Source organism: Ipomoea nil, unplaced genomic scaffold (genome assembly GCF_001879475.1).
Source record: "Ipomoea nil cultivar Tokyo-kokei standard unplaced genomic scaffold, Asagao_1.1 scaffold1875, whole genome shotgun sequence".
In the NCBI taxonomy this organism is placed as follows: Eukaryota; Viridiplantae; Streptophyta; class Magnoliopsida; order Solanales; family Convolvulaceae; genus Ipomoea; species Ipomoea nil.
Genome location: NW_017618303.1, coordinates 61937 through 134025, shown reverse-complemented (window position 1 = coordinate 134025; position 72089 = coordinate 61937). Strand labels below are relative to the sequence as shown.

The following is a 72089-nucleotide window of genomic DNA, read 5'->3' as shown; positions in this document are numbered from 1 at the left end:
GTAGGTTATTAAATAAGAACGAAATTTATTTAATGCATACAGCTAAGATGGTAGTAAGTTAGTAGCTAGTCATCATGGCTCCAACAACTATGTAGTACTACTAAACAATTTTTGTAATGTTGTTTCTTGTTAGATTTCTCTCTTTAATTATTTTATTTTATTTTGTTGCGGTTCCCTTCAATTAAACTCTGACCCTTATTCCAATCATGTTTTAACGTGATAAATTGAGAAAACATAAAATAAATTAAAGGCTCTTGATAATTTTCCAACGTACAAATTAAAACAGCATGAAGAGTGGAAATGGAGATTAATTAAAGAAAATTAGAACAATTAAAATACCAATAACTACGTACTGCAGGCTACAACACATCACCCTGCAATTCAAACCACACTTGGAAAAGCCCAGAAAACGACGGCGACGGCAGCGGCCAACAAGGGCACTCCGGCGAGCTGCGGGGCGTGCTTGAACGACCCACCAGAGTCACCGCCAGCGGTGGCCGGCTGTGACGTTGAGCCGCCGGGAGATGCGCCGGGGGTTTTCGAAGTGGCGTGACTAGTTGTAGCGTTAGTGAAGATGGCGGCGTCCGGAGAGCCCGCCGGAAGGTTCAACAGTTCTGCAATTAAGGAAACATAAAAATCAGGTGAGTCCATATTATGCTTAGGTCTTGCATGCGCCGGTAGCCCTCTGAAGCTCCCTGCCTGTCGGCGCCGGACAAACAATGCTCCGGGAAGCACGTCGGCGGCGATACAGTTAGGGTTTTTTGATAGCCACAAAAAAAGACGAAATTCCCTTACCATAACGTCTCCACATACACACCGAAAAATTATACTATGAACTATAGACAAAATATAAATATTCATTTTTAGTACATCGGATGTTCATTTTTAATGTCATGAATGTTCATTTTTTGATAACATACTTAAAAATAAATTTCAATACACAAAATGAATTTTCATAAAATAAACCTTCAATATACTAATAATGAATTTTATGCCAATGATCCGAAGTGGACAATGGTCCTTGTATAATAGTCGCTTCCGACTCTAACTCGACAGGATTGCGAAAGTGTAGATCATGGTAGCTTAGTAATCGAGCATTAGTGTCAGGTATTCAGAATTAGTCAACCACATCATGACGGACCGGATAAAATTTCATCTTGTATCCTTGCTCGCAATCTATTTCTCAAAAACTAACTGAACTGCTAGTGTGAGCATACAGAGACAGACGGGAAAACTTAATTACTAGGGCATCCACCACATTGGGCGTAATCCCACACTGCCACAGGCAAGATTCCATATTGTGTCTTTGTACACAATCTGTTTTTCAAAAACTAACTGACCTACCAGTATGGGCAGAGATGGAAAAACTTATTAGAGCATTTATCACATTAGGTGTAACCCCACACTGCGACCAACAGGCAAGATTCCATCTTCTATCCTTGCTCATAATCTAGCTATTTCGCAAAAACTAACTAACTGAGCTGTCGGTGTGGGCAGAGAGGAGGAAAAACTTACTAGGGCAGTTGGTGGTGCTGGCATTGGCGAGCTTGCACTCGGACGGGAGCTTAAGCAACCGATCCTCTTTAATGCCAAGACTCGTGACGGAGCTATCCCCTTTATGAACCTGCTGTATAACGTAGCAGAGGCACACCGGATCCGTCTCCTTAATGCTCGACACCGAGTCGCAGCACTTCTTGCTCGGCGCGTCCGCCGTCCCGATCGCGTACGACAAGCAATCCATCACTTTCGGCGACTCTTTCCCGCACTTGTCCTTCAAGTCATCCTTCGCCGCCGCCCCGCCGCCGCCGCAAACAACCAACAACACCAAACCCAACACTTTAACGTCCCTTAACATCATTTTTCTCCAACTTCTTCTCAATAATTCTACTAGCTAACCTTAGAACAACACAGCTTAAACAATTCGAGAAGAACTAAAGTAAGGAGGGCGAGTGGGCGACACACCATTTAAGGAGGAACTGAGGAAGACAATTATTGTTACGGTTGGAAGCGCAACAAATGAATGAATATTTAACCTTCGGTCCTTCATTTTTGTGATATTAAAGCATATAACCTTATTATTTTATAAAATTAAAATTACATGCGCCCGCTTAATATTTATTTTTAGTGTTCATATAAAAAAATAAAAAATTGCCAATGACCTTGTGATCTAGTGGCACGGAGTGACTCTCCTTAATAGGGGATCATGGGTTCGATCCACAGTACGTGGAGGTGTTAACATTGTAATAAAGTCAGTACTACTCAAAAAAAAAAAGTGGAAAACTTGTATAGTATTTTTTTTTTTTTTTGGATATGATTAAGGAAAGTCTCAACCACTATCTGAGAATGTGCATGTACAAGGTAAACCATACTCTTGTGTACTAGAAAGTAATTCATTTTGTGTTTTATGCAAAGATAATGAATTATTATTATTATACAAAAGGTTACAAAATGTTTTTTTTTAATATATTATTTAAATAAATAATGTATATGTAATTTGAAATTGAGTATTGGTTATTCACCATTCATAATTATAAATCATATAATTTTATTATAATAATGTTGAAAATTTAACTATAGTAGTGAACAATGAACATAGTTAAAATGCATGATAAAAAAAAATATATGGGTGAAAATATAATATTTGAAATGACCAAGGTCTAATGTGATATTGACGAAACCTAGATGGTCCAAGTGAAATTATGACGATGAATTAAAAGAGAACAAATAGGTGGTTGGGGAATATGAAATCATTTATTAATGGCTGGCAAAATTTTTAGTTGCATTTATTTCAAATTTCTTTCTTATTTTTTTATTTTGTATAGGTGAAACAAGCGAAACCTCTCATTTTTGGACTCTCATAAGGACGTAAATGAGTTAAATCTCAGTGAGTTAGCAATTCTTTATATTTTTTTCAAACTTCACTCTTATTAGCGATCCTTTATATGAAATGACAGATTAGTGTCTAGTGTCAAACTATAAAGAGACACCCCATAAGACGATGAAATTCTCTCTTTATAATTATCAAGATTCAATCCTGCGTTTTTGGGTGTAATTTTTCACTAAGAAATCAACTTAACTATCTGTGAGCGTTATTTTTTGTTTTCTAAATATATGTGTATTATCTGTTTTCTTTTATCTTTTTTTTTTTCTTCACAAAAATATTAAAAATTCCATCTACACCCATAATTTTGTAGGATGTGGAGGGCATATATTGAATGAGACTGGAGATTAGCTGGAAAGTTGTAATTATGGCACATGTAGTGCAATTAAGGCGGAACCCTAGGCCATTCTCAAAACAGGGTTGGCTTGCTTGGAACTGTGCAATTGAAATAGTTTTACATAAGACTTAGGGAGTATTAAAAAAGAAAAGAGTTGGGGATGAGGGATTGATAGGTACCAGGTAAATTATTGTGTGGATCATAACAAAAGGTATATTATATAAAATAAGAGTTAATTTCAGTAATGGTCTTTTGACTATATTGATTTTTCAAAATTAGTCTTCGATTTTTAATTTGGACATTTTAAGTCCCTTGACTTTCAATTTCTTTCCAATTGAGATCCTTTCGTCAGAATACGATTAATTAGACTTTAAATGAAGAGGTAAACTCTCCCTTTCACCTGCCTATGTATTATTCTTCGTATTTCGCTGTTATACCTTGTAAACATCTCAATAATGGAGAAACGCACACATGGGCAGTCAATAAATGGGGAACGACGAGGAACATTCTAGGACTTTGACTGAGATTATCTTCATATATATCGCTTATACAAGGGAGAAATATGAAGAATAATACATAGGCAGGTGAAAGGACGAGTTTACCCCTTCATTTAAAGTTCAATTAATTGTATTCTGACGGAAGGACCTCAATTGGAAAGAAATTGAAAGTCAAGGGACCTAAAGTGTCCAAATTAAAAGTCGGGGTCTAATTTTGAAAAATCAATATAGTCGGAGGACCATTGCTGGAATTAACTCAATGTACTTTCATTACTTAAATAATTTTTTTTGAATATAATGTATATTTTTAAAATATTAAAAGTACATTTTTAATATATTAATAATTGCTTGTGATACTGGGGACATAGTTGTCTGTCAATCTGTCATGTTAAAAGATCAGCCAATCATGTTGATTATGTGCTTGCACGGGCGGCTGTTTCATCATCTGTCTTTGGTGTGTGGGATGGTTTTCCACCCATTTGTATTGCTGGTTTACTATGATTTATGAAGCAGTTTGGTTTTCAAAAAAAGATGAGTAGTGTAGTGAGGAAGAGAAGGTGTGAGGTGTATGTAGTACTACGTTTGACCGCGCGGCTTATATGCTTTGATACGGACTTGGAATTCAATGGTTGAAGGATTCTTAAAATCCATATTCAGAGCACGAGAAATGTGGTTGTTTCAATTCTGCGTCGACCACCTCGTCAAAACATATATATATGCTGGATTATTCATAGCGTACGAATGCTTATGATGTTTGCCACTGTGCCATGAACCCCACAATTTATACACTATACTCCTGTTTTTTTTTTTTTTTTTTTTTTTTTTTTTTTTTTTTTTTGAAATCCATCAAAGGGAGCACCTCAAAGAAAAACAACCAAACTAGTTAAAGGAAGAAACCTTCATCCCGAGTGTGTGGGACTTACGGAATTCTCAATAGTTACTATCAATGGTTATGCAAAATCGAAATTTGACAATCAAATTAGATGTTCTATATATGTTGTTTTTTTAAAACGTATTGTAAATTAATATTGTAATAGCTTCTTGGTATTCGGTTTAAATAGTGTATGTTTACCTTAACATAATTAATTAGAGAACGAAATAGGACAACACAACTGATGACAAGATGGTTAATTGATAAAGGAAGCAAACATGTGTGCTTGAGGATTTTAAGGTGTTTCAACGAACGATCTAAGTTAAAGTCAATTCTTAGAGCCTTTTAAGAAGAAAAGCTGAGTATTAATTCAGGTATTACTTCTCTTAATGTGAGAAGATAAAGGGCTTGATCGAGTTTTCCTCCATCATGTTTCTAAAAAAAGAAGCAAAATTAATTACAATATAAAAAAGCTAGAAAATTATTCGGAATAATTTATTTATTTATATATCTCTATTAAGTTATCAATCAATTTATCAATTCACAAGTCACATACTCCCATGTGAAGATAAGGGGCTCGATTGGATGGTGGGAACATGTATAGTCTAGAACAGGGACGGACCTACAGAGGGGGCAGTGGGGTCAGCTGCCCCCACTCACCCCACCCCCACCCGTTATATAACCATTGTATGTATATGTGTATATATAGTACAAGTTTTAGTATATGTATTATAAAATAGAGAAATGCTAACAGAATGTGGTTTAGCCTAGTTGGCTGAGCGTGTAGTTGTCCTGAATGCAGTCTAGGGTTTAATTCTCCTCTATCTTTTTTCAACATTTCTTATTATTTCACTATTAACACTACCTTTTCTCATTATTTCACATTTTCACTATTAATTAGTACATATTGCTTCAACACAATAATATAATCTTCATTTATATATTAATAATGAGATGAGATGAGATGTGTAATTTATAATGGATCTTTTATTCAAATTATTTTATCAAATTGATTATGTTCATATTTTGTTATGAATATTTTTATAATGTTTTGATGTGTTTTATAATTTTCTTATATCCAACATTATTTATGGCTATACTTTTTAAGTGTTTCATTTTTTTTTTTCTAATTATCAATTTTGTTAATATTTTGCTCCCGCTGAACAAAATTCCTGAGTCTGCCACTCGCCTGGAAGTATATTTGCCTTCAAAAATACTATATATAGGGAATTTTGGTCATTTTAGACCATAATCAGTGATTCACAGAGCATCTTTGGAAGTATCCTCGCGTGAAAATAAGAATATACAATAAAGTAGAGTGATAAAAAAATAGAGAGAACCATTAATCTTTTATTAATCATCTTTCAATATTATATATACAAGATATACAAAGTTCTAGCAAGTTAAAATTTAACATGAAAAAAAAAAAAAAACACAAGAAATAATAAGATTTCACTTTATCCTTCTTCCTTTACAACTGTGTAAGAATCTAATTAAGCCTGAGGGGATGAGTGGGTGGAGACATAGAGTCATCTCTTTTAGTCGAACTTTGCTACTGACTCTATTATAATGTAGTATCTGTTCTCGAACTCACAACCTCTCATATGGGAGTTTAACTCGAGTGTTATCAGTGCACAAAGTGTTTGACTATTATATAATGACATAGTTTACTCAATATATATATTATCAGGTAGTGACTGCATCCTATAGCTAGTTTCCTCGTCATCCATGCAAGTAACAATCTGAGAATTGGAAGGATAACTCTTGACATGAAATAATGAAATGTATTCATATGTATGCATGGATACATGCATGCGTAGCTGTCGGACTGGTTCACGTAATGTCGTAGAGGATACGCACTAATTAAGTGCACTGCCTGAGTAGATAGATAACACTGCACTGACAACAGGAAATGCACCCACTATGTAATAATGTCTGTTTTATTTAATAATCCTTAAAAAAAATGGCTAATTTCGTCCGTGTATATGAATATGATGGAGTTGTCAAACTTTGAAATAATGAAATGGTCGCTCATTAGATTAATGACAACAAGAGATCGGCTAATAATTAAAGCTCTTGGTAAAACATTCACCACAAAACCTAACTTTAGAGTAAAGGTTTAATCCGAGTTTATATCACTTATTACAACCCGGCCTGGACGTACGACATTAACCCATCCTTTTTAGTTTACAAGCTCCTGAGGTCTTATTTGGTAAATAGTTGTTAACTGGTTGGGTTAATTAGAGGGTATAACTAGTTAATAACATTAGTTAATTGAAGAAAAAAAAAAAGAAGATGTTTTGTAAATTAAATGTTAGCTGATAGCTGTTTGGTATAATTTTTTTTTTTTTTTCAAAAAGTTAATTGAAAAAGTTATTTTGGGAAGCTTTTTGAAATTTAGCATTTTGGAGTACAAAAAGCTAATTAATCAAATACTTATATTGATTTTAAACCAAGTCAAACAACTAATAATGGTCAAATAAGCTAAAATTGACCTATAAACTAACTATTTTACCAAATAGGGTCTAACCATTTTAACAAGAGTACCAATGACAAACACTCAAATTGAGACCCTAATTCTTTCACAAAAGTTTGCAAAAAGATTGAAGTTTGACACCACTTTAAATACCATTTTTCGTTTGACACCATTTAAATACGGAGTACCATTTTTCATTTGACACCATTTAAATATCAATGACCTTGTCGTTTAATTAATAGCATGAAGTGACTCTCTCAAATGAAAGATCATGAATTTGAGCCCTAGTGAAATATAGCTGGTAAGATTATATTTGTGCTCATGGATAGGAGATTACTTACCTCTTTCTTCAAGCAATCAATTTGTAATTAATCTATAGGGATTTATTTTCCTATTTAGGCCAACAAGCTAAGGGACTTATTTTTTTGAAAGGATAGAGCGAACTGCATTAATAATCAACCAAAGACGAAATACAGGCTGGAGGTATAGAAACTCACAACCCAATTAAGACATACAAAGAATCAGATGCCCATGCTAATATATGAGCCACATGATTCGCTAACCTATTGATATAGTGAACATATATGTTCCCAATATCTCGAGCAATATCACAACATTGCTTAATAATCAAACCCACATACAACAGGTCCAAAGTAAAAGAATTAAAATTAGAACAAAAATTAAGACAATCAGACTCAACGACAAGATTATTAAAACCACGAAATGGGCTTGGAGTAGGTTCAAAATTCTTTACTCATGACAATATACAAAGTTTACATTATTAACTAGCATTTTTTACTTGTTTTCGAATAGTTGTGTTAGGCAGCAGACAATTGCACAAATTGTAAAATCAACATTACCAATCTACTTAAATTAAATGAATTTTTCAACGGTGCTAATAACTAACATTTCACAATTCAAAATTTGAACATTCAGTATGTAAATTGTGTATTTTGAATCCGAATCTACCTACAAAGTGAAATCGGGTCCAGGGTATAACTGTTGATTAATATATATATATATATATATATATATATATATATATAGAGAGAGAGAGAGAGAGAGAGAGAGGATATATTGTCATTCTACATGGCCCAATAAAATTGGGAATATTTTTAATGAGACTTGAATTGGACCCAAAGTCTTTTGATGCCAACTGTGGGCTAACTTCACCTGTTTAATTACATTGCAATTTGCAAATAACATTAATGAAATATTGGGTTGGTAGCTTCTTAAATTATTTAGATATGTTTTAAATACATTGGCCCAGTTATGGTAATAGCGCAAATTATATCGTGCACCGTGATGAATGATCGATCATGCACCGTGCATCAAAATGACGTTGTTTTGTTTAATAAAAAGAAACAGAATCTTAGCAAAAAATATCTCTGTTCTTCAATTTCATTTTGTATACACTGCAGTTTCAGTTCAACACAACTACAGTTTCATTTCTATATAACTACAGTTTCATTCAATATTTATACACTCAAATATGTGAAAATGTTATTTAATTTTATTTTATATACACTATAGTTTCATTAAAACACAACTACATGATCATTTCAATATAATTACAGTTTCATTGTACAATATACACTCAAATATGTGAAATGTTATTTAGTTTCATTTTATATATACTGTAGTTTCATTTCACCACAACTACAGTATCATTTTGATATAACTGCAGTTTCATTTGATAATATAAAAATAATACGTGAGACAGTGTCGGTTTAGACACACTGTAGGTTCACTCCGTTATAACTGCAGAAACGGTGCCGTTTTGACGCGCGGTGCATAATCGATTATGCACCGCGGTGCACGATATAATGACTGTGGTAATAGCTTACACTAAATTATTATGTAGACCATGGTCCACACAGTATTATGTAAATTATAAAAAAAGTATATTATTTGTGTCTAATACCTTGACCTTTTTGTCTTGTATTTTCATTTGGGAGGAGTTTTGGCTTTGACATGTTTGCCCCCAAAATGTAAATGGAGGATTTTGTCTAATAAAATAGCAAAATGAATTATGTGCAAACTCTCAAACTCATACTCGATCTCCAAGTATATTTTTAATTTTTAATATACTAAACGTATATTATTTGTGTATTGAATTTACATAATTAATAATGTATTTTTCCTAAATATAAGATACATTTTTAATGTACTAAAAGTACATTATTTGTGTATTGAATGAGTGAATGTATATTATTTGATAGTATATAAGTACTCAAATAATGTACTTTATGCACACAAATAATATATGATTTATTTATAGTCCACATAAATTGTGTGGACCATGGTCTACATAATAATAATTGATGAGATATGCTTAAGAACTTTTTGTATTGTGTTTTTGTTTTTCATTTTTCAAATTTTGTTTTTTAAATTAAAAAAATACTAATCAGCAATACACGAAAGAGGGATTTCAAACAAACCCACAACGACTTTTAAACCACACACTGACCTCTAATGTGTGTGTGTGTGTTTGATCCTTCAAGGGAGAGAGAAAAGATAATTCTCTATCCCATTTCTAATACCTTCATTGACCTTTTTGACTTGTCATTTTCATTTCGGAGGAGTTTTGGCTTTGACATGTTTGCCCCCCAAAAAATACAATTTTATTTTCATGCATATTAAATATAAATATAATATCACTATGACTTCTTTATTTATTTATTTTTTTTTTCAAGTACTACTCCTGACTTTGTTACAATACTCCACTTGCACGGAGGGTCAAACTCATAACCTCTCATATAAGAGAGTAACTTGGTACCAATAGACCACAAGATCCTTCGTATTTCACTATGACTTATACAATTTAATTTCCAAACATACATATTAACAATTTTTTTTAATAATGTAAATGGAGGATTTAATCTATATACATTTATATCTATATCTATATATCTATATCTATATCTACTATACTAATAAGAGCCCAAGAGAGTTAGGCCTATATAATGGGTAGAAAAAATGGCGGTCACAGATTTTAATCAAATGAATGGCTCAGATTGATTAAAAGATTGATCAGATTTAAAATTTACACTAAAATTTCCTAAAATACCCACACACCGTTACTAATTCCGTTAAAATTTTAAGAATTGCCGTTAGTTCACCGTTAACTTACTCATTGATTTTAATAAAAAAAAAAAGTCTTAGGTTCGAACCTCATCCCAATCAAAGTTGGCATAATTAGTACTCTATTTTACTCTTATTAAATTATATAAATAATAATTTAGTAGTTACAACAAAAAATAATACATATGCATTTCTTTAATTTAAAATTATGTGTCCACAATGCCTTTATTCAAAAAAAAAATTATTCATTATCAATAAATTAAATAAGAGAAATAATTTTATTAGTTATATTGTCTTTATTTTTCTTCAATATAAAAATTCTTTATATTCAAATTTATTAATTGATTATATTCGCTACATTGTCCTTACGATGTCTTTATTCAGTGCAAAAAAAAAAATATTAATTATCAATAAATTAATTAAAAGAAATATTTTCATTAGTTATATTGTCTTAATTTTTCTCAAATGTAAAAATTTTTACATTCAAATTCATCAATTGATACCAGGACTATGTGGTTTAATGGTACTCGGGTTGGACTTCCATTTGGAAGATTATGAGTTCGAGCCTCAGTGGAGGTGTTATTGGTTCTTTGTGTTTTAGTAGAATAGAACCAGCTTTCAAAAAAAAAAAAAATCATCAATTGATTATATTCACTACATTATCTATTATCTTTTTTGTGCACTATTTTTCTAATTAAATATCAAAGTTATAATACAAAATAATGCTATATATTTATTTACCAAGTATTTTCTAATTAAATATCAAAGTTATAATACAAAATAATGCTATATATTTATTTACCAAGTATTTTATTAATATCATGAAAAAATTTAAAAAAAATATAATTAATAAAGCCAACCATATTAACTACTTGAGAGATTTTGTAACAAAGAGAGTATTCAAATCACACAACAAATTGAAGTGAGAACTACCTCGCAATGTCCTTGTTTGACAATCAGCAGTTAGCGGTTAGCGTTAGCGGATTTGACCAGCGAATTTATTTAATTATTAACATTGGGTATAAAAAATGATCGCCAAATTGTTAAATCAAATGAATGGTTTATATTGTTCAGGTTTTAATTTTTTTCTTTTAAGATTTTCTAATTTATCCTTAATTATATGATTATCCATTTAACTTTTTCGTTAATTCACCGTTAGTCTAATTCTAATATTAAAGTCTAATATAGAATTATAACTACACCGTTAATCTAATTCTAATATTAAAGTCTTAATAGAACTTAACCACAAATCCTAATGTCGGAATCTCCTCAAACAATATTAGTATATGTTTAATATTTTATGCCCTAATTTTTATTTGTTTTTCCTTATGTCCCGTATTTGGTTTCAACTCTACCTATATAATTATTTTATTGACAATTATAATCAATCTTGACTATATTATCTTGCATTTGTAAACTTAGAATTACCTATGTAACTCGCACGGGCTTAGCTCAATGGTTTAGTGGGTAGTATTTGGGAGAAGAGACCAAGGTTTGAACCTCGGCAGCGGCAATGCGGGAATTATGTCCAAAGTGGGCAGATTCCTTGTGCGTATCAGCATTTGGCCCTGAAATTGCACCATGACACTTGAAATATAAAAGCTATGTGTTTTTACTTGTTAATTAGGTTATGCAGTAGTTACGTTCATTAATTAAACTCGTTTAAGCAAGTATAAATAATAATTGCAGAAAGCATAAATAAAAATAAAAACACAAGGAAATTGTTACGCAGTTCGGAGCTCCTTCTCCTACGTCTGCGGGGCAACCCACGTCTGCCCAATCCACTATAGATGTTCACCAAAAGGAGTATTACAAGAGGTAAATACAGATGGCCTCCAGCCTTTACCACTACCACTCTTTCTAACACCTATCCAGGATTGACACACGAATACCCGAACAATCTTCACAAGATGCTTCAGCAGTACCACGTACTGATCATGCAGTACAATAAATATTCTAACGAATTAAATCAGAGAATACATTCAAAATATAAATAGCTTTGTAAAATCAAGAGAGCTCTTGGCAGTGTATAATTCGCAAAACTGGCAGTAGATGTCTTCGAACCATGTGTATTTATAGCCCTCTTCATAAGCTTGTTTGTCTTGATCCACCAATATGGCCAATCCCTTAGCAACACACTGTTCGAACGCTTCTCATCCATTCACTTAGAAAGCTTATTTGTGGACTCTAAAAACACAATGATTGCTGTCCACTAATTAAGTTGTTTTCCACTAATTTATCTCACGTGGTCCACAAAGCATTAGCAATACTAATTAAATTAAAACAAATACTAGTAGACCAACAAATAAAATTGCCAATAGTGTAAAAAATATTTTACACTTACAATCTCCCCCTTTGGCATTTTATTTGGTAAACTTGAGTATCGAATACTTTGGGCAAGATTAAAAACAATTTTTTTTTTTATTTATGGCCCTCAGTATAGGTACTTTAACAATACAAAAAAAAAAAAAACAAAAAACAATTAACAAATTTTTTTTTTTTTTTTTTCGGACCACATGTGAGTTTAGAACCTGATTTATATACTTCAAATCTTGAACCACATGCATACCAAATAATTGATTTACTTGAGCAGATATCATCCAAAAGATTATAATGTTAGTTAGGTGCACCAACACTGCATTTACTCCCCCTAACTAATGTCAATCCATTATTTCCTTACTAGCATAAACAACCTTCCAAAAATAGCTAAACCAAAAACCAGTATTGTAGCAGTCAAAGCACTTCCAAAATAAACATCCTTCCAAAACTTCCTTCCAAAACTTCCGTAATACTCCCCCTTACTTCTAACTCCCCCTTTTGCCAAAGAAAATGACAAAGGCAGGTGAACATCAAAACAGTGGATCAGAATTACCGTGCAGACGGGGTGCCCGAAACTGAGTCGTCGTCAGCATCATCAGTTTCACTGGTAGTAGCGCCAATATTAGCCCTCATCAAGTAGATAATCCAAGATAATCCAAATAAGGTGATGATTATAAAATGAGACCCCAGAGTTTATGATGAGCCAAATAAAACTATAACCAAACGAGATAATCCAAAATCTGAGAAATTCCAGTAAGAGAATCCAATGCATCATATAGCCAAATAAAGGCTTTATATTTGGCGTGAGATTAATAACCAATTAATAACCATAAACTTCATAATCGGAGACTGATATAATAGCAAGAGATTTATCAAAAGAAGATTTCCATAAGAGTAGTAGTACCAAAAAGAATACCATATGCAGCAGTCATAGTCAAGCCAATACATAAACCATATTAACTACTACTCCCCCTTTCTTACTTACCCCTTTATTCCAACAAAGACAACCAGTACATACCAAACCAAAAAACGAAAAAATTTATCAAAACAATTTTAACAAATAACATATACGCACAAGTCAATTTGGAGCAGATTAAGTAGATAAAATATACCAAGTAACAAACGTATTCAAGCACAAATTCGTAGCACATAACACAAAAAACACACAATTGGGTCACTCAAAAGGACAGATTGGTAAATAAGACAGTAATCACATTCAGGTAAAGCATATTCAGCCAGAGATTCAACTAAAGCAACATTAGGCACAGATTCATATAAATCTAATTTAGGCACAGATTCATACCAGGTAGCACGGGAAAACACACAAATAAACACACATACGGTCATGACCGGACTAAACACATAACACAGGAGAATACAAATATTAAACAAATTGCATCAAATTTTAATTCAAATAACCATAGAGAATTCAAAGATTCAACACAAGGAACACCAATAAAATAACCTAAGCAAAAAGAGGCTTATCAGTTCAAAAGCACTCAAAACAACGCAAGTAGAACATTTAGGAAACACATAGAAAACAGTCAAGAACACAACACAAAGAATCAATCCGCAATTTAGAGTAGTAAGCAACGAAAAGGACTAATTGCGAGAAAATTAAAAAATGGGAATAGAGGGCAAACCAACCATAGAGAGACACACTTCAAATAAAAAAAATAAGAGACATATATGCAATATGAGAGCATGTAGGAACAGCACCAATAATTCAAAAGATAACTTTCTTGATCTTGAAACAGATCCTATCACAGATGCAAAATATTACACAGGCAAGGATGAAGAATAGTCAAGATTTGATGAAGGCAAGTATATTGAAGTAGAAGGCACCAATTTAGGTAACAAAACACATACAAAACTCAGCTTTTGACATAAGAATATTTGCAGGTATTTCACAAGACATATTAGACAATGACACCAAAAAAAAAATCAAGAAATTAACGAAAGGAATTGAAGAGTAATGAACCTGTAATTCTTAATTGCAACCCTCAACTGCAAATTTGTCAGTTTTCATTTTGAGATGCCTTAGAAAATTCCTGAGCTATAGCTTAGATGTCCCAGCTTTTTGATGCCATAACTCAGCTTCATCAACACTAGACCTGCAGAAAAACAACATTGTTGGTCAGAATGTAGCAATTGTCAGTTGACCTCTTACCTTCCATAACACATTGATTTGTGTCGTCCAGGACACTGCATGTATTTTTGGTGAAGGACACGTTCCAATTTTGTTCGCAGAGTTGGCTTATACTTATGAGATTTTCACGAAGACCATTCACAAGCAGTACTTTTTCTAACTTGGGTAGGCCAGTCACATTTAGAGTGCCTACGCCGGTGACTTGACCTTTAACACCGTCACCAAAAGTGACTTCACCTTTGCTAGCCTTCACGTTGCTTAGAAATTTGACATTTCCTATCATGTGACTAGAACACCCACTGTCGAAATTCCACTGCTCTTCTCGTCCTGCACTTTTAGATTGAAAAGAAATAAATGAAATATAGTCAGTCTTTTTAACCCAAATCTGTTTTGTAAATGGTTGAATGTTCTTATGCCTGAACTTCTCGATCCTTTGATCCTTGTAAAAGTAGTAGCATTCAGGTCTGGTATGACCACGCAACCTGCAATAGTGGCAAACAGGGTTATATAGTTTATAATGGAGCTTATCTGCGCTTACTTTACCATAGGAGCGTTTCCTTGTGCTGGATTCTGGGATGTCCTCTGGATCAGGTCAAGATGCTTTGACAAATACTGTCTTATCTTTGGAGTTACTTTCAGTGAAGCCCAAACCAAATTTTGCAGAAGTTTTCCTGCCGGAATCAAGAATCTTATCGAGTGTTGAAGTGGTATCCATCATTTGGATTTGTCATTTGTAGGTGCAGAGCTCCTGTTTCAAATTCTGAACTTCTTGTTGGAGTTTTGCTTCTCGGTCAGCTGCTTCCTTAAGAAGTACATTTCTGGTTTGTACTTCGTTTTGAAGTCTTTCCTCTCGACCTGCTGCTTCTTTAAGCAAAACATTCCTATCAGCTACTTGATTTTGATATACTTTATTTGCATTTGTTACAATCTCTATTTCACTAGCTAGCTTGCAGTTCATTTTTCTTAAAGCTTCCCATTTGGGATACAACTTATTAAATTCATCTTCAAAAGATAAAGCATTTTGTTCCCCAACTTCTGCAGAGACATAATCACCACCTTCTGAGTCTTCAACAGGTTCTGAACTGTCAGTAAATCGTGCCGTAAATGCAACAAAATTCCCCGAAATTTCCTCGACATCTAACCCAGTTGGTTCAACGTCGGGTTCGTCATCGCTCCAAGTAATGGCTGACATAGACTTTTTGCGTCGAAGATAGGTGGCGCACTCAGCTTGTACATGTCCAAATCCCTCGCATTCATAACACTTGATGCCTTTGTTGTTGGTCCTTTCTTTGGACTGTCCTGGACGTGAGATAGACTGTTTGGCGTTTGACGTCCCTGTCTTAGGTGCAGTTTTGAACGGCGTTGCTCCCTTTTGTGAATTTCTGTTGCGTGTGTTTTTGGATACCTGTTTCAAAATTTTGGAAAACTGTTAAGTTAAGAACGCAACTGTATCATCACTAGTTTCATCTGAATCGGATACAACATTATTTTCTTCAGCGGCAAAAGCTATATTTTTTTGTTTTTTCGTTTTTGTGTGATCAGTTAAAATTTCCATTTCATATGTTTTAAGATTTCCCATTAGCTGAGTAACAGATTTTTTCTCCCAGCCATCATGCTCTTGGATGGCAATGACTTTCATACGGAACCTGGCCGGTAAAGATCTCAGTATCTTCTTAACAAGTTTTTCCTGCGAGAATGGTTCACCAAGGACCATTGCGCGATTTGCCAGTTCCTGTATGCGTGTATGAAAGTCGATGACTGTCTCATCCTCGTTCATGTGCAGTTCTTCGAATTCTGACTGGACCAGTTGCAGCTTTGACTGTTTTACCGAGGTAGTTCCTTCGTATGTAGACTCAAGAGCCTCCCAAGCACCTTTAGCTGAAGGAATACCTGCAACAATTGAAAACTGACTTTCATGCATAAGAGAATAAATTGTGTCTAAGGCTTTATCATTGTTTCCTGCATTGGTTATTTCTGTTTGAGTCCACCCAGTCTCTGGCTTAGTGACTTCTGTTCCATCAGTGCTGGAACTGGGTTTAGTGGGATGTGTCCAACCTGACACCACAGACCGCCATACGGCATCACCTTTAGCTTTTAGATGCGTACGGGTGCGAGCCTTCCAATATGCGTAGTTGTCGCCGGTCAACTGGGGAAGGACTTTTGTTCGCTCCATTCTGTAACACTTAACACCCCGTGAGATCAAACAAATAAGTAATAAACAGATAAATAATAAAAGCCGCTGAAGATATGAATTCAAGAGGCACGGAATCGCCAGATCGATAGACTAATAAATTAAGTCTACAGGCTCTGATACCAATTGAAATTGCACCGTGACACTTGAAATATAAAAGCTATGTGTTTTTACTTGTTAATTAGGTTATGCAGTAGTTACGTTCATTAATTAAACTCGTTTAAGCAAGTATAAATAATAACTGCAGAAAGCATAAATAAAAATAAAAACACAAGGAAATTGTTACGCAGTTCGGAGCTCCTTCTCCTACGTCTGCGGGGCAACCCACGTCTGCCCAATCCACTATAGATGTTCACCAAAAGGAGTATTACAAGAGGTAAATACAGATGGCCTCCAGCCTTTACCACTACCACTCTTTCTAACACCTATCCAGGATTGACACACGAATACTCGAACAATCTTCACAAGATGCTTCAGCAGTACCACGTACTGATCATGCAGTACAATAAATATTCTAACGAATTAAATCAGAGAATACATTCAAAATATAAATAGCTTTGTAAAATCAAGAGAGCTCTTGGCAGTGTATAATTCGCAAAACTGGCAGTAGATGTCTTCGAACCATGTGTATTTATAGCCCTCTTCATAAGCTTGTTTGTCTTGATCCACCAATATGGCCAATCCCTTAGCAACACACTGTTCGAACGCTTCTCATCCATTCACTTAGAAAGCTTATTTGTGGACTCTAAAAACACAATGATTGCTGTCCACTAATTAAGTTGTTTTCCACTAATTTATCTCACGTGGTCCACAAAGCATTAGCAATACTAATTAAATTAAAACAAATACTAGTAGACCAACAAATAAAATTGCCAATAGTGTAAAAAATATTTTACACTTACAGGCCTTGTCTGCTGAACCATTGAGTCACCGTAATTTACAACTTCCCACAATGCTCTGTCGGGTCGGAGTGTGAGGGGCCCTTGGGATTGGGGACTCAACCTTTGGAAGAAGAATTACCTATTTAAATACGCAAATTCAACCTTCAATTATCTATGCATGAACAATTGCAATATAATCCTGCCTTAATATACTTTAAAGTACTTATTTAACAAAAAAACATTGGGCATTATCCCAATCGCGCAATGCGCGTAAAAAAACTAGTCTATATATAAAAGTAAAATCCTCATTCCCAAATTTTCCCCCCAAAACTTAAGGGCATTTGTGTAATATTCAAATTTAATTAATTAAAGAAATTATATACAAAGTTTAAGGGATATTCCGTGTGAATAATATATATTAGGTTAGAAATTATATACAAGTTTAATTATACAAGATTAATGAATATTCCGTGTGAATAATATATATTAGGTTAGAAATTATATACAAGATTAATTATACAAGATTAAAGGATATTCAGTGTGAATAATATAGATTAGGTTAGAAATTATATATACAAGAATTACGGTAATAGCATAATACTTTGCTATTTAAACACATCAGTGTCCTAAACCCAAAGCTGTCAGCTTCTAATGTTTTTCTGCCTTTGTACTCTCCTCTTTACACCGATTATCAATGGCGGCCGAACCTCACACTGAGATTGTTGGTAATCAACTTCGTATAGGACTGCGGTGGAATACTATCAGGTTTAGAGTGGTTTGTGCCGTTTTCTGCCAGAAACAAGAGGTTCTGGAATCATAAACTCTATAGAGTGTATAGTACATGATGTAGATATATATATATATATTTTTTAACTGTAATATTAATCTTATATTTCGTATTTCTAAAATTTTTGTTCATGCATATGTTTTTTTTTTTAATAATTTCAGGGAACTTTTATAAATATGCATATTCCTATGTTCAAAAGTGTCTCAACAAATTTAAAGAAGGCAAAGTTTTACTGAATGTATAGATTTGAGGTGGTTTATAATGAGTATAGAAACAAAACAACTAATCTCAAGTATATGTTGATGTTTTGTGATATAACTTTTGTGGTAGTAATGAAAGATGCAGATTTTCCAACACATCTTTATGACAGAGAAGATTATGATTTAGCTAAAGAGGTGGTCTATTGCTTACTTACATTGTTTTGTTTTTTTATATAACTTTATTCACGTATTTAAATTTTCCTAACTTTCACGATTCTTTGGATGGACAGGTGCCTGAACCACCGGTTGGAAATTTGGATAATGAGGATTCTGCTTAAAGATGAATAACGACGAATATGTCAACAATTTACCTTTATTATGTTATTTGTTATTATTTTTACTCCTACAATTTATTTTCTATGAAATTTCTATTCTATTACTCTTCATATATTTTCTAGCGAACCACACCGTTTGTTTAATGCAATAAATACATACCACTCACGAAAACTGGAAAAGGAAAAATCCATTCAATAAAAGATGACACGTAATCAGATTTAAAAATTCAAAAATTCAAAAATTCAACTCCAAAATCTACAAATTTCAAATTCATATAAAGTTCACAAGTTTGCAAACAGACGAAATAATACAAGGAATCCCATGACCTTTAAAATTCTTCAAAATCAGAAACTCATCACACCGTAAAAAATTAAAATCACAAAGTTGACAAATTTATGTTATTTGTTTTTGTTACTTTACTTTTAATCAAATAAGTTATTTATATTTTGATGTTATCATAAATTAATCAATTAAATATTATTATGCTCATATTAGATATAATAAATATTTATGCAAATCTATATTAATAGTCAAATTAATTTTTACATGGAATAAAATTTTATATTAGGCAGTACGGTAATTAAAGATTTTTTTTTTACAAATTATATATTCATATCCGTGTGAATATAAATTCTCTATATATATTTAATAAATATATAGTGTGTGACTAATTAGTTATGAAAATAAAAAGTATTATAGTAATTAATTGATTACTTTATAAAATTTATTCCATGTGAAGTTTTCATAACTAAAATCTCATTAATTATTCAAATTGTATATTCATAGCAATGGATTTGATCCACAGAATATTTTTGAAATATTAATTAGGTATTACGGTAATAATTATTAATTACGGTAATTATGGTAATAGCATATGCAAATTATCGTGTATTAATTAATTAGACACTAGGGTAATTAAAGAATAATTTTTCATAATGTCATATTCAAATTACCGTGTACATTGATATATATATATATATATATATATATATATATATGTGTGTGTGTGTGTGTGTGTGTGTGTGTGTGTCTGTCTGTGTGTGTGTGTGTATGTATATATATGATGTATACATACTTATTACTTTATATATATTTAATAAATATTCCATGTCTTACAATTAGTTAAGGAAAGAAGTTTATAAAATTTAATTCATTATAGAATTTATATATTCATGTACTTCTTTTTATTCTAAGAGATATTTCGTGTGCATATACAAGATTAAGTAAATTCCGTGTGAATAACATATATTAGGTTATATCACTAATTATACAAATTAGGTAACGATTAGACAGTAAGGTAATACTTAACTTTATTAAATATTAATTAGATATTATGGTAATAATTAATCTATATTATTATTATTATTATATAATTAAAAGTAAAATACTCCTAGCCAAATTCTCCCCCATCTCCCCCAAAATTTAAGGACATTTTTGTAATATCATCTATTATATATATATATATATATATATATATATATATATATATATATATATATATATATATATAGAATCCAGATCAGGTGAGGACCTAATCTTAGGTGAGGACATGAGGACTAATCTTGTGCGTTTGTTTTTTTATTTGGATGGTACAGATTTGAGTTCTTGAGATGACATGGATTGATCTCTTTTGTTAAAATGGGATAATAGTGTCTTTTTCTATTTTTTTAAGTGTGAACGCATGTATAATCCTTGGCCAAATTGGTTTCCTATTTTCTTGGATCATCACCGTTGCAATTTGGAGCCGCGATTTCTTCATCATTGATTGAGTGTTCGCCCATGCAAACTAATCAGTATTTTTTATTTTTTTTTCGCTTGTTCTTTTGAGTATAATATTGTCTATATTTGGATTGTCGTGTATATGTATAAATGCCTGGGTAGTACGATTGTGCATTCGTGTGTGCTGATTGTGCAACCTAGTGTTGTAAGTTGTGCACTATAGGCTAGGGAGTTGTGCATTATAGCACATAGTTCAATGCATCGTAGAACATTGGATGTTCACTGTATGATTTTTTGGCGGGGTTTGAATGCACAACAATGAAGTTATTGATGCACAACACTCAGTATAGGAATGCACAACATTTTATATAGGAATGCACATCTTTTAATAAGACTGATTTACCCTAAATTTATATATTTTAATATTTTAAAGGGATTTGTTTTCTTAATCCGTGTGATTTGTTTCTTTTAATCTCAATCATACATCATTCTGATTTAATGGTCTAGATTAGTCCTCACGTCCTCACCTAAGATTAGGTCCTCACCTGATCCGGACCCTATATATATATATATATATATATATATATATATATATATATATATATATATATATATATATATATATATATATATATGGGAAAAAGAATAATATTATATTAGAAAATTTAGAATTTATGCATAGTGCATATATTTTTTTTGAAGGTCAACCAATGTGGTTGTATTTATAGATAAACTGAAATAGAGTCTGATGGGACATCGTCCCAGTACATAGCTGTAGTCGAATTTAAAGCTAAAGTAGCTAAAGTATGTGCTAATAAATTATGTAGTCTAGGAACAAAATTAACTGAGCAAAAACTAAAAGTAGACATAAAATTCATGCAACTATCGATAGCATATCCAACATATGACCTGGACGGGGTATTCGGTGCACATAGGTAGCGTTGTAGCGTCTGGCAGTCAGTATGTAGTCGTATTGAATCTTCGCCACGTCCTCTTAACCATGATAAAACCTCTTTACACGCGTATGCATAGTGCATATATAAATTACAGGGAATTTATAAAACTAATCAAATGTTAATAATAATAATAATAATAATAATAATAATAATAATAATAATAATAATTTTAAAGTCAGAATTATATATTAGGTATTAGGGTATAATATATATATATATATATATATATATATATATATATATATATATAAACAAAATTATCCTATTTCATTTTACCGTCCAAACTTTTGTAGTAAAATTTATTTCATAAGTAAATGTCAAATGGAAATTAAATAAAATATATTAATGGGTAATATTGCATAATTGGTAATATTATATATGGTATTATATTTCATAATATAATTGATAATATTATTGTTCAAGTATAATAAAAACCCTATGTAATGTAATAATGTAATAATAATAGAATAAAATTAAAATTAAAATTAAAATTAAAATAATAACAACAACAACAACAATAATAATAATAATCCAAACAAAACTATATACAAAATAAAAATAAAAATAAAAATTTTAAAAAATAAGAAGAAAGACAAATGTGGCTCCCCTTTCTAAATGACGTGTGATCATTTTAATCTCACATTGAAAATGTTTGGTTAGAAGAGCTCTTGAGCTCCTCTATATAAGGGGAGCATTGCTCTTCTTACAAACATATAATTGTTTGCCCATCAATATGGGCAAGTATTGAGAAGTCTAAAGGGTTTTTTTTTTTTTTTTTTTTTGAGTACTATTGACTCGACAAATTATGCTGTGGAACAGTGTTCACCTTGCAAGGTAGACTGATTCAAAAATTGTTCATTTGCATAATTTATGAAAATACTAAACAATGATAAATAAAATCTTCAAAGTTATAGCACTGCATGCGTACATCTAGACATTAGCTACTCCTTATTAATTTGAACAATTATTTGCACAAATTCAAGCAATGATTACATCAAAATATATAAACGATCCAAACCATATCTTTAATTGCACTATATAATATTTGATGTTCTAATTTAAATAATTATATATCGATTCATATATTCTTAATATATTACAACAAAGTCATTCCGTGTATCGCAGCGATCCAAACTTTTACAATCGCATTCAGTCAGTGGCCCACTGCTCTCCAAAGAGATCTGATTCATTCATTCGGACATGAAAATTGACAACCCTACTTTCGCTTCAGCTTCATAATGTTCTCCAAATATGATGAAGTGCAGGGTAAATAATATTGAAGGCCATGTGAGAAGGTAATGGATGGATACCTAATTGTGTTGGTGAGAAGTCAGTGAACATTGAATACACAAAGAAAGCAAGTGTGGATTTGTGAAGGGGGCCATGGTGCCCTATAGACAGCTCTCTTTAGGGGAACCAGACACCAATGTACTATTTACTAAACCACCAAATTCTCCCTCTGCCCAACACCACCCATTTGGTCAGCATACCTAATTCTTGCCTTCTATCTACCTTATTATCTGCTACCTTACCTTAGTTATGTCCCCTAGTTTAAACCCAAACCCACTTTTGATTTCTTGTCATCATTATTATTGCATATTTACAAACAAAAGATCGGAAAATACTTTTAATTTTTCCTAAGTCTTTCATTGTCAAATTTTCTTTTTTTGAGGGCCTAACTATGAAACCAGGACCATCTATGTTGCTAGCTAGTGATGCTTTTTGACAAACTATACAAAAATTGATATGGCAGATTATTGGGATTAATCCCATGCTTTTTCTAGTTTTCAACCTTGATGCAACTTGTTTTAATTGAGCTCAACTAACAAGATTGTGCAATAATGAATCGTTATCAATGTGACAAATTTATCAACTGCATTAGAATATTAAAACTTGAAACGTAAACGCAAAGTTAGATACGTAAGTTGAAAAAAAAAAAAAAGTACGTAGTAAATAGTAATGTCAATATGTACTAGAGGCTTAAATTATTTTACTTTTAACTTGCAAAAAATAACCAATACAAAAATTTGATATTAACTATGGAATATCAATTTTACCTTAATTATTTGTATTTTGGCAGGAGAGTTATGATTTTTTTATTTTGAATGAATGTAGGCTGTGGCCACGGTTGGATTAAGCCCTACTAGTAAAATTTATGTGCACAACCAACTAGTATTAAACAAATTAATAAAATTAAAAGATTAGGAGGAGAGAGACCCCTCAACTTACTAATGAATGTTTGCGTGACATAGTAACTACAAAGTTTTAAGTTTGAATTTTTTGTAGGAGCTATTTTGCCCTTCTCGATTTGAACCGGTCAATTATGGACAATCTATAGACTGATTTACCTCTGTGGTCATTTGGCGATTGGGTCAGCTATGTGCAACCTAAGCCGATTTACCTCTTTGTGGTTATTTGCCGACTGAGATCTCAAAGTGGGCTTCATCGAGAACACACATTCTGGTAGTGATTGCGTGTGACACATTCTCATATTTCTGAAGTGATTAGAAAGAACATTTCTAATCTCAAAATTTTTAGCCGCTATTCGTGAAACAGTTTCCAACTGAAAATCCTAGCTTAGCTTGATTTCTGATCACTTTTGGATAGTAAAGGTGATGAGTTTTCCAACTATATTTCCTCCCTAATGTGATTATATTCTTAGTACTAAACCCCTTTTTATTAACATGATTTAATAATGTATAGTAATTCCTCCATGCATGTTTAACCAAATATATTTGTCCTCTCCTTTCTCAACCAAATTAGTTGCATGCATTTGGAGCTCCAACTAACAAGGCTGCCCTTAATTGGACCTGTCTTTAGGACCACCCATAAAGCCATACACAAAAACAGAAACAAGTGTGGAGCTCAGTGTTTACCATGTGAACATATTTTGATGCCCTTTCATTGCTTAACATGCCTCCCCTTTTCTTTTTCTTTTAATTTTTTTCCATAAGTTATTTTCTTTCTTTTTCCAAAGAGGTATTCGTCGAGAATAATAAAGTTCAACAGCCGAAAAAAAAAAAAAAAAAAACAACATTATTCTGATCTCCACTTGCAAAAATGCATTGGTCTCTCTCATCTCTCCCCACTTTGCCCCCTTTCTAATCCATTCTTTTCCCCATCTTTGGTCAATCTCCTCCTCCAATCTGACTTTATTTGACCAACAACGTTAATGCCCCCAAAAGAAAAGGTGAACAACTAGTGCACCACATTGTAGAGAAACATAATCATCATCAATGACTTCGGATCCCTTCTACTATATAGCTAGCTAGGTACCAAGTTTAATGTGCTTTGGAATTCTCATATGGGTTCTTCACTTCCATGTTTAATTTATAAGGTTTTAAGTCAATAATAATCGTGTAGTTAGTTTGACTTTTATATGTTTATAATATTATTGTCTTACAAAAATTTGAACCCAAATTAAAGGGTTATCACCACGTACTCATATTTTAAAAACCGATGAATAAAATAAATCGTGAAATATGCATTAGTGTTACTGACCTATAACCCTCAAATAAACTAGAGCATTAGGTCAAATATGACAATTAGGCTCATTAAGCAAGACTAAAGCCTAATATTTCATCAATTATCAAATTAAAAATATATAGACTCAACTATAAGTTATTGAATCCCTTGTTTTATCGAAATTAGTATTTACTTCATTATATACACGTCTAATATATTATACACGCATTTGATGTTACACTTTATGATTTTAAACATTAGATTACAATTTACAATATATCTTAAAAATAATAAATAAAGGTATCATGCAACAACACATATATTCTTAGGTGTCCCACATTTTGTGTGATATATATAATCAAAATTAAAGTCCCATGTAAAATGAAGAATCTAGGATGATTTGGTCGGGAGGCAACTTAAAGATTTACCCATTCAAATGACAGCCAAAAGAGAAGGCATCATCATACCACATGTAGAGGAAGAAGATTTAACTCTAAAGAGATCATCTTTAATTTCCAAAATTTCTAAAGTTTAAGGCTACAAATCTAATATTTTAAAATTAATTTAAAGATAAAAAAAAATAATTAATTCCTTCCTCTATACAAAACATTGCCAATGGAAAATGACAAATTGAATATTCCGCCCAAAATTTTTCTTATTTCCGTTTCATAATTCTTAGTTCTTACCCCCTTTTATAAAGGACTCATGTGCCGTTACCGTCACCGTCATTGTCGATCTTCCGTTACCATTGTCCATTGAGTTACATCGGCGCCATGCCGTTTTCAATCCCGATTTCCTCGCCGTTTCCGTTAACCATAACGTTCGCCGCCGGCTCCTGGGCTGCCGGAATTTCCAGTGCGGCGTCGGGCCACCGCTCCGCCGGCACACATTCCGACTTGTGGACTGATCTCCAATGCATCGCCTGGCAAGCGCGTGAGCAATAATTAACGGAGCCGCAAACGGAGCAGCGACGGAACTCGTGCCTACGCAATTCGGGTCGCCCGCAACCCGCGTTGGAGCAAAGACGGAGCCCCGGACCCGGAACCCCGCCCTTAGCTGTAAACCAATCCGTTAGGAATTTATTAGCCGGGTGGGGCTCCGGAGACGGGACGTTACACCCGAAATCGCTCAGTAACGGACAGCTCGTCCCGCCGCCCATGTGGTGCTGGAGCGGGTTCCACGCCACCCACGACCCGCCGTGGAGGACGGCCGCCGGCGTCGTCGCCAGCACGTTAGCCACTTCCCGGACGTTGGCTTGGACCAGAAACCGCCGCCCCTCCGGCACGTTCCGCTTCACGCCGTAGCCGTCCTGGAAACAGTGCCCCAGCTCCCGCAGCGCGTCGACGTGGCCGACCGAAGCCGCGCGTGCGCAAAGCGCGACTCCGGCTCGCAGGTCCTTATCCGTCTTCGACCCGCCGCTGCCATTGAACTGCATAACCGCCAGCGAGTACAGCGCCGGCGCGTGCGATTTAATCGCCGCCTTTGCCATAAACGAAGCGCCGCTTCCCCGGTTCCGGTAACAGTAGAACCGAATCTGCGTCCAAAAAAAAACCAAATAATCTCAGTATTTAAATCTCTTTGCAAGCATGCAAAATACACACACACACACACACACACATATATATATATATACAGACCATGCCGAGAATGTAGCAAGCTTCAAAGTTTCCGGCATCGGCACAAAGCTTCAGGAACCGGTGAGCCGACTCCGACCAGTTCTGAGCTTTCACGGCTAACATTTTCCGGGAAGCCGCCGACAACACCAGCGGGTTGAACCCTAACCCGTTTAGCCTCTTACATCTACAATCAAATTCCAAACCCCAAAAATCAATAATAAAACTAAAGAAATAATCTTTTTGAATAATAAAATTTATATTCAAGAACCATACGTGATCAAAACCGTAATAAAATCCGCTGGGCAATCGGCATTAGAACTGAGTTTTGAGAGAATAGAGAGTACGATATCGTCAGGCAAAGAATCAAAGTAGTCTACTTTCCCGACATCATCAGTCGACAACTTCGGTTTTTTCCGACCACTACTACGCTCTTCGCCGCCGCCGCCGCCGCCGCCTGCGGCGGCGGCGGCACGACTTTTCCTTCTCTTGAACACTCTTCTCTCTTCAGACAAATCCATTTCCGAAAACGACAATCCCCTTCGCGTTTTCATCTCTCTCTCTCTCTCTCTCTGTATTATACTGACTGGGTTTCTGCTCCAAAGAGATACAGAAGAAGCGGAAGGGTTTATATAAGTAGGGAAGAGGGAGGAGGAAAGTACGAAAATGCCCCGATTCGTTGTCCCGTTTTAACGTCTAAGTTCGGTCAAACTGCGTTGACCAGATCCCCACGGCCGTCGACGACCACTGTACTGTGACCTTATACTATACGACATCGTACAAAAGCAAGATACGATGTTTTGTGTTTTGGGGGTGTTAATGTACGGTCAAAGGAGGTGATTCATCACTGACATGGGCTTCAGTTACAAAAGGTTTGTTTGTACGTGGTGGTGGATATATTGGATTTTGAGCATAACGTTTCCTTGACTTTCTTGCCCCTTCTCGTCGATTCATTAATTAATCATTAATCATTACTAAACTACAAGTTTAGGGTAAATGTGTTTTATGCGTTTAATTTTTTAATATATATTTTGGTTTATTAGGAAAAAAAAAAGTCACAAAATGAATTATATAGTCTTTTGACCCCAAAATATAAAAGGCAAATATTTGTGTGGGACCATTTTACGAGTCTCAATTAGTTAGACGGGTGGACTATTTGATTAATGCTATAAAAGATTTGACACATTAATTATATTTTTGATTCGTCTCACGGATTGAGATTCGTGCGACGATCCCACACAAGTGTTACCAAATATGAAAAGATTTCTATAAAATATTATTATATCTTGGAGTATATTTTTGCAATATTTCATTCCTTACATAATTTTTATTTGTATTTCTCTAGTTTAAATTTGTAAATCTAATAAATCGTTAATATTTTTTAATCAAATAAAAGGAATAATCTAGGAAAGGAATAAGAACTCATCGTAGCCGTTCATCTGTTCAAATCTAACGAATTAGAAATACTATTTAAAAAAAAATAAAGTGGTGACATTTTTGTAAATAATTGAATTTTGAAATGTAAGTAAATTGTGTCAAAAGTGCAAGTAACAATTTCATAGATTGCATCTAAGAGCATCATTATCAGTTGGGGAGAATAGGAGGAGAATATAAGAGTGATTATGAAAGAGAAGGTGGGAGGGGAGAGAAAAAAGGAAGAAAAAAAATGAAAATTGAATTTAAAAAAATTAATACTTTAATTACTGTCAGGTGCGCTTCTCGGTGCGCCCGCGTGCAGTGCACGCGCCCGCTGGGTGCAATGGTGACAGTCATGCATGGCTGTCACGCATGGGCAAAAAAAAATGTGGGCCCCACATTTCAGAATCCTCTCCACATTTGCAGAAGGTCCCCATTTTTCTCTTTATTACTTCTCTCTCTTTCACATGGCTTTGATTTCTGACATTATTCTCATATTATAAACTGATGGGGTTGCTCTAAGTGCAAGCAAAATGTATTAAAAGACGAGCTCCTAACGTTATCATTAGTTACACGAAACGTTATCATTAAGTGCATCAATGTCAAAGACGTTATCATTAGGTGCACCAATGTAAAAAAAAAAAAAAAAAAAAAAAAAAAAAAAAAAAAAAGGTAAATTACATGCACTATTAAGGGATTTTACTTGTACAATTCACTTGCACACTCACACCAGTTACATTTTTAACATATGTTACTTGTACCAAAGTTCGAATTATTAACAAAAATATCCTCATGTTTTTTTTTTTTTTTTAATTACACATGATCCATTAGATATGGACAAGTGGATGACTGCATTGGTTCTCATTCCTCTCATTGGCATCTGTTCTCACAGGAGTGTGCATGAGAACCAATATGGTGCATTAAAAAGCACATATCTCTGAATGGTATTAGTTGGGGGATTCAAAGTTCACGTGTGCATATCCTATGTTTGCACACAACACATGTTTAATATGCACACGCAAATTTTGAATTTCCAATTAGACACAACACATTCTTAAAATGCACACGCGAATTTTGAATCCCCAAATTGCACACAACACGTGCCCATATGTACATGTGAATTTTGAATCCCCCAATTAATTTCATCCATATATCTATTTTTTTTAATGTATCATATTGATTCTCATGTACTCATGGGTAGATCACTTTTTATATATATATATATATATATATATATATATATAACATATCATAGTAATTTCAAAATTAAAATAAAATGACCTAAAAAAGTGATTGATTGGGTGTAATATAATCCTTGTAACTAAAGATCACATTTTATTTTATTTTTTTATTATTTTACCAATTAAATGTGTCACAGAAAGTCTACAAATAGCGATGTTAGAGATTTGCTTCTAACGATATGGTAAAGAACTTGTTTTTAGCGATATGATAAGACTTATCTTTTAGCGGCAAGATAAATATTCAATCCATGTTATAAGCATTGGAGTTTTGAATTTAGAATGAGATCTTTATGAGTAAAATTGTAACTGAATGATGAACTTATTAGGTCACAAATATAGTCGGAGGAAATTAAAAATTTTGGATTATTAATTATAAGGTGAATAATTAGGAAGATTGTGAGTTCAAGTCTCAGTGGAGTCGTTATTAGCTCTTTGTGTTTCAGTAGGTTGAGAAAGTATATGAACAAATACTACATTGTAATAGAGCTAGTAGCATTCAAAAAAAATTATAAGGTGAATAAAATAACCGTGAAGCAATAAAAGATGGGTAGGGAATAGGGAAACAGCGCACTAGCTTAGCTTGTACCATCTCGATGATTGCTATGAATTAAAGTCTTCCATTTACCAACAAAACATAAATAAATAAATAAACCATCGAAATGGTTGTATGTGACAGCCTCGATTGAGTCGATTCATTGCAAAATTTTCCATTTTCCAACGTTTCGTAGTCGTTAATTAATACTCAATTTTAGTACTGTTAACGTCACAGTAACCTAGTTACCAAGTAGTCTCCTAGCCTCTCCAAGTAGATTTCCATCTTAGAATATCTCTTATGATTTTAGAAATATTCCAAAATCTCAATTAATTTTGGTGTTTGTATATTTCACATATGATTATATTGAGTACATAATTGAAAATTGTTATTAATTAATAATATTTTAATAGTGTTAATAAGTACATAACATATGTGTTACAAATACAAGGATAATAACATCCTTAAAGTCTAGAAAATAAAGATTAATATTCGATGCACCGTTCATGTATATATATGATATATACTGGTGGTGAAGGACCGGAGAAGATGCCACATCATTAAAAAAAAATTTAATATTAATCGGGTCCTTTTTTGTAAAATATATTTCTACTTTCCTAATTAAGCATATTTATTACTTAATTATTATCTATCTAATTTTGATTGCATTTTTAATTATTAGATTTATTAATTAAATTGACAAATCGTAATTATTATATTAAATATATCTTAATCACACGGTAAATGAACTAATGAAGTATATATAAATTGTTCCCAAACATTAATCACTCTGCTACAATGCCGGCTTGTAATTTTTTTTAAAAAAATTTTATTTAAGTACTAAACGATTTGGAAATAAAACACTAATACAACTCTTTTAATTTTTATTAATATGTGTTTTTATTTTATTTATTTAGTTAAACATTTAAAATAATTAATCTAGGAACATTATAACGTATTTTTAAAATAATTTTATAACGTATTTATTTTAAAAACTTCCCAATGGAATAACCCCATCATACTTAATATAACACCCCAAGAAAATATATAATTGTATCTAGTGTTAGGAAAAAAAAAAAAGAAGCATGGATTCTAATTGACATTATATACTTTTATATCATAATAATCTAAGGTATATATATGACAGTATTTTATAAAGTCAAAGATATGATATTATTTCCTATATATTCTAATGTGACAATTAAATAGCAATATCGGGAAATATTTTAATTTATTTATTCAATCAATAAAAGATGTCCGAACTAAAAGTACAAATAATATTATTTTACAAAAATATATTTACGTGAATTTTTTTGATTGTCCTTTGTATAAGGGAAGAAGGATGAGCTGGAGGTGACGTGGATGTCACGAAGTGAGGTGCCGTCTAATGTTCAACCCCGCCGACAATCAACCTATTACCTACGACTCCTACGAGGGATAAATAAAAGAAAGGAAAAAAGAAAAAAAGAAAATTAGATTCCTCTTTTCATTTTCAGAAACCTTTAAATTTAATAATGACACTATATTCTTATTAGATTATATAAAATCAAAATAAAAGGCCAAAATTATGATAATTTAATTAAATATCATATAAACATCGTTAATAAAATTATTTGATAAAAGACACTCCGCTAATCTCATGTTACAGGTACTACTTGCTAGTTTATTTATAATCAAAATAGAAGAAAGAAAATCCAATTTTGACTGAAATATTAAGAATGAGTAAATAAACCTTTTAATAAGTTTGAGACAATTAATTACTGAATTGTTAATACAACAGCTGTAAAGTCAATAAATAGACTCTTTTAAATGTGTAACATGTTCTTTTTTAGTCTGTCAAGCACAGTAACTAATCTGTTCACTAGGTGCGACAGCTGACCTAGAGATTTAAGTTAACTCTATACTCAAAGTCAATGATCGAATAATTGACGTTAGGTTAAAAATAGATGAGTCTCTTCCACTCAACTACATCTCAGATTCTAGATGCTCAACATGTTAATGACTTTGAAAAGGACTTAACTTTTATCGAGATACGACATATGAGTAAATCAAATGGGTTCTACTATTTTTTTTTTCTGGGTATACCCAGGATTTCCACCGTCGAACACAGTGATTAATTCCCTCGCTGAATTGTAGACACCTCTTTTGGGTGGGATAATTGGCCTAGAAAAAATGAGTTATACTATATATACTCTCAAATTCTACCCCCTAAAATAACAAACAAGGATTCATTATTTTCATCATATGAATACATAAAAAAGTGTCTACATTAAAAATATGTGAAATGGAGTAAAAGTTAGGAATATAAAATGAGAGTATTTTCCAAATCAAATGCATCCCTTTGATCAGAAATTACGTGCAGCGTCAAAAACGTCCTGCCTAGGCCCCGATTAGGGTCTTATCAGTCAATTCTGAGTCAAATAACGTGCCATCTTGTAAGGCAAGTTGGGATATCTTTGTCAAAAATTTACTGTATATTTTGGACCGTTTTATTGTTGTTTAACTGATCTTTCAATCATTCTCCCTTTTAGACCGCTATTACAGTACAATTTCCAATTGCAAAATCGGCCATACAGATGATAAAAATGATATAAATCAGTCTAAATTGTTATATATACAATAATCTAATTATACTGAACTATAGTATACGAGAAACCTAACCTCGTATGATAGCGGAAGCGTAGCCGTGTTGATCTCCAGTCATAGTTGATGTTCCTGTTGTGTTGCCTCTTAACGGTAGACCGTTAGCCATGTTTTGCCTCAGACCTGACTCAGAACCCTAGATGGTGTATTGGTATCTACTGAGCGGTCTGAGTACCGTAACTGAATGTGCTATCTAATCCATAATCCTGTATCCCATCAATCCAGGTTATATTAGGCACAGAGTTTGGTTGACTAACAACTACTAGTTATTAAGTCCAACCAGACCACTTAATAAGCCTAGTCAACTTGCACCACTTAATTAAGGCCCTAATATATAATACCAATATATATTATAAGGGAAAATCTTACATTCTCCCACTTGGTGCAAGTACCAGCACAACCATCATCAAAGAACAAAACACACGAATCATAGTGATATGTCCTCTATTTAATCAGAGTAGTATCCATTATGGTCACATGCATTTTAATTCTCCAACTTAGATCCTTAATGAACAAACCCTATGTTTATTCTCGGTACCTTAAGGGATGTTTCTCAAAATACATTATGTGCACAACTGAAGGAGAAAACGCATCCAAATTGTACAAAAGAGTACACTGTATGATCTCTAAAACTTTATAAGCATGCCTTAAGTAGAGATCTCTTAATGTTAGCATAATGCTAACTATATTCCATGACTTCTTTATAAGTTAACTTTAAGTACTATCTCTAACAGCTAAGAGCTTGAAGTTGACACGTCTGTCACTCCCACTCATCAAAAATAGCCAAAAGATAGTCAAGTCACAGAAGCATTCCAATAACTTAGACAATAAACCAAAGGTCTAAGTCCATAAATTTAGAATCTTAAACATACACCATAACTTCCCAAATAACTTCAATGTTCATTTTAAATGAACTGAACATAATGAGTTTTACTTATATGTCCCACAAAATTGTTTTGAGCCTTACAACTGAAATGGCCCAGGATCAATTTTGAAGAAACTAAAGACTCTATTAATCACTGAAAAATTTATTAAATAACAGTGCCCCACAAGTTAAATGCTTTTGTTCTAATAAATTTCATAATATTGTTGCAACATTTTCATAAATATGTTGCACAACCGAATGTTCAATAATTTGATCGAACTTATGAATTTATATAAACAAATACAAGATTAATACTTGTGGAATATTTTGGACTTATTGTTTAACATACAATCCAATTTGGAATGTCTGAATACAATAATTAAATCCAAAAACTTTAGTGGAGTATCTTAATGATCTTTTTCTAAATGATCACTCCCACTGATTAAAATATTCTTCGGCAAAATTAATAAATGAACTTAATAATATACATACTCATAATTGATTTATTGTCCAACTAACAAATGAAGACATAATTCCCCACCATTAGTTGGACATACTAAATAATCAATTTTTGGTTCCAATTAAAGTCCAACTAAATAATGAAGATATATTTCCCCACCATAGTTGGACATACTAAAAAAACAAAATACATCTTTCAAAACCAAGTTAGAATTTGGCTCAAAATATACATTTTAACATTATTGGAATCCAAGAGGTATGTCAAATCACGTAACTTACTACAGTTAGTCCGAAGAACCGAGCAAGATTCGTGGATTAATTAATAAAAGTTGCTAAATTTTGGGAAGTGACTGAATACATGTTTTGCCAATGCAAACCATGAAACTTAGAATTATAATTGAACTGAATTTATAACACTAAGAAATTGTGATAAAATTAATATCTAATGGGTTGAGGGATTTATTGACATAAAACTTGCCTGTGGGCTAAAGTTTTAATTCTATTAAATCCAATTAAAAAACCCTTATGATAATATTTTTCACAATTGCTAAAGACCCAGAAGAATCTAGTGACATAAAACTTGCCTGTGGGCTAAAGTTTTACTCAATTAGATCCAACTGAAAAATTTTATTTATGATGAAACTATTATCAAATGAGTTGAAGAATCAAATGACATAAAACTTGCCTGTAGGCTAAGGTTTTAGTCAATAAGATTCATTGCTATCATTATGATAAAAAACTTAAGAGATCATGTTCCTTTTCTTAATCCCTGTGGGCAAATTAAGAAATATGATCTAAAGTTTACATCATAAAATTAAACTTCATGATAAAATTGAAAATTATTTACAAATAACCATAAAGTAAATAAATTGATTTATTTCTATCGTTACTGATAAACTACTAAACTACATTCCGATACATAATTGCCTGTGGGCAAAATTATGACCGTAGTCCAGTATTTCATCCTGATTAATTATACAAATATAACGAAATTGCCTGTGGGCTAAATTTCATCATATTACATACAATTAATCACAAATGATATGTCCAAAACTTTATGTGATCAAAATAAACCGCTTAATATATAATTTTAACAGATTAAGGATGTTGTGGCTACTCCAAAACCAAATTAAAATTATAAGATCACTAGACAATTATCAAATTCTTGCCTAAACTTTATGTGATTAAAACTTAATAATCTTAGGTAGCTGAATATGCTGTAGCATTTCCTTAATTAACCAAGATTGAAAACTTAAGAGACTTCAGTAAATTAAAGATGCTTTGGCTATTCTTTAATGAACCGAAATCAAATCACACTGGCAAGAAATACTTAAAATTTTGACAAACAGATTATACCAGATTGTGATGGGAAAATCTAAATATACTCCAAGGAAAGGCGGTTAGAGACTAAGTCTCACTGAAAACCAATTCCTTAAATAGAGTATCAATTTAAGGAGACTAGTGGCACAAGATGTTCTTAAGTCATGGCCATTAAAACTAGTATGTCTCCCCGATTCATATATACTTAATGTATAACTGTTTGGGGGTATGAACCTAAAACTGTATGGTATACACCAAAAACTGTATGGTTCACCTATGATTAAAGCTTAAATGGTGAACTAAATTAGCGGACTAAACGTGCTTAAATTCAGGCACTACCGCGACTAAAGTTTATGCCTAAGTCCAACTTAAATAGGAACTAATATAATTTCATCTCAAAGTATGCATTGCTAAAGGCATAATAAAATTGCATAATTTAAAACATAATATTATGCTTAGGACAAATATGCATAAAATTAAACATTAAACTCATATACTCCAAAGAAATTGCATAACTTAAAGCAATTTACAATATGAGATTTTAAAGTATAAACTTAATATTCAAACACCGATGAGTCCAAACCAAAAGAGACCCAACATTTTGAATAATAATGTATTGAATATATACTTTAAAATTTTTTTAAACTGTAAGCCCATGGGAAAATGTTTTAATGCATGAAGATCAAATTCATGAGAAATAACTGAATTTACAAATTCAAACAATATCACACCAAAAAGATATGCTATAATTTGTAAATCAAAATCTCACAAACCCTAATTGCATAATTAAACTTAATATTATGCACTTAATGTGATCGAATGCATAAAACAATCTAAAGAGTATGAACCAACTAAAAAATATGAATTTAAACCAAATATTCATTTATTCATACTTAACCAAATATGGGCAATCAGAACTTAAATCATAATTCTGAGAACTAAATGAATTATGGAATTAATGGCAAAAGTCAATTGCCTAGAAAATAAGTTTTTCCAAAATTACTAAATTGATTCAAAATCACTCTCCATAACTCAGATAATAATATTATTATTATGAATGGCAAAATTGCAAATAACCAAAATAGCAATAAATAGCCATAATAATATTATCACATTATGTATGTAGGAGACTAAATATGGAAAAACAATGGTTAAAACCGCTAACATTTATAAACGTTTTCGGATAAAATTTTAAAAACTTGATAAAATTTGAAGTCCGAAAAACATTAATGTCAAGAAAATTATTTTCTGTACTGAAATATTGTCACATAAATTTATTTGGAAACAGTTCAAGGTGCATAACTGAATACCATAACAATATTAATGTCATCATTAATTAATTATTAATAGCAATAAGTAACATTATAATCACTATTAACATTAATAATAATGACAAATCAAAGTATGGTAATGCACCTTTTAATGTTTCCATTTTCCTAAAGATAAAATATGCGACTAGTCCAAATTAGCGGTTAACTGTAACTGTAGCACTAATTATCAATAATAACCATAAAAGATAACTAATGACTAACCTTAATGATGCAAATCGCATCTGCCCATTGCGCTAACAACGATGACGATCCACAAGAGAAGAAAAACTCCAGAATTCTCCCAATCTTCACTATCGGTGTCAATGAACTCGATGCAGCGTCAAATGGTACGTTAAAAAATTTATTGGTAGGACTTAATTACCAACATTAATAGTCATGTAAAATGAAGTGGTAACCATGCCAATGTACCAAATATAGCATATTACCATGAAATAACAATTATTATGAAAAGTAATAAAATGAGATTAGTCCATAAACTTAATAACAGTAATTAATAATGCCAATTAATAATAACTACAATAAAGGCAAAAATGTAATTAAGGGATGCCAAATACTAACCTCAATTTTACCACATAATAATTAACCATGACTATTATGATACTTAGGGAGACTAAAGTTAAGGTAATAACCAAATTACCATTATTCTGACAATATACCAACTATATTGCTTTTGCCATAAAATTAAAGACTTAATATCATTATTAAGGCCCTGAAAACTATTGATAGATTAAAAATTTAATCAACTTAAACAATAGTTATAGTTCTTAATGGCCAAAATAACAATTAAATCCTTAAATCTTTAATGTCTCAAAACAGACCAAGACAATAATTATAGCCTTTAGTCACTCAAATTAGGCACATAAACCTCAATGACCCAAGTGAATTATAACATGAATAAAAATGGTCAAAGTACTGAAATAGACCCAAAACTGAATATTATTACCAACGATGAATACCAAAATATGGTAGTTAGTAATAATTAAAACTTAATAAACATGTTATAAGGAGCTATAATTATTATTAAAATATCAATCAAAATGGTGGGATCCATACTTTAATGACCCAAGATAGGTCCCAAATAGCTTGTTCAAAATAGGTTCTAAAGTCCCAGAGACATAAAATTAAAATGTTCTCAAAATTAAGGGGAAACCAAACAAGCTACTTAACAGGCCAAAATTGAATGATATTTAAAAAAGAATTTATGAGTTAATAATATGCTAAATCCAACCTTAACGCATGCTTTTATAAATGTATAATTATAATAATAAAATAATTATTTAATAAATATACGTAGCATGCTAGGATTTGCATATTAATGTTTTATTAATCCATATTTTCTTAATAAATTACAATACTTCATGCAATTTAATATAAACCTCAATATTAAATTAAAATTCAAATAGCAAATTAAAACTTAATATTTGCCCCAAATTGAATGATAATTTAATAATTACTTAAGGAGGAATTAATTGGACAATTAACCAGAAGAAGTCTAAATGTGATGGAGGGAACTGAAGCAAGCCCAAAATACTAAAGTAGGCCCAGATTTTTTTTTTATATTATTTAATGAGACTGGTCCAAGTCTGGCAAAATTGGGCCAGACCCGGCCCAATCTATAATCCACCATCATCATCATCTTCTTGTTTAACCAACCAGAAGCCCTAGCAGCGGCAACCAGGAGATCGCACCTCCGACGAACAGCAGCAATAGGCGGTCGCCGGCGTCGCCTGAAAGAGAGGAAGGAAGCAGCGACGTCACCAGGAAATCCCAGCTCTGCCTCCACCGCCTGGTCTCGTCACAACGCCAACGCCTCTGCCATCCGTCTGCCGCAACGCAACCGGAAAGCCAGCGCCGTTCGAACTCGAGGAGCAGCGACCAGAGTCTTTGTCGCCTGAAGGAGAAGAAACAACGATGGCACCATGTGAAGGAAGAAGAAGCGTCCGCCGGAGCCAGCGCCGCCTTAAGGATGGGAGACAGCAGCGGCGAACCGGGAAATCCAGCCACCTCCGTCGTCTGTCATCGTCGTGACACCAACGCCACCGGTCGCCACCGTCGAACTCCTCACTGCCATGGCGTTGTCCTCTCAACAAAGAACTCAATCCAGGTTATATTAGGCACAGAGTTTGGTTGACTAACAACTACTAGTTATTAAGTCCAACCAGACCACTTAATAAGCCTAGTCAACTTGCACCACTTAATTAAGACCCTAATATATAATATCAATATATATTATAAGGGAAAATCTTACATAAATTGCTTATAGTTGATTGACTCAAAAAAAAAAAGTTAATAGACAATTTATGCGAGAAGTCGAACTTAAAACATTCTAGTTATCAAATCAACTGTCTGACCAACTTGCTTAGGATTGCTCCCTCCATATTCGACTTCTTATGTATACAGGGGTAGATCCAGAAATTTTTTTCAGTTGGGGCGAAAGAAAAATAAAACGAAACACTTATAGATCGAGCCATAAATATTGTTGACTAGGAATTAAAAAAAAAAAAAAACATTAAAACGCGATAAAAAGTATTCAAAACAAAAACATAGTTCAAATAGAAATTACATTATAAATCACTCATCTCTCTATTAATATTTAAAAGAAAACCCCAATGTTACATATAAAAAATCCAATTAGAATTAGAAATTAATCTTATAAATCACTATTATAATCTCACTATTAATATTCAAAAATGCCAAAAAATAAAATTTAGAAAATCAATGTCATCAAGATTCAAACCAAGGACACTTCACACACTAACACAAATCTAACCATCTAATTAGCTAACCCATCCTTTCATTCAGTATTTGTACATTTATTATTTATACACGTTTAGTCGATATATATAAGAAGCCTATACATACAATATATATATATATATATATATATATATATATATATATATATATAAAGGGAATAGGATGGAGGAGGGGGGCAGTGTGCTCCCACTGCCCCCATTATGAATCCGTCCTTGTATGTCTATATGTAATTGTGATTGACTGACAAATACCATAAAAATTTTAAAATTTTTTGAATTTTTCGCTCGGTATAAAGTTATGTTTTAAAAATTTGCAATATGCGAAGTAATTAAACAATTAAATTTAGATTTTGGGATTGCTTATTCTTTGGTAGCTATGTTAGAAATTGAAGTATATGTGATGATAATATAGCAATGTTGAAAAAATCGCTTGGCGCCCTCTAGGCGCTTGGGGACCGCCTAGGAGGCCGGACGCCTAGTGCCTAGGCGTGATTTTTACAACAATGTAATATAGTTTGTCATCACTCTTGAGTACATAATATAACATACATAGGAAGTCAACTAAACTTGAGGGTGTTTGGTTGGAGTACTAAAATATAATCCATATCAAATACTCGATAATTGAAGGGATTTTAGCAAACATAAAATATTTGTTACATAATGTACAATTGGAATCAAAATTTTATATATATATATATATATATATATATATATATATTTATTTATTTATATTTATATTTATATTAAAGGATGAATTCTCAGCTCCAAATCCCCTCATGACCCGATAGAATAAATTATGATGACTTAATGATTCAGCAGTTAGCAAACAGGATTAAATATCAGTGTGTATAAAAAATCTGTCTACTTTAAACTTAATCTCTACATGCCGCTGCCGACAATCTACTTAACTGCACGAATATATGGTCGTCGTGAAATCCGGTCGACTCATCCATTTCCTGGTAATGCGTCAAATATTCCAACATTCTTACGTAGGTGCATGCATGCAGCTGGTATAAAGTCGCATCAAATTATTCTTATTTTTATTTTTAATCTCTGTTTTGATTCATTAATATTATCATTATCTTATCCTTTTCCCACACAGTTTTAACCCGACCAAGACGATAATAATGCTCCTTATTTTTTACTTTTCCCATTTTGTTTGTCTTCTTTCATGTGTGTACACATACATTACTAGTTGTTATATTTGTTTTTGTTTGGGGGCGGTTGTATATATTATTATCAAGGAAAAATAATAATTTTAGTTTTTAATTATTAGCGTTTTTTTTTAAAAAAATTAAAGTTAAAATAGGTGTGCTATTTTTAGTTCAATTCGTTAAAGGATATTTTTTAAAAATAATTTTTCTATATTTATTTAATATGCATGGACTGAAAACACCACTTAATATCGACCTATGGACAATTTTTTATTTTTATTTTTTTTATTGTTACTATTTCGTTCCATAAACACAACTATTTATAACTAATATTTTTTATCAGCGGGAGGGGGACCAAAGGGCAGCTTATTGCCCTCTCATGCTAGCCCTTCTGTAAATAACAGCATCTATTTGGACTCATTCTAGCTGCCATCAGACCGGAGTGCAACCTTAGCAAGGAGATCAACAATCATATTTTCTTCATTAAATGATATTTCTAACTAATATTAATCTTTTTTTTTTTTTTTTTGCCTTTTTAAAAGTATACTAGTGTATATTTTATATAATATAAACTATTTTTTCTAACTAACAACTAATCAAACACAATAATAAGCTCTGAAAATAGGAACTAAATACTATTAGGATATGAGATAAAGTACCCACATAGTCAAATGTGTTAATAAAACTTAGAGTTAATTCCAGAAATGGTTCTTCGACTGTTGATTTTTACTAAATTTTGTCCTCGACTTTTAATTTGACCAAAATTGGTCCCTTAACTATTGATTTTGTTCCAATTTAGGTCCTTCCGTTAACTCTCTCTTAGATAGGTGTTAAAATTGAGGGAAAAAACGTACATAAAATCAAATCTTTTAACATTTTCTTCTTCAATCAGCGTGTTTCTCCTCAGATCCATGGAAAGATCATATTTTGCTCCATAGCTATCACTCCTATCAGATAAAATCAAGAATTCTTTTTCTTTCTCCTTCATTGATACCTTTGGTGCTGGCATTTCAAACGAAGTGGGTAACTACCTCGCAATGTCCTTGTTTGGCAATCAGCAGCTAGCGGTTAGCGTTAGCGGATTGTGTTAGCAGTTAGCAAATAGCGGATTATATGAGCGGGTTTGACCAACGAATAATATCAGCGGTTAGTAAAAAGATAATAAAAAAAATTAATTGTTTAGATTAACATGTAAAATAACCTAAAGGGTATACTATATTTCATAATAATAATAATAATAATAATAATAATAATAATAATAATAATAATAATAATTTAATAAAAGAATTTTAAAAAATAAAACATATTAGTTTTGCCACTTTTCTCACATCGGTGGGAAAAATGGCATGTGAGCCTTTAGATTCCTTTTCCAATTTAAAAATTAAGTTTGCCCATCCGTTGATCGGTTGATGGGCGAGTAGTGACCCAACTAAACTGGCTCTTGTTATTTAAGGAGTCGAAACAGCTCTACAGTAAACGGTTTTTTTTTTTTCTTTTTTTAATACAGGAGTGCTTTGGGCCACGGAAATCATTCTCTAAAACGCTAAGTGAAAATGTTGTAAATTGCAATGTTTATATTTTCAGAGGTTTAAAACAAATTGTTACTCTAAATTGTTAACCAAACACTTTCTTTAGAGTTTTGACATTTGGGTTACATCATATTTACCAACCGTCTAATATCTTTGGTTACATTATATTCAAAATTTTTAAATTTTTACTACTTCATCTAAATTTCTTAAATTAGAAATTTCATTATCCATAATAATTCATTCAACAATAATGGTTGAACTAAATGAACACGGAGCAAAATATCTAAAGGACTGGTACTGTTAATTAATTCATGGATCTTGTATGTGCATTTGTTAAATATATTAGAACTCTTTGCAACAAAAAATACTTAGTTATTATTTAAAATTTTTTAGTGATAATTATAATGAATTTCCTAAATTATATTGTATTCATATACTATGAGTTATATATTTAATAAACAAATTCAACATTAAATTGTTTTTTTTTTTGAACTCCAACATTAAATTGCTTAATGTGTGAACTTCTCATATATAATTTTGCATTAATATATACGTTTAAATACTTATTTAATTATAAATATTGGACATTAACTCAACCGCGCAATCACCTGTAAAACTAGCATTTAAAATAAATTTACAAATTAAACGGCGTATGTTCCGTACAACGTAAGACGTTTGGATCATCGGAAATGATATGATGGGCGCATGCAGTTGGGGATTTTGTTGGTGGTCGAAACGTGGCGGAGATGAGCGGTAAAGTGAGTTGTCGTGGCAAGCACCGGCGTGCACATCCCACTTCCAATGACGACGACAGATTGGATTTGCTGAAATGGATAAGGTTAATGTTTGTTGGGAGAAGGCCGATGAAGATCTTAGAACATTCATAGTTTACTACAATTTCGTATGTCCAACGTAACTTCATTTCATTACACCATGATTACATGTGGTCATGTTGTTAGGTGTGGTCATATAATCAATTATACGCTATTAGATTAGATAGATCCAATTAATCATATTAATCAAAAAAAAATTTCAGTATTTTCGCACACATTCTCTTACCCAGCGAACTGCAAGGGTAAACTCGTCATAAAACATCGGAATAGGAAAAATCACATTGTTGTGTGTTTTATTACACTATTGGTGCATGTTGTCAACACTATTGGTGTATTCTGGAACTCGGCCACTATAAATGGTCACTGTAATTACCAAAACACGGGAATACACCATTGGTGTGTTTCACTGTGGTGTGTTTTATTACACTATTAGTGTATGTTGTTAACACTGTTGGTGTATTCTGGAACCCACCCGCTATAAATGGTCACTGTAATTACCATAACACCACCACCTACCAAAACACGCGAAAATCCTCAAAATTACCACTGCCGTTAGATTAAACTGATTCAACGACACAGATACGACCACACGACCACACCTAATGACATGACCACATATGATCGCTCTTTTATATATATATATATATATATATATATATATATATACTAATAAGAGCCCAAGAGAGTTAGGCCTATAATAGGTAGAAAAAATGGCGGTCAAATTTTTTAATTAAATGAATGGCTCAATTTGATCAGATTTTAATTTTTCTTTAAGATTTCCTAATTTATCCCTAATGAATATGATTATCCGTTAACTTTTCTTTTAAATATTATCTTTTCCGTTAATTTATGTTAGTTCACCGTTAACTTACTCATTGATTTCAATAAGAATGGTCTTAAGTTTGAACCTCATCCCAATCAAAATTAACATAATTAGTACTCTATTTTACTCTTATTAAATTAAATAATAATTTAGTAGCTATTACAAAAAATAATACATATGAATTTCTTTAATTTAGAATTATGTGTCTACAATGTCTTTATTCAAAAAAAAAATTATTCATTATCAATAAATTAAATAAGAAAAATAATTTCATTAGTTATATTGTCTTTGTTTTTCTCCAATATAAAAATTCTTTATATTCAAATTCATCAATTGATTATGTGTCTACAATGTCTTTATTCAAAAAAAATTTTATTCATTATTGATAGTACTAATGCCCACGTTTATATGTTCTACGTACTTAATATAGAATGAAGGTGTGAATAAGGAAAAGTATATTTATTAAAAGGATGACCTAATACAATCTAAATGACCACTTCGAGGGCCGACTGACTGCGATCGGGCAACTATATAAATGGTCTATTGATCGTTCCAAAAGTCCCCCTCACTCTAGCCACCGTGGATATTTATAGCCTCTAGCTGGGAACAACCCTCCGGCCTACCGGCATGTAATCCACGTGCCCCAACCTAGTGAGCACTCTCTGTCAACGCCTAGCGTCGCCACGTGCCCCTCTCTAAAGATACTGTCTCTCCGTAGAACAAAGGTACGGTGGTCCGGCAGAACATCGGTCGGGTCCAACCGTCTTCAAGCAGGAAAGCAATATGAACGCACTCGGACGACCGGTACCGACCATCACTCTGTTGCAGCGCGCCGCCCAAGGAATCTTGTACTAACCCATCCGGAGAACATCTTAGGTCGGTCGGGATATATCCTACCAATCATCAATAAATTAAATAAGAGAAATAATTTCATTAGTTATATTGTCTTTGTTTTTCTCCAATATAAAAATTCCTTATATTCAAATTGATCAATTGGTTATATTCGCTACATTGTCCCTACAATGTCTTTATTATGAAAAAATATTCATTATCAATAAATTAATTAAGAGAAATAATTTTATTAGTTGTATTGTCTTTATTTTTTTCCAATGTAAAAATTCTTTACATTCAAATTCATCAATTAATTATATTTTCACTACATTGTCTATTACCTTTTTTGTGCACTATTTTTTTAATTAACTATCAAAGTTATAAACAAAATAATGCTATATATTTATTTACCAAGTATTTTATTAATACCATGAAAAAATTTAAAAAATATAATTAATAAAGCCAATCATATTAACTACTTGAGGAATTTGTTGACAAAGAGAGTATTCAAATCACACAACAAGTTGTAGTGAGAACTATCTCGCAATGTCCCTGTTTGACAATCAGCAGTTAGCGGTTAGCGTTAGCGAATTTGACCAGCGAATTATGTCAACGGTTGGTAAAAAGATATTTGAAAACTTTAACTGTTTAGATTAACATGTAAAATGACCTAAGGGTATAATAATAATAATAATAATAATAATAATAATAATAATAATAATAATAATAATAATAATAATAATAATAATAATAATAATAATAATAATAATATAATTGTTAAAAAAAATAAAAAATAAAAATATAATTAAGCCAATCATATTAACTACTTGGGGAATTTATTGATAAAAAGAGTATTCAAATCACACAACAAATTGAAGTGGGAAACTACCTCACAATGTCCTTGTTTGGCCATCAGCAGTTAGCTCTTCAATATTAGTATATATTTAATATTTTATGACCTAATTTTTATTTGCTCTCCCTTATGTCCCGTATTTGGTTTCAACCATACCTATACAATTATAATCAATCTTGACTATATTATCTTGCATTTGTAAACTTAGAATTACCTATTTAAATACGCAAATTCAACATTATATTCAATTTTCTATGTATGAACAACTTCAATATAATCTTGCTTTGATATATACTTTAAAGTACTTACTTAAGGAAAAAACATTAGGCATTATCTTAATCGCGTAATGCGCGTAAAAAACTAGTATATATATAAGGAAGGGATCAGGTGCGGGGAGGAGTTCCCGTGCGGTTGTGCGAAGGAACGCACCTTAAACATTAATTTGGTGCGCTTTAAGTACACAATCCACACACATTAAGCACAAAACTCATGCACCACGCACCTAAGGTTTTAAAAATGATTCACTGTAAGTTTCACACAACTGATGCACTTTAAGCATACAAATCACGCACCTTAAGTTTCAACAACTACTTACATTAAACACAAAACACACGCACCTTAAGCACAAAACTTACGCAACTTAAATTTGACCTAGTTGCAAAAATTACCAAATTTCCACTGCATTTTTTTTTTTTAAAATTTTGGTAATCCTGGACGTTGATTTAAACAAAATCCACTCTCCTCTCGCCGCACAACCGCACCTGGGACTGCAACCCGCACCAGAACCTAATTATATATATATATATATATATATATATATATATATATATATATATATATATATATATATATATATAGGGAAGGGTTTAGGTGCGGGTATAGCTTCCCGTGCGGTTGTGCGGTTAGATCTGAGCCGTTGATCAAATTTAGATCAACGACTCAAATCAATGAAAATTAAAAAAAAAAAACGCGTGTTTGGAAGAAAGAAGCATAAGCTAAAAATGGCGCACCTTAAGTGATAGAAACACGCACCTTAAGTGATAAAAACACGCACCTTAAGTGTTAGATCTTAAGCACAAACTCACGCACATTAAGTACAAAACCCACACACATTAAGCACAACCTCACGCACATTAAGCACAAAATCCACGCACTTTAAATATAACTCATAGACTTTAAGTTTCAACAACTATTGACATTAAGCACAAACTCACGCACATTAAGTACAAAACTCACGCACATTAAGCACAACCTCACGCACATTAAGCACAAAACCCACGCACTTTAAGTATTAACTCACAGACTTTAAGTTTTAACAACTACTCACGTTAAGCACAACCCCACGCACATTAAGCACAAACCTCACGCTCCTTATGCACAAAACTCACGCACATTAATCACAGATTCGCTCACCTTAAATTTGACCTAGATGCAAAACTTACAAATTGCCACCGCATTTTTTTTATTTATTTTGGTAATCCTGGACGTTGATTTAAGCGAGATGAATGACCCATATTAAACCGTACAACCGCACCAGAACCTAATTATATATATATATATATATATATATATATATATATATATATATATATATATAAGTTCCAATGCGGGTGAATGTTTCTCGTGCGGTTTTAAGGTGTGTGAGTTTTGTACTTAAGGTGCGTGAGTCTTGTGTTTAAGGTGCGTGAGTTTTGTGCTTAAGGTGCGTGTGTTTGTGCTTAATGTGAGTTGTTGTTGAAACTTAAAGTGCGTGAGTTTTGTGCTTAAGGTGCGTGAGTTTTGTGCTTAAGGTGCATGAATTTTGTTTTTAAGGTGCGTGAGTTTTGTGCTTAATGTGAGTAGTTGTTTAAACTTAAAGGTGCATGTGTTTTTTGCTTAAGGTGCGTGAGTTTTGTGCCTAAGGTGCATGAGGTTTGTGCTTATGGTGCGTAAGTTTGTGTTCTTAAGGTGTTTTGTTTGTGTGCTTAATGTACGTATGTTTTGTACTTAAAGTGCGTCAGTTTAATGCTTAATATGCGTCCACCCGCACAACTGCACGGGAAGCCCTCCCCGCACCTGATCCCTTCCATATATATATATATATATATATATATATATATATATATATATATATATATATATATATATATATATATATATATATATATGTATGTATGTATGTATGTACAATTATTTAAACTAGCTTACTCAATTTAAAATTATTACGGAGTATATACTTGAGGGCTAAAAGTAAAATTAACTCTAGCCTTATGTATGATTGTGAATCTCTAGTTTTGACCATATCATTTATTAGCTCACTCTGAAGATGGACAAGGAGATAGACAAGAATCCTAGATAGAATGATGATACCATGATAATGAAAATGTACAACATTGTCGTGCATGTTTCCCTTGCTTAGGCATGATGGAAGAGTAGCAAATAATTAAAGTATTGTACATTGTATATACCTTATCAAACATAAGTATATGCACACAATTAAAAGAAAAAAAAACTTTTGTTATTTTATATACTTTAAATATACTTTTCAAAAAAAAAAAAAATATACTTTAAATATACTAATGGTAAGCATACTACTAATATAACTGCAATGTCAGATCATATTTGACTCATGTAAATGTCACAAATTATATTCTTGACCAAGTCCACCATGTACATTATGATTTATGTACCTTGGTTCAGATTATATATTGCAATTATCAAATTATATATGCATTTGTTGAATGTACATATATGTTAACTGTAAGTATATAATATGTGATCAAACTGTAGGTAAATAAACGAAGATACATAATATGTTAAGTGTAAACAAATAATATAATCTAAGATTTACAATACATGATGAACTCTGGTGCATGATATAAGTATATAACAATTGTGTAAAAGGTGTGTTATATTTAAATAAGAATCAAACTCTAACAGTGTAATTCAGATTAAATTTGAATTAGTCTTATAACAGCGAGGATGATATTAGCATGCAGTGATTTATGTGTGTTAAGTGGAGGAAATAATGAAATGGATGGGAGCTGAGGAAAATTGGGAAATGTCATTAGGAGTCAGGTGCTTACATAGATTGAGGTTGCAGGGTAGACATGGTAACCAAATAATTGCAACCATTATTAGTAATGTATGTGTGTTAAGTGGACGAAATCACAATCATCTTTGTCAGTGGCGTGTGGTCGGTCACTAACTCTCAACTAATGATCGCTCGAAGTCTCTGATCAAAACAAAATGTTCCTCCGTGATCAAGTGTTAATAATGAATATATATATATATATATATATATATATATATATATATATATATATATGGAAGGGATCAGGTGTATTTGTTGCTTCCCGTGCGGATGTGCGGTGGATTAATGTGCGTGAGGTTTATACTTAATGTGCGTGAGATTTGTACTCAATGTGTCTGAGATTTGTACTCAATGTGCCTGAGATTTGTACTTAATGTGCGTCATGTTAATATGCGTGAGTTTTGTACTTAATGTGCCTGAGTATTGTGTTTAATGTGCATGAGATTTGTGCTTAATATGCGTGAGTATTTCATAATTACGAGCTCAGAAGGAAACAGAACAGAAACTCACGCACATTAACGCCCAAGCTTCTTGTTACTTCTTCCTTCAATTTGGCCATGGATTCTGGATTATCAGCTACCTTCAGTGCAGTTGAATGTGTATATAGATGACGCACACACAGTAAAATTTGCACAGCAGCTAAGTGTGGATTTCTGTTGTATTATTCCCATAATTCTTAACCACCATAGCCCGCCTCCGCATCATCATCATCAGGGAGGGGGCAATGACTACTGGGGATGGGGAAGAAGCTGACATCAAAATTTTCTGCTGCATTTTACACATTCACGCACATTAAGTACAAATCTCAGGCACATTAAGCACAACACTCACGCACATTATTGAGTACAAATCTCACGCACATTAATCCACCGCACATCCGCACGAGAACCTTTCACTATATATATATATATATATATATATATATATATATATATATATATATATATATATATATATATGAGATTGAGTTCACAGGAGGGTAGTGATATATAGAGGACTGTGCGGATAAATATTGAGCACACATCATGCACACATTTTAATACACAATGACACACTAGTATACATGTAAACATCAGGTTTCGAAACCAGACTCTATTAATTAATTAACCTATGCACACGACATACAAACTATGTCACACGACTACATTAGGTCATGTACACGACATACAAACTTATGACACACGACTACACCTGTCAATCCTATGCACACGACATACAAATTATAGCACACGACTACATTAGGCCATGCAAACGACATACATACTAATGACACACGACTACACCTGTTCTTACAGTCATCTATAATATACTTGTCCTCATTTGAATACATCTCTCTCTCTCTCTCTCTCTCTCTCTCTCTCTCTCTCTCTCTCTCTCTCTCTCTCTCTCTCTCTCTCTCTCTCTCTCTCTCCACACACACACACGCACATGCACACGCACGCGCACGCGCACAGACACACACACACACACACACACACACACACACACACACACTTAATTGCATTATATCTGTTTGACCCAGGGGTCAATTTGACAATTTTTCTTTAAATTTAAAAGTAATAATATAAAATGTTGATTTTTTACATTCTAACTAATGATGAACTCAATGTATTAAGTTTATGAGCCCAATTTACTCATCTCAATGACAAGTCAATTTTTACATTATTACCCTTAAATTTAATGTTTAGTAAATGGATATTTAATCGAAAGATTAAATTTTAAACAAAATCAATAGTCAATGGACCATTTATGGTCAAATTGAAAATCGATGATGAAAATAAATAAAAATCAATAGTCAAATTACTATAAAATTAATTGTGGTTCAATTAAAATTTGTGAATAAAACTTGATAAATGTCAATAGTCAATAAATCATTTATGAATTTTTTTTTTTATAAATAAAATACATACTTTTATTTATTTATTTATTTATTATCTACTTAAACAAAACAAGCACATTGTTGAATTACTGATGTAAACAAGAACTATATAACAAAAATATCATAGTACTGTACTAATAATTATTATTATTATTATTGAGGTGGATGAGAACAAGAATATGCACCCGGCCTGATGTTTGGTCGGTATCTAACCTTAATTAAAAAATCATGATGTCAGTTAATGTTCTTTTTCAACTCCCAGACATTATAAAACCTAATTAAAGACCAAAACACATACAATATTGTTTTCTTTTGCATTGTTAATTTCTAAATCCCATACTTCTTTCGGTTGTAAATTTGACCACTCATGAAAAAGTTAAAATGCTTTAATTACTTACTAATTAATAATCCTAACCAAACACTGATTTAGACCTCTTACATCATATTTGGTTTATTGAATAAATTTTGAAGGAATAAAAAATTATTCATTTCAAGATTATACGGATCATAAAGTTATTAGAAATGCTTAAGTGTTTATGGTGTAGAAGTAGAAAATAGATAAAGTTTTATTAATGTAGGAAGAATCTAGAAACTTTTATTTACAGGGGAAGAACTTAAATATAAAAGATTGAATTACAATATGAAAACTCTCTTACTGGAAAACAAAGAAACATGATATATACCAAGTGGCTTCTGGTCCACTGGTATCGGATTGCTCCCCTATGTGGGAGGTCTAAATATATATATATATATATATATATATATATATATATACATACTAGTTTTTTACGCGCATTGCGCGATTGGGATAATGCCTAATGTTTTTCTTAAATTAGTATTTTAAAATATATCAAGGCAAGATTATATTAGACGTGCATAGATAATTGAATGTTGAATTTGCGTATTTAAATTGGTAATTCTAAGTTTACAAATGCAAGATAATATAGTCCAGATTGATTATAATTGTCAATAAAATAATTGTATGGGTATGGTTGAAACCAAATACGGGACATAAGGGAGAGCAAATAAAAATTAAAGTATAAAATATTAAATATATACTAATATTGTTTGAGGAGATTCCGGTGGTTAGAGTTCTATTAAGATTTTAATATTAGAATTAGATTAATGTTTTAGTTATAATTCTATATTAGACTTTAATATTAGAATTAGACTAACGGTGAATTAACGGTACTTAATAGAAAAGTTAACGGATAAGATAATCATATAATTAAGGATAAATTAAGAAATCTCAAGGAAAAATTAAAATCTGAACTATTCATTTGATTTAATAATTTGACGGTCATTTTTTCTACCCAATGTTTATAATTAAATAAGCATTTGAAAGTATATAAATGCAAGATTATATATGAGAAGTTCAACATATGTAATTTAATATCTAATTTGTTTATTTAAATATTTAATTCATAGTATATGAATACAATGTAATATAGAAGATTCATTATAATTGTTACTAGACTCTTTTTAAATAGTAACCAAGTATTTTTATTGCAAAGGATTCTAATATATTTAATGAATGCACATATTAATACAAGATCAATGAATGAATCCACGGTACCAGTCCTTTAGGTGTTTTGCTCAGTGTTGATTTAGTTCAACCATTATTGTTGAATAAATTATTATGGATAAAGAAATTCCTAATTTAAAGAATTTAGATGTAGTAAAAGTTTAAAAATTTTAATTATAATGTAACCCAATGATATTAGACGATTGGTAAATATGATGTAACCCAAAGATCAAAATGCTAAAGAAATTGTTTTAATTTGGTTATTCAACAGTTTGAAGCAACAATTTGTTCCAAATCACTGAACATTCAAACATTGCAATTTACAATATTTTTACTTAACGTTTTTGAGAATGATTTCCCCAAAACACATCTATATTTTTTTTAAAAATCTATTATTAAAACAATTATTATTATTATTATTATTATTATTATTATTATTATTATTATTATTATTATTATTATTATTATATGTATACCCTTAGGTCATTTTAAATGTTAATTTAAATAGCTAATTTTTTCAAATATCTTTTTACTAACTGTTGATATAATTCGCTGGTCAAATCCGCTAAAGCTAACCGTTAACTGCTGTTTGTCAAACAAGGACATTGCGAGATAGTTTCTCACTTCAATTCTTTGTGTGATTTGAATACCTCTTTGTCGAAAAATCCCTCAAGTAGTTAATATAATTGGCTTTATTAATTTTTTTAAAATTTTTTCATGGTATTAATAAAGTACTTGGTAAATAAACATATAGCATTATTTTGTATTATAACTTTGATATTTAATTTAATAATAGTGCACAAAAAAGATAATAGACAATGTAGTGAATATAATCAATTGATGAATTTGAATGTAAAAAATTTTTACACTGGAGAAAAATAAAGACAATATAACTAATGGAATTTTTTCTCTTAATTAATTTATTGATAATGAATAATTTTTTTAATAAAGACATTGTTGGGACAATGTAGCGAATATAATCAATTGATGAATTTGAATTTTGAATGTAAAGAATTTTTATATTGGAGAAAAATAAAGACAATATAAAGAAATGCATATGTATTATTTTTTGTTGTAGCTACTAAATTATTATTTAATTGAATAAGAATAAAATAGAGTACTAATTATGCAAATTTTGATTGGAATGGGGTTCGAACCTAAGACCTTTCTTATTGAAATCAATGAGTAAGTTAACGGTGACTAACAGACATTAACGGAAAAGATAATATTTAACGGAAAAGTTAACGGATAATCATATTCATTAAGGATAAATTATGAAATCTCAAGGAAAAATTAAAATCAGATCAATTTGAGCCATTCATTTGATTAAAAATTTTGACCGTCATTTTTTCTACCCATTATAGGCCTAACTCTCTTGGGCTTTTATTAGTATATATATATATATATATATATATATATATATATATAAGTTAAAAAGAAGCTGAAAGCTGAAAAGTTATAAGCTAGGAGCTGAAAATTGAAGAGTTGTTATGCTTGAAAGTGCTTGGTAAAATTAGCTTTTAGATAAGCTGATAAATGTAAAAAGACAAAAAAAAACATCATCATAAAATTTAAATTAGTTTGTTTACACTTTACATATTAAAATTTAACATTTTGTCTTAAACCAAATTAACATTTTGAAATAAAACTATTAGCATAATCATGATCTAGCATCCCATAATGAAGTAGCAATATTGTTGCGAATCTCCTTCATCTAATAATAATAATAATAATAATAATAATAATAATAATAATAATAATAATATTTGCGGTGAAAGTTAAGGAGAAGAGAAAAAAAAATTTATTGGGGAAGGTAAATGATGTCATTTCTTTAAAATAATAAGGACAAAGATGAAAAAAAAAGTTATGAAGCTACTAGCTTATTTTGAAACGCAAGGTAGCGTTCCAAAATAAGCTCTTATTTTAAGCTATGAGCTTAGTTTGGGAATATTGTTTTTGAAATTTTAGATATAATCCAAATAAATTAGAAAAAAAAAGCTAAAACATATTTATCTAAACTAAATATATTCAAATCAGAATTGAATTTAAATATCAAAATTTTAAATATCCAAAATAAAATTTAAGTATCAGTTCAACCAAATTGATTCCCACCCCCAAGTGCCCCAACCTATGAACATATACAAGTGCTTTTAAAGGCATAAAGGAAGCAAAGAAAGGAAAGAAATATGTAGGGGAATGACTTCTTTTTTTTTTTTTTCTTTTTTTTTTTTCATTTGTTATTATGTTTCTTTACGCTAAATTCAAGACTCTAACTCCATCAAAGTTAGCTCAAGAGTTGAGGGTAATAATATAATATTTAAGTTAATTTATGAGTGGAGGTTTGCCAGTCAAGCTGAAAGCCCTAGCTATGGGAGTCCAGTAGATAAGAAGTAAGGGATATATACCAAGACTGCGAGGTCCAGATCCGACTGTGAGGAAGTCGCCAAAGACATGCAAGGGAACCCCACGAACTCGATCTGGACAACATGGAAATTTTTTTGAAGCCTACATGAGAACGATCATGGAAGATGGAGGAGGTAGAATTTTTCACATTTACCGCGAGCAAAACATGGTGACTAACGCTATTGCAAATCATGCGCTCTTGGATGGATCGGAATGGATGGAATTCGATGAACCTCCTCCTGGTTGTAGAAACCATGTCTGCAATGACCAACTTGGTGTGCAACGTTGTACTTTGAATTAATTTTTTGGTCTTTGGGTACGTACACCCCCCCCCCCCCCCCAAAAAAAAAAAAAAGTATTACTCCGTACTTCACAATCTCTTGTGGAGGCAACATGTCATCATATCATTGCTCACCTTAGCTAGCTCATGAGTGGAAGTTTGACCCCAACTTAATTATTATCACTTTGCAATCTCTTGTGGACGTAATATGGAATCGTATAATTGCCCACCCCTTGAGAAGTCAAGGTCTGCAACGGCCTACTCTATATGGCTCACACCCTATACTCTCTTCGACATCAGATATCCTGTTTTCCCTTTGGAGAACTCGACTCCAGACCTTATGAAGCACTAAGTAGCCCTTTTCTAGATTATCCCATTTGCAAGGTTGGCATTGAACGAATGGATAACTCCACTCCGAACTATTCTCGATTTCCTTTGAACCTTATCAAGCATCAACTATCATTCTTTCAGGTAGCCTAATATGACACTCAAGCCAAAACTCTAACTCCACGACCAGGGGCCTAAGAGCCCACAACCCAGGTTTTGAGATCCCATGACCTAGGGGGCCTACGAGTTAGGGGATGCTCTGGGCAAGGTGTAAAGGACCAGGGCACGATGAAATGAACTAAAGAACGAGACTCGGGCAGAGTGCGAGGGCCTCCGAGGCCGATAGACTTTTCTGCCTCGGAGCCGATCTCCAGGCCCGGAATGGTAGTTAGGCCTTGACTAAGTTTCTCCACTCACTACATTTTTAGGAGTTTGTTGGGCATTTTCTTTGTATAAATTAACCTTGTCTTGGCCTAAACAATCAAGTTTATTCAATCAATTACACAATATTCTTTGTAATAGTCTACCTTTAATCCACGAAATATTACTACAATTTATATCTCTTTACAATTTTGCCCTTATTCCTTATTTGGACTTAATTCGTTGATTCAGAACATCCGGTTCAATTAGTTTCATCAAATTAAAGAAAAAAAAAAAAGATATTTGAGTTTATAGGGTGGGTGCTTTCTTTCCCTGGCCTCTTTCTTTCTTTTTCCTAATCTAGTTGGAAGTGGAAGTTGGGCAATTGAAGATTAGAATCCAAAAAGTACATAAGTGTATTGATTTTGAGACATACGTAAGATTGAATTGAAGACCTTTCATATACGACTTATAATTTGTTGGGGCAGATGGGAACAGCTTTACCAAAGTAAGTTAATGGGTGGTCTACACTTTCATGATATTGAGACCTTCATTTTTGCCCTATTCACCAAACAAGCATGGAGAGAATCCTCATCAATCCTATGTCCTTTACGAGTACAATTCTTATACTCATATACTTCCTTGATATATGTTGATGAATTTGTCCCGGAGTGTATACTTTCATTATATATCATTCACTTAATGAACAGAAAAGATAGAAAGAAAAAAGTTGGTCTCTTAATGATTAAGGGGGTGTATTTAATCACGACTTTCATAGAGTTTTAAAGACTTTTATGAACTTTAAAAGTTTGGAGGTATTCAATTCAAACTTTTAGAGAGTCTTTAAAAGTCAAGCGGTATTCAATCAAGATTTTTAAAGAGTCTTTAAAAGTTGTGTGGTATTCGATTAAGACTTTTAAAGAGTCCTTAAAAGTCATGTGGTATTCAAAAAGTTATGAAGTTTTGTAGACTTTTTAATTTTAAGACTTTTGTAGACTTTTTCTTCTCAAATATAAATAGTTGAAATCCAACCATCAACCCCAAGATTTCAAATTTTCTTTCTAACAACTTTGAATGTTTTCTCTCTCTATTTAAACTCTATTTTTTCTCCATATTTAAACTCTATAAACCTATTTAAGTTCAATAAAATTATTTTTTTCTTCATTATCCTATATTTTCCTCATACCTAAACTCTATCAATTTTTCTCTCTCTCATAAACTCTAGAATCTTCATCTAAAAATTTGAAATAATATTATTTTTACTTCATTATTGCTTGTTTATATTGGTTTTTATTTTTTTCTATGAATTTTTTATCCCTAACTTTCTCTAGTTCTCCCTAAATACATGAACAAAGCTAATTTTTTAACGTCAAATTTTAGTATATGTTTCATAATATTCATATAAATACTTATATATTTTGATTTTTATTATTTTTATGTTTATATTCATAATATATATATATATTTTTTTTTTTTTAACAACAGGTTACTATGAATAGCGAATTACTATTCGCAACAACAATTTGGAGTTGCAAACAGTAGCACCTTGTTGTTGTTTGCAGTCCCAAATTGCTATTGCAAATAATAGTTCTTTGCGTGATGCCTAGCAATATATCAAGGATAATTTTATATATATTATTAATATTAGATTTTTATTTTTTTATTTTATGCAACTTGTAATTATATTTTTAAATATTTTATTTGATAAGTCTTTTATTATAAATTTTATTGTTCAATATTGTTATGAATTTCTAATGAAATAGATTTTCTTTTTGTTGATGTTTATTAATAATATAGATAAGTAATTAGCATATAAGTCTCAGCATACTATGGATAAAAATAATAATGTTGAGAATGTTGATGTGGGTAAAGAACTATATAATAAGAAGAATGTTATGATATATTATAAATGTTTTGTAAGAAAATCGTAACTGATAAGAATCAAAATCATTGAAAGTTTGTAATGATGTATTCAACTTAGAATTTCAATGACTTTTGTAGACTTTTTAAAATAAAAAGTTGATAAAAGTTTATGAATGTTTTTTATATAGACTTTTATAGAGTCTTATAAAGTTTTAAAAGGTTTTGAACGACTCTATGAAAGTCAATCAAAGTTTATTAAAATCTATCATTTTAAAAGTCTTTAAAACTCTACCAAAGTCATGATTGAATACACTCCCTAATTGTCAAGTAAAGAGTATAATTTATTGACATTCTTGGTTTTAACCAGTCAACTATAGATCAGACAACCGAGATTGATTTATCTCTTTACGATTCTTTGTCGGCTAAGGTCACAATACGAGCTTCAGCAAAAGTACACTTTCGAATAGTAATGACTGTGAGCTTTTCTATAAATCAAAGTAGCTAGGGCGTATAATTTCAAGATATATAATACAACTTTACATACTTTCTTAATAGTCTTTTTTTTTCTTTTTTTTTTTTAATGAGAAATAATTTGTTTAGTCATGAACATTATTCCTTACCTTCACTTCCATCTGCGAGAAAACATTATATTTCATATTATCCTAAAATGATCGGAGATATAGAGTTTGCTATTAACAAAAAAAAAAAAAAAAAAAAAAAAGGTTTTCAACCACTTCAACAAATTTTGAAAAGTACTCCTTACATTCATTTTTTTGGGTAGTAAAAAATAAGTACGTGATTTCCCAACTATGTCTTAACATAGTTGATATATATATAAAAGAATTATTTGATATAATAATGGCATGTTTATATACCAGGACTACGTGGTCTAATGGTATCCGGGTTGGACTTCCAATTGGAAGATTATGAGTTCAAGCCTCAGTGGAGGCGTTATTGGTTCTTTGTGTTTCAGTAGGTTGAGAGAGTATATGAACAGATACTACAATGTAATAGAGCCAGTAACTTTAAAAAAAAAATGACATGTTTATAAGTGTAAATAAAAAACAACCATGCATTTTTATAAGTGAATATGCATCATTCTTATTCAATACAAACCCTCTTATTTTTGGCACAATATTTGGGAGGCCAAAAGTTTGTTCCTTATGGGGCTACAAAGAAGAATTACTTAAAATTGGAAGTTTGTTATTGAGGTTTAATTAGATGCTCCATGCCTCTATGGTTGATGTGAGAGACTATTTTTAAATATCGTGTGGTCACTTTTAAAGTAATTTTAAATTTTTTTTGTAGAATATTTCTTCTTCTATATATAGATAGTTTATACTTGTATTTAGAGGGAGTTATCTTCATTTATTTGTAACTTTTAATAATTACTTTTTAATATTTAAATTTGACGTAATTAGATGAACGATAATTAGTTTAATGTAAATATATTGTTAAAACTTGATATATCTTTACTTTTGTCTTCACGTTCAATTTAATTCTTTCCTCTATTTTATTTCATTTGGTTTAAGACAAACTTTCATCGAATATAACCCCAACTAACACTAACACACCTCCTAGCTTCTTTGGTTGTATTCAATGGAGGACTCCCATAAAATGCCTAATGGTTTTATCACTATTTGCTTCTAGGGACGTAGTGTACTAGCTCAATAATCTTCATTCAACAAATATTTAGTAGCCCAATCGAATAGTCTAAGTCTCTGTTTCGTAAAATAGTTAGTCTATAGGTTAATTTGAACTTATTTGACGACTATTAACTGTTTGACTTGGTTTAAAAATCAATATAAGTGTTTGATTAATTAGCTTTTTGTACTCCAAAATGCTAAAATTCAAAAAGCTATTTAAAGCAACTTTTTCAATTAGCTTTTTGAGAAAAGAAATTATATCAAACAGCTAATTTATCAAACACATTTCTACAATCAACTAATGTTATCAACTATTTATACCCTCTAATTAACCCAATCAGCTAACAGCTAACAACCATTTACCAAACATGTCCAATATATTCTATACCTGCAGTTAACAACTTTTGCTTATGTAGTTATCATGTGTAATCATTATGTTATGTATATTCAATTTGTTTATAGGTACAAAAATAATTAACTGTAGATACATAATATGTTAATTGAAGATATATAATTTTAAATTTAGAGTTCACAATACCAGCAATTATACTGTGGACCTGCACCGCGGTCCAAAACGGCACGCCGTTACAGTTAACGGGGAGCGCACATGTTTGGTGCATTAATTACCAACTGAAACTACAATGTATCTAAATTGACACTGCCTCACGTATTATTTTTATATTATCAAGTGAAACTGCAATTGAAATGAAATGAAACTGTAATATGAAACTGCAGTGTATACAAAATGAAGCTGAATAACAATTTCACATATTTGAGTGTATATTACCCAGCGAAACTGTAGTTATATCAAAATGATACTGTAGTTGTGTTGAAATAAAACTGCAATGTATATAAAATGAAACTGAATAATATTTCACATATTTGAGTGTATATTGTGCAATGAAGCTGTAGTTATATCGAAATGATCATATAGTGTTGTGTTTTAATAAAATTATAGTGTATATAAAATAAAATTAAATAACATTTTCACATATTTGAGTGTATAAATATCGAATGAAACTGTAGTTATATCGAAATGAAACTGTAGTTGTGTTGAACTGAAACTACAGTGTATACAAAATGAAACTGAATAACAGAGTTACTTTTTACAGAACGGCGCGAAACGAGTGCCGTTTTTTTTCATTAAACAAAACGACGTTGTTTAAAAACTCGGTGCATAATCCATTATGCACCGCGGTGCACGATATAATTTGCCTCATAATAAAATATGAACCATGGTTCATCATATAACAAATTGGACTATGCAATCATTATTGTGTGAACCATGGTCCATACAAATTGTGTGGACCATATTTTGTCTACTGTATAATAATGTTCATTCAGTACAAAAATAATGTACATTGTATTCAGGAGATGTACATTATTTTTGTTCTGAGTATACATTATATTGTATAATGTATATTCAGTACAAAAATAATGTACATTTAGGGGGCGTTTGGTTCACGGAATCTTGGATTACCCAGGTAATAAGATTACCTTCAGGAAGGTAATGTAAGATTACCGGAATGTAAGATTACCTTATGTGTTTGGTTTAGATTGTGGAATATAATATTACCGTGTTTGGTTAAGGGTTATATTTTAGGTTATATGAATCAATTTACAATAATGTCCTCAATAATATATATATATATATATATATATATATATATATATATATATATATTATGTATGTGCGTGTATTTATTTTATTTATTTATATGTATGAATGTATATCAATGTTCAAATATTGAAAAACTAAATATATAATAATAATAATAATAATAATAATAATAATAATAATAATAATATTATTATTATTATTATTATTATTATTATTATTATTATAAGAATAAGGATTAGTTAACAAGGGCAAAGTTGGAATAATTCAAGGTAATCTAAGATTACCTAAAAAAATGGAGGTAATCACATTACCTTGAAACATTACCGCCACATAAGCTTTCAGGTAATATAACATTACCAGGTAATCTCATAATTTGAACCAAACAAGGTAATATAACATTACCAGACTCAGATTACCAAGGTAATCAAAGATGACCTGAACCAAACGCCCCCTTAGTATATTAAAAATGTACTTTTTATTATGGTCCACATAATATTGTGTGGACCATGGTCCACACAATAATTCGCCTGGACTATGTATTAGTTGGCGCATTATTTCTTATGACATTTTACTAATCCAAGTACGTATTTCGAGGTTAACAAAACCCATAAGTTCCATTCCAACAAGAATAAAAGAACAAAAAAATTCACTTTAGCCCGAAATGTCATGGGCTTAGTTTTATGATTCGTTACATACCCAATACATTTTATATTGGCAATTTATATCCTACACCACGCGTTGCAATATGCGCCCAGATGTAAAATGACGTCGTTTTAATTTTTTTTTTTTTTTTTGAAATTTCCCGCCCCAGTGAATGGCAGTAGTTTTTTCTTAAAAAAAAATCCGCTGTTCAAGAATGTACATAATGTTATACTAGAATACACATAATTGTATACATGAATGCACATAATTATATAACAAAATATACATACTTTTTTAAAAGATAATACACATAATCTAACATAATACATAATAAATATAAACTTTTAACATAATACACATCAACTATTAACATAATACACACAAATTTTCTGATTCGGATGTACATAATTGTATAAAAAGAATGTACATAATTGTATAAAAAATGTACATAACTATATAAAAAATGTACATAACTGTATGAACCAATACACATAACTGTATGAACAAATACACATAACTGTGTGAACAAATACACATAATCCCAGCAATTTCCTACCGCGCCTCCCAAAACGACGTCGTTTTGGGATGCGCGCGGTGCACAGTGCTATATGCGCCGTGGTGTAGGGTATAACGATTGATATTGGCAATTTATATCCTATTTAGAATTTGATGGTGTAGGGCCTATTTAGAATTTGATGGTTAATAAATTTAAATTTAATAGAGTTGCTGGTTAATGAATTATTGAATTTGATATTTATAGAATTAAAATTTAAGTTTTTTTTTTATTATTTTTTTATTTTTGGGTTTCATATGAGATAGGGTATTTCTAAGGGACAATTTCAATTAGCCTCGCGAATATCCATTTGAATTCATCTTGCATGGATTGATTTTTTTTTCCCTAGATGGTGGTACTATGGTAGTGGGTGGTGGGTCTTTTTTTTTTTTTTTTTTTTTTTTTTGAAAGTTACTGGCTCTATTACATTGTAGTATCCGTTCATGTGGGTGGTGGGTCTTAACTCTTAACAAATTAAATATGCAGTGGGTTGTGTTAGATTCGTGTTTTATGTATAAAATCCGCTTAAATTCCATCGGATCCACCGCCTATAAAATTAATAGTAAAATAAGTACTATAGTTAATTATAAAAGTTTTTAAAATTTTTGCTAATTTTTTACTTTTTTTTTTTATATACTCTAAACTAATATGTTTATTTACAAAATTAACAATTTAGTTATTATATTTGAATATTTCTATTAATTTACATTTTAATATAACTAGTGAATTTTATTATTTTATTATGTGTAGGTATTTCAATATTATTTAAAAAAAAATTGTTACAAAAAAATAATAAGGGGTGAGTACCCGTGGTGGGCACCAGCGTCCGGTGGGATAGGAGTAGATTTTGAAAAAGTTCACCTAATACGGGTTAGAGGTGGAAGTGGGTGGAGAAAGTATAAGGTAGCTCGGATGGTGGATGTAGTCCTCCCCAACCTACCCATGACCCATTGCCTTCTCTAGGTATCTCATTGTGAGATTGATCGAGATTTGACCTAGGTCATGGTGGGATTAATTTGACTTTGATTTTGGAAGAAAGTTTGACTTAGAACCTTTTAACATGATTTATCTAGATATCATTTAGAAGAGCGTTTTCGGTAAGTGAAAAATTTGTTACGAGTTTTGAAAATAAAATTACAAAAAAAAAAAAAAAACTCTTCTTTCTGCTCTGGCCCACCTAACGCCGCGGCCGCACTATGGTTGGCTTGGTTGCCCTTCTGCAATGTCTTTTTCTTTTGCGTTTCTTATCTTTTTATTGATTTGACGACATTGGCCTTCTCGATAAAAAAATTCATATTTTTTTGACTCATATTTAAGTTTATTCATTGTGGTTGATCTAAAAGGAAAAATAAAGCACAATGTATAGATATTGAAATTATTCAGATTAATAATTTAAGATTAAGTTGACGTTTAGTTTAAAAATAAATCAAAGGAATGAAAATTACTCAAAAACATTCCCAATATTTATTTATAGCATTTATAATAATTAAAAAACATGGAATTATCAAGGAGACAAGGATCTCCCACATATGCGGCAATGGCGTCAACAACCTGGTTTAGAACCGTCTTCTTAACGAAGCCATGGCGACCCCTTCCTCGAAACCGAGCGTTCCCCTCCGTTTCATTCTTCTCTGCCCGCAATCCCCAAATTCCGCATTTGGGTTGTGGCTGTAAACTCTTCAAGCCCAGAAACCATCGTGTGTTCCCGAGAAGGACCCAACATCTCAATTACTCCGATAACGAAACCCCATCTTCATCTCCAGATGACTCCGAAACAAATCCTCCGCAAGAAGCTGTTCTCAAGGCAATTTCAGGTTCATTTGGTTATAATTTGGAATCTCCTCGGCCCCTTGTTCAGTTTGAGATTGCAGTCTTTAATTGCTGTGAAAAGTAACTGTCCTGATTCCTGGATTTGAGCAGAGTTCATAGTATTGTTTTGGACAGAAAACATAGTAAAGACTAGAGCTTTTAAGGTGAAAACAGATTAATATGGAAAAAAAGGGACAGGTTTCATGATTGTAATCAGTTTGGGTTATTACTGTGTACATGTTCCAATTAGGAAAGAATAGTTTAAAGAAATATGTTTGATTGTTTGAGGTAGTGACTATTCAGGGGTATTGATGAATTTGAGTAAAGCTTTTTATCTGATCTCCAGCTTCTTTTTTCTATTTCTGTTGAGTTAATTCCAATGTTAATGATTCACACATGGAAAAGCTAACAGTGGATTACAATTGGAAATATTCAATACTTTAAGGACTAAATTTGGTCGCTTTAAAAGTTAAGGGTTAAGAGTGATAGTCATATGACTAAATCCCGAATTAACTCTTTTGTTTTCGTTCTTTCCATTTTTTGAAAGTTTTTGAATAGGTTTTATGAATGTAGACTGACTATTGGTGAGGTTGCAGAAGTGTCGAAGACAGAAGGAAGGGTAGGGCAAACGACGAATGTAGTTATTGGAGGGACTGTGCATGATGATTCGACTAACGAGTGGCTTGTTTTGGATAAGAAGGTAAGCTTTCTTATAGTCACACTTGTTTAATATGTTAGCATGTTTAAGGTAGATGCCTAGAGGTACGAGGATTGGTTTCTCACTGATATCAGCGAGCGATAATGTTAGGAATTTAGGAAAATGGTTGTTGTGAGCACCAGTCCCCGACTCTCGGGTCAGATATAGTTATGTATGTTTTTAACGTGCAGGTTAATTCCTATCCATCTGAAAGGGTGTTTACAGCTATTGGTACTGGAGGCGATGATTTTGTGCAGGCTATGGTAGTTGCTGTAGAATCGGTTATTCAACAATCTATCCCCGAGGTAGGAATATACTTTTTGCTTTTAAGAAAGTTTTGGTACTAGGTTACAACTAACAATGATTGTATTGCAACTTCCTTCATAGGTAGCGGTTGATGTATTTGTTATCCTTTGGAACTGAACTTCTATTTCAATGACTACTTGTGTATTTAATTTTGAGCTTATGACTTTGAATAGGTACTATGGTTTTTTCTGCTGAATTAGAAGTACTATGTACTAGGAAGATGTAACATGTTTGACCGGTGTTTTCATGAGATAAAGATGATACAAACATTACTTCTTAGCAGTGCTAGAACATAGGAACACGCATGTCTTTTCTGCAGTTTCAAGCCCAGTATGCACTTTGAAGAATCGCAAGCTTCTGTATTTTTATTTGAATGAATGAAACACGATTGTCATGACCTGCGAAAACGAGAACACAGGTGCAGGTGAAGCAGAAGGTTTCCTCGGGGGCAAGTACGTATCAGTAAATATTGGACCCATTCAAGTCGTTTGTAGTGAACAGGTTATCTCTCTTTCTCTCTTGTGCGTGATTGTGTGTGTTTGTGTGTGTGTATAGAGACAACATAGGCTAAAACAACAATGTATGCTCGAATCCTTCATAACGGAAGAAACTTAAGAATCCGTTTGAAATGGAGATCGAAGAATTTGCAGGTTTGATGATGCGATTCGGTTGTGGTTTTCAGGTTCAAGCTGTATACAACACGATGAGGCGAGATGACCGAATGAAATACTTTCTGTAACCTGTAAAGAACAGAGCTCAACTACATAGTACATCAGCCTAACATGTTGTCTACTTTCAATTGTTCTGTTCCAATGAAGTAGCTTCAGCTTTGTTTTCTAGTTGTATATATGTATGTATTATTCTCCATGAAGACATTCATATTAAAAATCTTGATGACAGCTAATATCCAATGAAATGCTAAAATTTAGGATGGTTCTTTACTTCTTTATGCCATTGTGATGCTGAATTGTATATAAGAGAGGTAAATCACACTCATGTTTTCAATGGGACATGGTTAAGCGCTTACCATTATAAAGTCATGTTTTAAGCCGTTATTATTATGCCAAAAGGTATAACTAATGGTCCCCGCACAACATGTTTTCAACGATCTTTTGTTTGAAACCTAGGTATGGATTGAATCGATGGATCAGATCGGGGAATATCATCAGACTTATGATGTTGTGGAAGTTCATAACTTACGTTGTAGCCTATATAAACATGTATGACTTTAATGTAAATCATGTTGATAAAAGTTTAATTCAACCATGATGAATCAATAATCAAGGGACAAATTGAAGCACATGTTAGGAGGAACATAACCAATGTCAAATGGTATGAGAATACACTTTCAATGTCATTTCTATTTGACTCTAACGATCCATAAAAGTATGACAACATGAGAAAGTGACAAATTTATGCATATTGTGATCACATTGAGGGCATGATTGGGTGTTTGGGATTTTGTCCAAATTAGAAGGATAATTGAGGAAACAACAAGGGTGGTGATATGAAGTAGAAGAGGAAGAACTAAGCATCATCTCATAGCAATCCTTAAATGCTCGATCAAAACCATTGATTTGTGCATTGTCCTTCCACTTCTCGTACTCATTCATGACTCCGAGCATTTTATCTCCCATATCACATGCAATTATTCCATTCCCTTTGCTTAATAAACCCCATACTCCAACTGTTGAACCTTCAGCTTCGTAAACTAACAAATTTTTGACTCCTTGCATAATTTCATCACTCCCTTCGTCAAGACCCATCTTAAATAAATATTGAATTCTAGACGAGGCCATGCTTTGAAGTCGTGTCCAAAATCGCTTAATACTATACTTTTCAATTGTAGAATCACACATCCTTCTCACCTCATCATCAAATAATGTTTTTTCACTTCTTCCAATGTATATAATTCTCCAATTCATTTGGATTTTGGAACAAATTTCCTGTATCCTTAATATAAATTCTTGAACTTGTTTATTGTTATTGCCTCCACATAAGAAAATGTACTCTTCATCAGCAACCTGTTCAAAAAAAAAAAAAAAAAAAAGGAGAGTAACAATGTTTAATACAAAGTTCATTTAAAGAATAAAAATATCAAATACAGAGTAATAATCTTTAATTTACTTAGCTTAGGCAAGAATACATGACACTGTTTGGAAACATAGTTAACTTATCAGTTTAATTATTTGACTATTATTAATTATTTGACTTGATTAAACAATCAATATAAGTATTTGTTTAATTAGGTTTTTGTAACAGCTTATTGCTTCAAAATACTAAAATTCAAAAAATCTGTTCAAAATAATTTTTTTGATCAACTTTTTGAGAAATACAAAAAATGTAATTAGTTATCAGATAACAACTATTTACCAATCACTTTTTTACAATTAGCTAATTAGTTAGAAGCTGAACATCGACTTACCCACTCATCAAGTTTGGATCCGTAAAAGATGTCATAAGATACTACAAGTTTAAAGCTCCATGATTCTTTACCATTTAGAGTTTGTTCCCTCTCACTTGTGTAATTGTAAGAACGAAACTGATGAATGAAAATATTCTATTAATATAAAATGATATCATTCTAAAAGTATAAACTTTTTAGTGATTTTTTAAAAATAAATAATAGTAGATAAGTATATATAATAAGATACTACGTATTATAAGATAGACATACCGAACTTCTCATCTTGTCCTTAATATCATTCACCCAATTGTTGATGTTCTTGCGGACCTGGCTAGCAAAGTCGTGTATTTGCTTGTCAATATCACCAATCACGCGGTCAGCACCCAAAGTCCTTTCCCTCAACTCATTTTCTAACGAAGGGAGTAAATCATGGTTCATTGTTGTCTCTTCATATAGTTGATATCTCCATGTCAGTATCATGTGCAACGCATTATAATGAACCAACCTTCCTCGTTTGTCCAGTGAAATGACAATAGGATCACCCCCGACTTGAAAAATTGGGAAACATTTATCTTCAAGAAATCTTCTGAATACTTGTGCAACCGGTTTGTGACGAATCATTACACTCCCTAAAAGATGGACATAATTATGAATAATTTGTAGGCCCATCTTCTCAACCTTTGTAATAGGAACCCAAATCATCTGTACTCCTCTAGGCGCATTATATACATAAGAGGGGAAGTGTCTGCCAGATGATATTAGTAATAACACTTCCTTCCCTCGAAACAGATCTAATCGACATGGGGAAATTTTCTTTTGAACTATTCCACGATCAAGTTTCTAATATACAAGATAAATGTTTGGAGGTTATCAGATTAATTGTAGTAATTTACACATACATGCATGATAAGAAAAGTAAGAACAAAGGCTAGCTTAACATACCTCCAGCAACCACTTGAGATGAAGAATTACTTCGTCTTCATCATTTTTTACATCAAATATTAATTTAAGAACCTCCAAAATATCCGAAGAATTATCAAAAGCATGTAGCAATGCTTGATAATTTTCTTCTGCCCTTTTTGCCTCTGCATATATACACAAAAACATAATTAATCTCGTTGCTATTCTTCCATCAGTATACTGAACTTTAGTTTTTGGTAAAGGGGGTGTTTGGTCAATAGGCTATTTTAATTTTTGGTTGGAAGTCAATTTTGGCCAAACATTCAGATGGTACCTCTGTGGGTCCCCTTGAGGAAGGTCACAGAATCGAACCTCTATGGTGGGGTATTGACTCTTTGGACAGTAGTAGTTAGAGAAAGTATATTGTCAAAATATGAAAAATTAAAAAGAGTAAAGTTGCTCATGCCTTGACTAGGGCGGCTCCTTTTCAATCTGGTCCCATTATTTGGAATTCTTCTATTTCGAGTTGTATCGAACATTTGATTTAATGCAATTATATTCTTGGTTTTCAAAAAAAAAAAAAATAGTAAAGTTTTCGATTAACTGATTGACCTTAATTGTGAAATGATCGTTTTATCGTTGTTATCCCTAGCATTTATATCTCCCTTGTTGTTGTTTATATGTCTTGCCCCTTTTTCTTTTTGTTTCGGTAACAACAATAATAATGTTTTTCTTTCTTTTTGATTTCACATATCCTTGTTGTTAATAATAATAATAATAATAATAATAATAATAATAATAATAAAAATAAATAAATAAATAAATAATAAACAAATAAATAAATAAATAAATAAAATTATAAAAGTAATTTAAGAGTCAATACTATAGCAAAATATGTTTATGCCTTTATAAGTCATTTTACATTTGCCAAGACCTTGTGGTCTAATGGCATTTGGGTTGAATTTCCACATAGGAGGTTGTGAGTTCAAGCCACAATGGAGATGTTATTAATTTTTTGTGCTTCACTAAGTTGAGAAAGTAGTTATAAACATATACTACATTATAATAGAGTTAGCATTAAAAAAAGGTCATTTTAAATTCAATTAGCTAAAAATAAACTAATTTACAACTAATACTAGAGTCAGTAGGATTAAAAAAAAAAAGTCATTTGAAATTCAATCAGCTAAAAATAAACTAATTTAGCAAATACTTTTTTTTACAACCAGCTAATCCAATCATCTGTCATTCATTTGCCAAACACCCCCAAATCTATGTAACTAAATTGTTGTGATTTTATAATTAATAATTTATACTACTTTTTTTTATTCATTTTTTTTTTTAAATTTGGATTATTTATTTGCATAATAAAGTTTTAACTTTTTAAGTCAATTTATAATAACTTTGAATACACTATAAATTGTACTTCGTATATTTTTTTGAGTGTAACATAGGCTATTCATCGTCAACCATATTGACTAACTCTTCATTAAATTATACACACTTCAAGTTTGGCATTATAAATGGTATATTATATACATTAATTATAATCACAAAAATTTTCTAACTATAGATCAAATCATCAAGTATTGGACGAACCTAGTAGTGAGTGGCTAGAAGCCATTATCTCTTTGATTTTGGTGGATAACTTGGACTGCTCAGATAGTTGAATTTGGGACCTAAAAATGAAGAAAAATATAATAGTAATTAATTAAAACAAATAAATATCAATTAACCTATTTTGGGTGCATTGAATGATTCTTAGTTAACCCAATTTACATGTGTTGTTGTGCAATGTAAATTAATATATTGAAATATTTTCTACTTTATATTATTTATTTGATTTATAGATATTTATATGAGATATTAACATACACTAATTACCTATAAAGATTAGGGCATAAATTAGATTTAACGAAGAACTCTACGTACAAACATAAATATAATTTACACAAAGTTAAATTAAATGGTCTTACTCGGGGTCCAAAATACAAAGTCTGGTATAAGCAACAACAAATCTTGCTATCCAATAGTTAGCCACAATCATAGGAGATGAATGTTTAAGCTCAACCATAAGCTTGACGAGATCTAAGGCAGACTTTATTGAGTTATCCTCTAAATATTTAGGGTTAGAGGAAGACATTTGCTTTGAAAGAGCCAAGTTGTAGGCCAATTCTCTGCGTTGGCGTGATTGTGAGACAACTTTAAATTTTCCATAGATGATCGCAAATGAAGTGAGCATCATTACTGCCTTAGTGTGCCATGGATACACTGATAGTGTAGTTAGTAGACAAATTGCTATTGAGTGACTATCAACATTATTTAAACAACTACACGCTACCTGAAAAAGAAAAGAAAATTTTAAAATTAATAATTTGAACGCATAAAACTATGTGAGAAGGGATGTTTTCAACATACCATTAAGGAGAGTTGTAATACATGAGATGAAATCTCATTCTGGATGTACTCTTTTAGAGTTAACTTGTCTTGCGTTGCTTTTAGAGGAATCTAAACTCATACTCCATTAAAACAAGTTAGTGCGATAAAAATCAGAATGAAACTATTTTTATGTAGAATTGTAATTAAGACGTACCATATATTTAAGAAATTTATCTTTAGAAGCTATGATTATTTAATTTAACATGAAATTACATGTTACTTCTATAATATATAATGCTAAGCAGTTGTGTCATGCAATGCTTTTGAGTGATTGTATGACAAATTTCATTCATTATAGGTGCATGCAGTGGTATCAAAATTATTTTTGTCCAATAATTTTAAAAATACTTCAAGAAACAATTATAAATAGTGAGTATATTGACAAACCGTATCGGAATTGAAGATGTCATCAACAAAATCGAGAATAGAACTTGCATCGACATCCATTTCACCTCTGGGATTATGTGTAGCCTTAACGTGTTCCATGATAATCGCCTCCTCAGTATCAATGACATGGTTTTGTGAAACCATTGTTGTTGATACAGATAGAACTTGGTTTGTCATGTGTAATAGATATGAAGAAGAGAATTAATCTTGAATTTTTGTTTTCATCAAGGATTGCGTTCATTTAGGTCTTATATATATAGTATATGAATTGATGATCTCTTGTAGAAGAGCTAACTTCAATACCTAGCTTCTAGATAAGGTAATCATCGGAAGAATCAAAATGAAAAACGTACTCTTCAAGTATCTTAATGACTTAAAAAAGAAGAAAAGAGTAAAGGTTTCTACGTACGAAGATGATATATGCTGCCAGGAATAACTATGGTACATTGCATAAAGATATATATTGATGATTATTGCCAATGACCTTGTGGTATAAGTGGTACGAAATGACTCTTCCAAATGGACAATATTAACCCTCTGTGTTTCAATAGATTGAGAAAATAGATACGAACAGATTGCTTCCAATGCATGCAATGACTAATCTTCTTGCTTTCAATGCATGCAAAATAGAATAACAAGTACGAGAATGTCTTGCAAATCACTTATCTTACATATCAACTGAAAATGTGTGGAAGAAGCATGCAAAATAGAATCACAAGTACGAGAATGTCTTGCAAATCACTTATCTTACATATGAACTGAAAATGCATAGAAGAATTAAAAGAATTAAATAAAGGAATTTCTGCATTCAAAAAAAAAAAATAATAAAGGAATTTCTTTTATTTTTAACTCTTTAGAAACTATCTCCATCACACTTCTTCCTGCATAGATTGTAGACAGATCAATGAAATAGGAGTTTGAACTGCATATAGGAAAAAAAAAAACAAAAAGTATACAAGCACATCACATATTCTTAAATATTGATAACTAATACACTATACATAAAAAGTGCAACAATATATATAATGCAGATTATATAGCTGATGTAGCTACTCATGATTACACTGTCAATATTCCAAGTGTTACACTTCCACTTTAGTATGCTAATAATTTTAGCAACCTCGCATAATTTCATCCCTACCTTCGTCAAGTCTAATCTTAATTAAATGTTAGATTTGCGCCTAGACAAGACCATGCTCTGATGATCTAAACTTAGCAACCAAAGTATTTTCCCTTAGCTCATTTTCTAAGGGAGAAATTAAAACACACCCCGTTGTTCTCTCTTTATTAGTTGAACGGATAAGATATCAAATTTTCTTAAATTAAAGTCCAATAAGAACCATGATGCAAATTATATCGTGGACCGAGCTTACCTTGCATTATAGGTTCTGTCCAAAATGACATCATTTTGTTTACAATAGCGAGCTTTTTTTTTCTTTACGGTCAATATTAATCTCGATCTATAGTAATAAGTACAAAATCTGTTAACTGTATGTACACAAATTTACATTTGTTAGTACATAATCTTTTTAAAATAAATGTATTATGTCAAATAATACTAATTAACCTTGTCTTGATAAGTTCATTAGTTTTGAATTGTAGGTAAATAAACTTTTTTTTTATTTAT

The 72089-nt window shown here is 31.7% G+C and overlaps 4 protein-coding genes across 4 annotated transcripts; 1 reads left to right on the top strand and 3 right to left on the bottom strand.

Annotated features, from left to right (window-relative positions):
* Window positions 1–224: 224 nt before the first annotated feature.
* Window positions 225–1966, bottom strand: LOC109193394 (non-specific lipid transfer protein GPI-anchored 1-like). Its single transcript, XM_019344249.1, has 2 exons — window positions 1516–1966; window positions 225–614 (listed from the first exon to the last, which is right to left on the bottom strand). The coding sequence occupies exons 1-2, from the start codon at window positions 1856–1858 to the stop codon at window positions 382–384; spliced, it is 576 nt and encodes a 191-aa protein (XP_019199794.1). The 5' UTR covers window positions 1859–1966; the 3' UTR covers window positions 225–381.
* A 23669-nt stretch (window positions 1967–25635) lies between these two features.
* On the bottom strand, window positions 25636–27374 carry LOC109193391 (F-box protein At1g67340-like). Its single transcript, XM_019344247.1, has 3 exons — window positions 27039–27374; window positions 26787–26949; window positions 25636–26683 (listed from the first exon to the last, which is right to left on the bottom strand). Exons 1-3 carry the CDS (start codon window positions 27314–27316, stop codon window positions 25910–25912), a joined length of 1215 nt encoding a protein of 404 aa, XP_019199792.1. The 5' UTR covers window positions 27317–27374; the 3' UTR covers window positions 25636–25909.
* Window positions 27375–63017: 35643 nt separating this feature from the next.
* Window positions 63018–65171, top strand: LOC109193431. The gene is given in 6 exon segments (XM_019344294.1): window positions 63018–63334; window positions 63926–64029; window positions 64218–64331; window positions 64751–64775; window positions 64778–64833; window positions 65015–65171. Coding segments are annotated over 6 exon segments (633 nt in total). The 5' UTR covers window positions 63018–63057; the 3' UTR covers window positions 65072–65171.
* Window positions 65172–65603: 432 nt separating this feature from the next.
* Window positions 65604–70667, bottom strand: LOC109193430 (protein SIEVE ELEMENT OCCLUSION B-like). The gene is made up of 8 exons (XM_019344293.1): window positions 70463–70667; window positions 70055–70144; window positions 69613–69977; window positions 69236–69315; window positions 67682–67824; window positions 67010–67579; window positions 66758–66874; window positions 65604–66356 (listed from the first exon to the last, which is right to left on the bottom strand). Exons 1-8 carry the CDS (start codon window positions 70637–70639, stop codon window positions 65703–65705), a joined length of 2196 nt encoding a protein of 731 aa, XP_019199838.1. The 5' UTR covers window positions 70640–70667; the 3' UTR covers window positions 65604–65702.
* Between the last annotated feature and the right edge of the window lie 1422 nt (window positions 70668–72089).

Coding starts and splice junctions, on each gene's coding strand:
- LOC109193430 (XM_019344293.1), bottom strand. CDS start 70,639: ATGACAAACCAAGTTCTATCTGTATCAACAACAATGGTTTCACAAAAC. Junction 67,580..67,681: donor ATCTCAAGTGGTTGCTGGAG/GTATGTTAAGCT, acceptor CTTGTATATTAG/AAACTTGATCGTGGAATAGT. Junction 66,357..66,757: donor GATCCAAACTTGATGAGTGG/GTAAGTCGATGT, acceptor TTTTTTGAACAG/GTTGCTGATGAAGAGTACAT.
- LOC109193394 (XM_019344249.1), bottom strand. CDS start 1,858: ATGATGTTAAGGGACGTTAAAGTGTTGGGTTTGGTGTTGTTGGTTGTT. Junction 615..1,515: donor CAGCACCACCAACTGCCCTA/GTAAGTTTTTCC, acceptor CCTTAATTGCAG/AACTGTTGAACCTTCCGGCG.
- LOC109193391 (XM_019344247.1), bottom strand. CDS start 27,316: ATGAAAACGCGAAGGGGATTGTCGTTTTCGGAAATGGATTTGTCTGAA. Junction 26,950..27,038: donor TTTATTACGGTTTTGATCAC/GTATGGTTCTTG, acceptor ATTTGATTGTAG/ATGTAAGAGGCTAAACGGGT. Junction 26,684..26,786: donor CTTGCTACATTCTCGGCATG/GTCTGTATATAT, acceptor TTTTGGACGCAG/ATTCGGTTCTACTGTTACCG.